Source organism: Panicum virgatum, chromosome 9K (genome assembly GCF_016808335.1).
Source record: "Panicum virgatum strain AP13 chromosome 9K, P.virgatum_v5, whole genome shotgun sequence".
In the NCBI taxonomy this organism is placed as follows: domain Eukaryota; kingdom Viridiplantae; phylum Streptophyta; class Magnoliopsida; order Poales; family Poaceae; genus Panicum; species Panicum virgatum.
The window spans coordinates 6,212,912-6,273,859 of NC_053144.1; the positions used below are offsets into that span (position 1 = coordinate 6,212,912).

A 60,948-nucleotide genomic window follows, 5' to 3' on the forward strand; every position below is an offset into this window, starting at 1 on the left:
TCCAGGAGGAGTCGGAGAATAGCGACGAGGAAGACCCCTCTTCGGACGGAGTCGACTCCTCCTCGGAAGAGGAGATCGACTCCTCCTCCGACAATGACGAGCCGATGGGCGGAAAGCCCTTTCGGTTCCTCGGGTCCTCCGAGGAGGACAGCGAGGAAGAGAACAGTGGCGGCGGCGACGGCTGGAGCGACTTCGGGTCTGAAGGCGGCAGCAGCGCCTTCGGCAGTGACGACGACAGCGACGACGATGGCAGCGGGGATGCGCCGGCCCAAAGCCCCAAACGCCGTAGGTACTAGGTACCTATGAGCAGTATAAGTAGGTAGCATCGTAGGGGTAGGATCACAAAGCCGAAGGATTAATTCCTTTGTAACAATCGGATTTTCCTTGTAATGACCTTTCTATTAATGAAACCGATTTCCTTAAATCACTGTATATCCGTTTACTTTCCAAAAAGCCGATGGCAACGCATCAGGCTTCTATAAATATCCAGGAGCCGACGAAATTCAAACTAGAAGCAACCCGCACAAGAGTAGAGTATCACTTCCACCTTGAACCGAACTCGAAACAAGCTCTCAAATCCGAACGTAATTCGAAAATCCAGCTCTACAAATTCAAGCAAGAACTCCTCAAGCATCCAGAATTCGGATCAGAGCCCACAGCAACCAAACCCCAAGTCAACGGATCTGAACCATGGCAGATTCTGCAGCTCAGACAACAAATTCTACTATTGATGATGCGGCAATCTGCAGCCTGAAGGTAATATTCAGCCTAATTCTTTTAGTATTCCTCAGCTTATTAAGCTTCTGAAACTTTAAATTCTGAAACCTGACACCGTATGCATACTTCTGAATTTCTGAACTTCAGGTGTCAGACATCCTTTTACCGCATCCTTCAAACCCAAAATCTTTTTGTCTTGGCCCATGAACTCATGAAAACCCCATAGATTTGATTTCTTGTGAAGCAAATAGGATCCCTTTCGCGAGTCAAAACATCGATTTGAACCTCTGGGCCGATTGCTTAAGAGTCTGGCCTAACCCTCCTGAGAGCTGGATTACATGGTACAACAGAGTAGCAAAAGCTTACATGCCCTTGTGGCAGGATTTGAACATAGCTGATGCATTTAGCTTATCATTATCACCCCTTGACAAAGATGAAAACCTTCTGAAAACCATCGGCTATTTCTGGTCCCATGCTCTGAACTGTTTCCTCTTTGGTCATGGACCCATGACTCCTACTCTGCTAGATGTTACCATGATAACTGGCCTAGACATTGGATCTCCTAATCCAGCTGCCCACAAAATGACAAAAGTCCCCTTCAAACTTTCTTCCAAGGTTAACTGCACAAACTGGGGTACTTACATGAATCAGCACATGAAAACAAAAGGTCCAGTGACTGAGAAGGAACACACAGCCTTCTTAAACCTTTGGCTAGAACACTTCATATTCTGTGGCCCTTCTTTAGCTCCAACTAAGAACTATCTTCCCTTGGCCTATCACCTGGCCCATGGCAATCACACCGGCTTAGGCAAACTTTTTCTTGGAGAAACCTATAGATATCTCCATTTGATGACATCTAACTTGCTCAACCAAAAGAAACTGAGAACTGGAGGCCCTTGGTGGTTTATTCAGTTGTGGGCACAACTGTACTTTCAGCACCAGATTCCGAACTTCCAAGGCCTAACCAAGAACTCTTTTCCTGATGAGAGTGGCAAACCAATTAGATGTACTAGTTATGGCCAAGCTTTATTTAGTCTTCCTGGCAGTAAACTGAATTCAGCAGATGCAGCAAACTGGTTCAGAATCTTCTACAAAGGACTGGATAATCCACTCTATTTCCCATTCACTGAATCTGAATCCTTTGAAAACCCAACTGCCTTCAGATTAGATAACTTTGCCGATGACAACAGCACTCGGCATTTATACTCTTTAATGATCCGACCTGGCTTCCTTCCTGTTGGCATCAGCACCTCTAATTATCAAGCCAGGTTATGAATCTTACCAACCAGTCATAGCAGCTCGGCAACTTGGCCTAGGACAGGTCCCTCCCCACTTCCATATTCACCACTTGGTGGAGAGTAGAGCCGATTTGCCTGATGGTCTTACCAGCTCAAGATGATACAGCATGTTCGATGATCTCCACATTCCAATACCAGCCGATCTATCCTTCAATCCTTCATCGATCGATTTTAGCACATGGTGGGAAATGTGGAAAACCCATGTTTTCAGAAAAGCTCTAGGTCCTCGACTGCAGCAAATTGATCCTGAATATGTAATTCCCGAGGAAGAGGTACTGAATTTATGCACTTTACCCTTTCCAAATCATCCATTCCTTTACTTGACTAATCCTGCTCACCCTGTTAGCAGCAACATGACGGTCCAGAACCTATGACCAGCAACGGGGAACCATTCCACTTTCTTCCAACTGCTCCTAATGTACTCTTCTGCAAAGGATCATCATCAATGAAGAAAGTGATAATGACTATTCAGCCAGACTTACTTCAGTCGGCTTCCAAACGAAGACAAGCTTCTGCAAGCGTTGCCCCCCGAGTCTTGACCAAGAAAAGGAAGATGATCACGAGGCGAGTCATCAAGAAACCAGCACCAGCTTCCCCGAGTCCATCAGAGTCCAACACCAACCAGGTAACTCATCTTTCTAACACTTCTTTTTTTATTGCACACACATGTACTCTGGTTGACTGTAATTCTATTTTCAGGACACAACTGAAGACATCCTTGAAACCAGTAGCCCAGCACAACACGAAGTCATCGTTCATGAAGCTGACACTGGAGCAACTGAAACTTCAAATACTCTGACAGATGTGCATGACGAACAGGCTAACACAGTCGAAGCCCCTGTTGTCACCTCCAATCCAACCGGATCAGCTACACCTGAACTGATCATCACTTCTTGTTCAGAATAGGTAACTTTTATGAGAACCGTTTCTGAACCAGCCGATAGCTTCACAAATGCATCTTGCTCTAACTCCAGGTATGTCCATAGGGCTGTGATATTTCAGGTTTGCTTTCCTTTGACCCAGCATCAATGGGTCTGACTGTCCCTGGAGCAGAAACATCATCTTTGCAGCAATCGGCTAATTTGGCACATCAGCTTTAGCTCATCAAGGATCTACTATCTGCTCTGATCACTGCTCTGGTTGATGATTCCATCAAGATAAAAGAAATTCTTGAGCAGATAGAATCCCAACTTCCAGAATTACTTCGAGTCAAACTTTGGCCAGCCGGCCATCTTACCTTCTTTCGGGCAGAGGTGAAGGCAGCTCAACAAAGAATAGAAGCACGTCGTTCTCAAGTCTCTCTGAAAACTGACATAGCTCAAAAGTGCAAAGCCCTCAACCAAAAGAAAGCAACTCTGGATGCTAAAGCTGATATCTCCGAGAACACAAGACGACTCAACCTCTTGGAAAAGAAACTGATGGAACTTGAAGAAAAGGTCTGCAATACCCAAAGACTAATCCAAGAGGAGAAAGCTTCGATCGCAAACTCCAAGCTGGAAGCCCAAGAAATGACTGGACAAATACATGCAGAGTTTGCAGAGATAAGCACCTTGAGTCGGCAGATAGTATCAGGCGATGACAAGGACGACAAAGCAATCATAGCACGAGCAGATGCTGTACATGCAGAAGCCATCCATGCCATAGAAGGATTTCTGAACTAGCAGAACTATTCAGAAAACATTTGATGTTGCCTGTAAAACCTGAAACTTGTACTTATTTAAAACACCTTAAGTCGATGGTTACACATCGACTATCTTGCTTCTCACATGTATTTTTATTAGCCAACTCAACGTGTTGGCCTCTCTTTCTCTTTTTTTTTACCGGCCAACTCAATGTGTTGGCCTTTCTCTTTTTTTTACCGGCCAACTCAATGTGTTGGCCTATCTCTTTCTTTTTTTTTTACCGACCAACTCAACGTGTTGGCCTTTTACACTACAGCCAGATGGGTCTCCTCGGCTCTTGTTACTCGCTTTCCCACATGCTCGAGAAGTACTTCTTGAGGTGTTAACCATTGACAGCAACAGGAAACTTGACACCATCAAACTCCTCAAGCATGTATGCATTCCCAGGCAAAACCTGATCAACCTTGTACGGCCCGTGCCAAGTTGGAGACCACTTGCCATACTTTCTATCTTTGGTTCCCAATGGCAATACTGCCTCCCAGACCAAGTCTCCAACCTGGAAATTCTTCGGCTTGACTTTCTTGTTGTACGCCCGAGCAACTTTAGCCTTGTTTTCCTTTATCTTCTCCAATGACCAAAGTCTTAGCTCCGTCAGGTCCTCCACATTGTCATTCATCAAGGCTGCATATTGTTCAGTTGTCAGATCGTTCTGGAACTCGACACGCCTTGATCCAGCAGTGATTTCCCATGGCAACAAAGCGTCTTGGCCATAGACCAAATGGTACGGCGATGTCTTGGTGGACCCGTGACATGAAATACGATACGCCCACAAAGCTTCTGACAACACCTCATGCCAGCGCCTAGGATATTCATCGATCTTTCTCTTTATGAGCTTGATGAGGCTCTGGTTGGATGCTTCAGCCTGTCCATTAGCCTGGGCATAATATGGAGATGATCTGATCAGCTTAATCCCCATGTCATCGGCAAACTTCCTGAATTCCTCTGATATAAAGACCGATCCTCCATCGGTCGTAATGGTCTGAGGGATCCCAAATCTGTGAATGATGTGCTCTTTGACAAAGCTGATCACATCTTTTGACGCTACTGACCTCATGGGCACTGCCTCTACCCACTTTGTGAAATAATCTGTAGCAGCTAAGACCCATTGGTGACCCTTGCTAGACGACGGGTTGATCTGACCAATCATGTCCATGGCCCAACCTCTGAATGGCCACGGTTTGATGATAGGATTCATTACCGATGCTGGCACTATCTGAATTTTGCCAAACCTCTGACATGCCTGACATCCTTTGTAATATTTGAAGCAATCTTTAAGCATAGTGGGCCAGTAATAACCCGATCGCCTAATCAGCCACTTCATCTTATGAGCCGATTGATGAGTACCGCAGGCTCCTTCATGAACCTCATGCAAGAGCCGATTTGACTCTGAAGGTCCCAGACATTTAAGCAGTAGTCCTTCCAAGGTCCTGTAGAACATGTCATCCCCTATCAGAACATACTTCATGGCCTTGAGTCTTATCCTTCTGGGTGCCCCCCGAGCCGAATCCTTCAAGTAATTGAATATATCGGCTCTCCAGTCTCCGGGTTCTAGAAACTGAACTTCTACATCGACTCCATCGGCTGTTTCCTTGTACCCAGAAGCCATCTGTGCCAAATCATTGGCTTCATTGTTCAGAGTCCTGCGTATCCAGTGGAAATTGATGTACCTGAATTGTGACATCAACTCACGGCACTGCATCCATATCGGAAAAAGAGCCTCGCTCTCACATCTATATTCTTCCGCGAGCTGAGAAATCACCAGCTTCGAATCTCCAAAAATTTCCACCGCTTCTGCACCAGCTTCGAGGAGCAGTTCCATCCCTTTGCGAAACGGCTTCATATTCCACCAAATTATTGGTGCATGGGGCAGTCATCCTGATGGAGAAGGAGTAAGTCACCCCTCGAGGCGACACCAACAGAATTCCCACACCGCACCCATCATCACAAGCCGATCCGTCAAAAAAATAGCCCAAGCACGAATAAAAAGTGCAACAATATCAGTACTGATCCTATCTGCAACAAGATCCGCCAGTGCCTGTCCTTTGACTGCTTTTGCAGGCTGATACCGAATATCGAACTCTGACAATGCAAACAACCATTTTCCAAGCCGGCCTTTCAGGACAGGAGCCGACAGCATATGCTTTATGACATCCGATTTGCATATGACAATTGTTTCCACCGAGAGAAAAATATGACGAAGCTTTGTACATGTAAAGAATAAGCAAAGGCAAAGCTTCTCGATCTCAGGATAACTAGTCTCGGCGTCTAACATGCTCCTGTTGAGGTAGAAAACCACCCTCTCCTGGCCGTCGTGCTTCTGGACTAACACTGAAGCAATGGAAGTGTCCCCCACGGATAGGTACACGTAGAACGGCCTATCTTGCTGAGGAGGAACCAACACTGGAGGCTTTGACAAATATTCTTTGATTTCATCGAAAGCTTGCTGCTGTTCTGCCCCCCAGCGAAACTCATCATCGGATTTGATCTTCACTAAACCCATGAACGGTTCCATGCGCCCAGACAGATTAGAAATAAATCGTCTGACAAAGTTAATTTTACCGATGAGCTTCTGCCACTCTTTCTTCGTGGTAGGCGGCTTCATCGTCTTCACAGCTTCTTGACTCTTCAAGCCGATCTCGATTCCCTGTTCGTGCACCAGGAATCCCAATAATTGACCGGTCGATACTCCAAAGGCACATTTCTTTGGGTTTATTTTAAGCCCAAACCTTCGAGTCCGCTCCAAAACTTGACGCAGATCTTCTAGATGCCCCCCAGCTGATTTGGACTTGACCACAACATCATCAATATAGATTTCTACCTGTTTGCCGATGAGATCATGAAAAATGTAATTCATGGCACGTTGGTACGTTGCACCGGCATTTTTCAGTCCAAAGGTCATAACCAAGTACTCGAACAAGCCGACCGCGCCTGGTACTCTGAATGCGGTCTTGTTTATGTCTTCTGGGGCCATGAAGATCTGGTTGTAGCCGGCATTATCGTCCATAAAACTCATCATTTTGTGGCCGGCAGCTGCGTTGATCAATGTCTCTGCAACAGGCATCGCGTATTCGTCCTTTGGCGTCGCTCTGTTGAGATCTCTAAAATCGACGCAGACACGCCATCGGCCATCCTTCTTTTGTACCGGTACCACGCTAGAGATCCATTCTGCATACCGGCACGGCCTGATGAACCCAGCATCCAACATCTTCTCCACTTCTTTCTTGACTTCTTCTAGGACTTCGGCCTTCATCTGACGTGCTCATTGCTGAAACAGCCGAAACCCTTTCTTGAGCGGGAGCCGATGCTCGATGATGCTTCTGTCTAGACCGGGCATCTCAGTGTAGTCCCATGCGAAACAATCCCGGTACTCTTTCAGCAGTGTAATCATCTCCTCACGCAAGACTGGATCCAACTTTTTGCTGATAAATGTCGGCCGTGGCTTATCCCCAGGACCGATGTCGACCTCTTCCAAATCATCAGCTGACGTGAACCCGTATCCCGGCTTGCCGTCGTCTGAAAAACCAGCTGCGAACGCAGGTGAGTCTTCGTTATACACAAGACCAGCGGCAAACACAGGGAGATGACAAGAAAAATTATTTGGCCAACCGCATGGGTTGGCCGCTTCTATACTCCCGTTATCATTCGAAACTAAATAGTCGATGAGTGGCCAACTGCCAGAGCAGGCCATCGTATGTACATGATGTAACAATTCCGACCCCAAACATGATTTTTCTATTTTTTGGGGCCGGTCACTGGGACCGGCCTCTCTAACTCTATTACACCCCGTAGCATGTCAGGATGCGTCTACTCTGTGAGGCCAGTGGATAAGACCAGCCTTAGTCCTTTTTTTGTCGCTTCGATCCGATCACAATCTTCCAGGGAAATCCCTGAGATCGGCTCTTGCCCTTCCGCATCCCAGGCGTTCATGTCTGCGAGCGAGACCTCGCTGTAGTCATCTGCACTGACCACATCCACTTCATCGCCATTCCATTGGACGAGATACTGATGCATTGTGGAAGGGATACAACAGTTGGCGTGAATCCATTCCCTCCCAAGCAATACCGTGTATGTACTCTTGCTGTTGACGATGAAGAACGAAGTCGGGATCGTCTTGCGGCCCACTGTCAACTCCACATTAAGAACCCCCATTGCCTCTGATGGTTGTCTGTTGAAGTCATTGAGCATCACATTGGTCTTGATTAGGTCGGCAGAAGAACGCCCCAACCGGCGCAGCACCGAATATGGCATCAGGTTGACTGCAACACCGGTGTCAACCAGCATCCTGTTAACGGGTTTACCGTTGATGAAGCCCTTGAGATACAACCCCTTCATATGTTTGTAGCTTTTTTCCTTTGGCTTCTCGAAGATGATCGGCTGGGGGCCAAGATCCAGCTGTGCAACAGGCAAATCCTCCGGTTGGGGTGCCCGGAACTCTGATGGGAGCACGAACACCATGTTCACATCAGCCGATGGCTTCTCATCGGCTTTTGTCTGCTTGGGGCGCCACTCTTTTCTTGGAGGGCGCCTTTCCACCCTTCGCGGGTGCTTGACTTGTTCCGCAAGATCCGGATGCGCCTTCCTCAGCACGTCAAGGTACTTTGATTCTGCCTCTTCTAGATTGCGCAAGCGCTGCACTCTGTGCTTCTGCGAGCGATTAAGCCCGTCAGGACACCACCGTGGGCGATGGTATCTGTCTTCTTCTTCTGGCTCGGAATCACCCCTGGCCGACCGGTCAACATGTATCGCCTGACTGGCGTGTCCGAGGCCTGCACTCCAGACAATCATCTATAGTGGGCAGTCGGCTCATGCCAGAATTCCAGCAGTACCTGAAGAACGGGCAATGCCAGTGGTCGCGTACAGCCTGGCGCCTTCCCAGCGTCCTCCCTGTGCGGTACTCGTACTCCTCTTCTTTCGATTGATATCGGCGACGCAACTTGTGTTGATATTCATATTTTTCCAGAAGCCGATCGGAAGCTAGAAGCTGATTGCGGATGTAACGCACTTGCTCTTCAGTAATATGCTGTAGCCCTGGCTCATTTTGATCCTGGGGCCGTTTGCCAGAAATGGCCTCTGTCCTTTGCTCGTCACGACGGCGTACGGGCCCCGCCATGTTGATCTGGAATGAAAAATTCTGGCTCGTAGAAGTGAAGTCTGACAACTCTACCACGTTGGCTTGTGGGAAGGGCTTCGTGTCGACCTTCATCGTGTGTTGAGCCAGAATTAATCGGCCTTGCTCGATAGCCGATTGGATCTGACGACACAGCTCCTTACATTCACTCGTGGCATGAGTGAACGGGTGGTCCCATTTGCAGTACAGCCGTCCCTGCAGCTCTTGTGCAGTTGGTAGCTTGTGATTCTCTGGGAGCTTCAGCTATTTTTCTTTGAGGAGCAGATCAAATATCTGCTCTGCTTTGGTCACGTTGAAGTCAAAGCCCTTCACAAGCCCCTGCTGTTTGACCCACTTGCACGGGATAGGGTTTGCCCCCCCCCCCCCCGAGTCCACTCTGCCATGGCCACTTCTTGCTCCTCGCCAGAGTCATCAGATTCATCCGCCTGGGCCATGTTTACATGGCGCTTGAACTTATCCTGGTACAGCTCAGGATGGTAAAGCTCATATGCCGTAAGCTTCTGCACCATGTGTGCCAGAGAGGTGAATTCCAACTGAAAAGCCAGATCCTTGATCGGCTTAGCGAGTCCCAGAACAGCCAAATCGACTGCCTCCTTCTCTGTGATGTGCGATGAGTAGCATCGGTTCTTGACTTCTCTGAAGCGCTGTATGTATTCCAACACAGTCTCTCCTCGCTTATTCCTAACTTGGGCGAGGTCGGCAATCCCAGCTTCAGCAGCCTCTGAGTGATACTGGGTATGGAATTGATCTTCCAGCTGCCTCCAAGTTCGAATTGAATCTGGAGCCAATGACGCGTACCATCCAAAAGCCAGGCCTGTAAGAGATTGGCCGAATAACCGGACCCTCAGAGGATCCGATACTGAGATCATCCCAAGCTGTGTTAAGTATCGGCTCACATGCTCTATGGAGCTGGCTCCTTCTGACCCGCTGAACTTGGTGAACTCAGGAAGCCGATACTTGGGAGGCAACGAGATCAAGTCGTATTCATTTGGATACGGCTTGGAATAGCCGATCGCTTTTCTCTTGGGCAGGATGCCGAACTGGTCTCTCAGTATTGCACTGACCTGCTCCACACTAAGAACTCCTGGGGCCGATGGCTCAGCACTCGGCCCGGTAGCGTACTTTGCCAACCACGCTTGTTTCTCCGCGTCTGCTCCAGAAGCTCCTGGGTTTACCATCTGCACCAAGCGTGTTGGATTGACGCTGTCAGGGATGTAGGCACACGTGTAGCCGTGCGGGATCTCCTTGGGCGGCTCGGTGAGGAACTAGCCTTCTCCAGGATCACCGCCGATCTTGTGTACGACGTAGATCGGCGAATTCTGCTGTACTCCTGCCGCGAGCGAGTAGGACACTGGTGGCTTGGTTTGCAATGCAGCTTCCCCCCTGTGACTCCCCAGAGTTGGTCCCGATGGGGAGTACTAGCTCTTGATTACCTCCTGGACAACGCGATGTGCCACACGCTCAAGCTCGTTCACCAGGCTTTCTGAGTGCCGATGGAGCGTGTGAGCCACCATGTAGTTCATCTCCTGGCGTAGGGCCCTGGTACGCTCCTCTGACGGCACAGACAGATCAATGTTGTCGAGAGCGCCTTCTGGTGAGAACTCCTTCCACCTGATGCCATGGTTCCGGGTCCTCTCAAAAGAGCCGATGAGATCGGCTTCGAACTGAGCTTTGGCCTCATCGTATTTTTGCTTGTGTTCCAGAGTCAGTTTTTCATACGTGACAGGTTTGGTGACCGGCAAAACCGATGCTTGGTCCTGAGCTCCTGTCATCTCTGTGATGGGTGTTGCCAGAATGTGTTGTCGGTCGAAACCCACCGGCCGTGCCAGAATGTGTTGTCGGTCGAAACCCACCGGCGAGCAGCGACAGGCAACACGAAGAGCCGGGAGGTCGCCGGGGCGCTGGCAGGCACTGCTCCCTCGTCGACGGCCCGCAATTCCAGCCCACGCCGCGGCTTGTGAAGACGCAGGGCGTGCCACCTGACCTATACCCGATCAGGAAGGTGCGAACGTACTTGCAACGATTAGCCTGCATACACAAACACGTGAAAACGTAAGTTCGAGCCGTGGTCGGCTCCCCGGGACGACTCTTGCATCGGCTTTAAGGAGCCGATCGAGTCCCAGTGTCAGATTGGATCTGTTTACATCCGGATATTGATAAATAAAGCGAATAACTGTAAAGCTGCTTCAATTAAATCTAACTAATCTAATCCACGACAGTAAAGGCTTCACTGTTAGATCGGAACATCCTACACGTGATTGGGCCTAATGAACGCAACAGATAACTAAACCATAACCCAGAACAGAGGCCTAAGAACTGGCAAGAGCCGATTCCCGGAACAATCCCTATTAAGGCTAAGATAAAGCATCTAGTACACCACCGGATCATCCAACCCGTTTGCAAGGCCTAATCTAACAGATATTACGCCAATTCTTAGAGATAAGAGCAAATCATAATAGATTAGATCTACTAGACATAAAAAAGTAGGGTGTTGCCTTTACGCAGCTAACTCTACGCAACAAGAGCTAGTACAAGATGATGACATGATCGCGTAAAGACAGCATGATATTCGTAGATGATAAGCAACAAAGCACAACAGATCTACTAAAAACCATGCTACGAACATCGAGATAACTAGTACTACTCGCCATTAAAAATGCTTCAGTACGAGTAATACGATGGTAAAAGCAAGAACAACGCTGCCCTGATCGCGAGAAGCGATCAGGGCAGCATGGCGCTTATTTGGATGAAACCCTAGGATTAGGGGTGGCGATGCGCCGAGATTGTTGTTTGCGAGATGTGATGATGTTCTCTTTTTTTTCATGAATAACATAGGATACATATTTATAGTCCGGAGACTTGGGAAACAATCTAAACTAATCTTGTCTCAATCGGACTCTATCTCTAATCTTAAACTAAATCTAAAGATACATGGCCCATGTAGCCCAAATGCTCACGCAGGAGCCGATTTACAAGTCTTCTTCAACTTTCTGCCTTAAGCCCATCTTGCTTTCGGCCCATAAATTAATCATGTTAATTTATGGCGATAACACTATCTTGACTTGGTCTTCGCTTGATCTCCATTTGGTGCTCAGATTTGCACCGATGCTACATGCATCGGTTCTTCCGATGCTCCTGTTTTCTGCAGAACTCATCTAATTCAGCGTTTCTTTTAGTTCTTTCTTCGTGTATTGCTTTGTATGGCCTTTTTCCTTCATCCCTTGGATCTAGAAATGTTCACTTAACAAAACTATTAGTTACATTGATTGCGTTGTCATACGATCATCAAAATCATTCGAAATGACATAAATGGTGCCATGTTCGTTACAAGCAAGAATAGAAACAGTTCATTTGACTAGCTGCTACGAAATAACTTGTATATTTGAATTTTTTAACTGTTATGTTACTTCCTCCTTTTTTTCTTAAAAAAATGTAAGGTTCCTTTCAAAACCGGTACTATTCAACATTGCACATAGACCATTAATATCTCATTTGTTAGAATATTAATTAATGACTATGAAAATGACATCATATGAATTAATTAAGTGCTGGTCAAAGATTAAGTGTTTGAATTTGAAGTTATGTGTGCGCCTTAACATTCTTTTCCTAATCATATAATAACATGCAACACTGGAGAGATAAGCAAGCTGGAGTACTAACACCACTCAACATAACCTTTTTCGAGTGGACTTATTCAATAAGTGTACTTCGATCAGGATATATATCGAAATATTTAACCAAAACATGCAAAACTTCTTCAAGGAAAGATCCACGGACCAAGAAGGTTTAGATTTGTTTATTCTCTTTAAGGTGAACAGGTTTTTCCTCCTAGAAATTAAATAAAGTGCAATAATGATAGTTAAAGGCAAAATTTATTCGTCGGTAGACTCGTTTATCAAACCGCCTAGTCCTTTTTCAGTAAAAACCCATTCATAAAAAAACTCAAAAATAGGCTTTTGCTGGAAAACACCGTACTCCAAGCAAAACTATTGACACGTCTCGGTAAAATTCCATCGCTGTAAGAACCCTTCGGATATTTTTGTGGACATTTGTTCTGTATACGTAATCAAGTCTAACTATCACAGCTATCACACCAATTTCATTCCTAGGCAGGAGTATCTTGAAAGACTAGGGCATCATCCTCGCTCCTCGCTTGATACCATGCATGCAAATCAAAGTTTCCTCGTAATACATCACAAACGTCTCTGCTTGTAGCGAATCTAACAATGCAAGTGACGCACTAGCTAAGCTACGGAAATGTGGGGCCCTGCTGGCTGGCTGATCGCGAGCTTTAAGACGACGTCACATGCACGGACCATAAGAGCCCCAATGGGGTGGGGTGCAGTGCAGATGCCAAGCCACAAGCATATATCGGCCGGGTGACAGAGAAGCAGGCTCGCGCTAATCTAGGATTAGTGTCCTGCTAATCTCGCGGATTAGCCCCGACCAAATCCACGCTAAGTGACTACCAAATGGATTGTCCGGTCTGATTGAGAGGTGTGACCCGAGCAGATAAAGCTTTGACTCCACAGCTCACCGCATGGGGAAGCGCGCAAAAAGGTTGCCCTTTAAGTGGCTCGAGGCATGCATGGATTAGGTTATTTGAGCAGTACGTACTACCGCTCTCCATCCGTCCTCACGGCGGCCAATTTTAGTGGAGAGTGTCATCGCACGTTCTCCTCGAGGCATGCACTTGTCTGCCGCCATCATGCATCGAGACCATAAAAAAGTGACCCGATCGAGACCGCGCTCTCGGAAAACTTGTTGCTCCCGTCGTCGATCGATACCTGGCTATCTGCCGGGCTGCCACTCGTCCCTTGCTCTACACAAGTAACTTGGACGCGGAGTTAATGGCACCCACATCTTCAGGGCTTGGTCGGTCGGAATCGATACACGCCGGTCCGTGAGTTTTTCGTTACACGTTTCTTTTAGCAGCAACATGCATGGGATCGGAGACGGTAGTCAGACGCCGGCACGTAGTACTGCTCCTAATCAACATAGCTTAAGCGCGGCACTGTACTGTGCTCCTTAATTTGATTGCTAAGCCCTAGATAGGCTAAACCGGCTCGCTAGTGCAAATGCGTGAACTGCCCCACATTGTATATGGCCTGGTAAGTGATACGATCCGATTTGTCCCGGCGTGTCGGAAAAGGCTGTCACCGCGTGCCGGTCGATCCTCGGACAGTATCACGGGTGGCGCATTCCGGCAGAGGTGGCCGGTGATCGGAGGGGACACGCACGCTTCGCCAGTGTTCTTGTGTTCTTGGTGGATACTTGTGCCACTTCTTTCTTGGTCTAGCTAGCACCTCGCTCAGCTTGGTTTCGCCGCGAATGATGTACACCGGGAGACGATGAGATCGAATTTTATCACGTTACGGCTGCGTGGGAATCGAAGAACGTGTCGATTATTATTCGATCGATGATCTGCACTGCTGGTTAGTCAAACTAATTGCGGGCTAGAGAGCAGCTAAGCTAGATGGTGGCTATAATCTCTGCCTAAATTGCTGCACCTAACCCTAGTAAACTCACCAACTCTGCCACGATCTGCTACTTGCTGCCATATTCTGCACCACATGAAACCGGCTAGAAAACTTGCATTGACCATGCATGCAGGGACCGCGAAGAACGTACGAGAGAGAGAGAAAAAAAAGGAGAATCGAATTTCTTACGATCTTACGAATTGTTGGAGACTTTTGATCTAAGCTACTGGAGGTTAGCTTAGATGCCACGCACGTACACGTTGCGTTGAGAACGAAGAATCACAGCTGAAAAACTCGAAGTACTCCGCCAGTCTTAGAGAGAATGAAGGCAATTAAAGCAAGTGCATGCATACCGAACGCACGTCGTACTGTCACGCATGGTGGAGGACAGGGCGATGTGGGGCGCGTGCTCGCTCTCGCGTGGACTTAGCGATGGAGACGCGCACACGGGGCGGCCCGGGGCGACCAAACGGCTCTTAATTTGGGCGCGCGTGGCCTCCATACCGGCCGGCCGGCCCTCCCGCGCGCCCGGCCGGCTGTGCTCTGCTCGGACCCCGACGTGCTGCCTCCTGCCCCTGTTGTTGCGTTCCCGCGGCGGCCGCGCGCGGCGTGATGCACGGTGCGGCCCGATATTATTCCCCCCACCCCTGCCGCCTCGCGCGTACGTGCAGCAAGCAAGCGGCCAGAGGAGAGCGACACGTACGGCCGGGCGCGCGGTCAGGGCGTGCGCGGCGCGCCGCGGTTGCGGGGGCATGGCCGCATGGGCCGCGCGGCCGGCGCGGGCCGTACGCGTGTGCCACCAAGCAGCCGGCCCGGGCGGCGCCCACGTACGACGTCGCGCGGCCGTGCCCGACCGGCGCTGTCGGCCGGCCGGGTGGGCGACTGGGCGTTCAATTCCCTACCGGATTTAGGTGGCCGCCAGGCGCCGCTCGCTTTTCTGGTTTTCCCTCTATTGGTGGTGATCGATCGATCGGAACGTGACCCGGCCGGCCCGCGCAACCTGGGTTCAACCGTTCACCGATGCGCTTCGCTCGGCGTTGCGACACGTATAGGCGGCAGACCCGGGTAAGTTGGGCAGGTGTGAGAGAGTCAGTTTCACTTTCACCGCAGTCAAAAAGGTCAGGAGGAATCAACGTACGCGCTCGGTGTGGCCCGTGGGTAAGTAGTACGAAGCTAGCCAGCAAGAGCAGCGATACGTACAACCATATCTTTGACGCTGACCGGTGACGTCTGTATGTATCTGCTGCGTGAGTCTGCATCGTCTGCATGCGCGCTGCCTCTCGTCCGGCTCAGGAGGCCGGTCTCTCGTTTGACCGATGAGCTCCAAGCGTATGAGACAAAAAAGAGTTGTCACGCAAAATTGAAATGACTTGGTACGAAGAGATAAGAGCTTTGGCCTCGCCGTGTCGTCCTTCATGTACTTCTACTATATATATTATAGTAGTATCTAGTAACGCAAATAACGCAATGATCAAAAAAATTTCTACTTACAAAGTGAGGAGTTTAATGAACACTTTGCAAAGTTGTTACCCGGCCGTATACATCAAGCATAATTATAGAAAATCAGCTGTGCCCATGCGAACAGTTCACGTGCAATGCATTTTGCAAACATACATAAAGCTATATTACTTTTTATGCAGGGTACATGGAAACGGAATTACAGAAACCAACAAAAAAGGTATCCATGTCTTACTTTTTTGCATGGAGTTGACAGAACCGTAGTCTTGTCGTGCTTCAATTCCATGTAGACAGTAGACCTGACGGGTGTAGGCCTGTAGCTGTAGGGGGTCCTTGTGCATTTCCATAGATCCTACTACACTGCTAGGTTATCGTTGTATACAATCAATTGCAATTTGCAAGGACACCTCACAGTCCTACACTGCCTACTCCTCCTACAGTGCACACATCATGTTTTCCTCAATGGTGGTCCTGTGTTGACCCTAACTGTTCACAACGAGACAAATGGAGGACGTATGGGGTGCTAGCTAGGGTTGCGCCGGAGACACAACCCCAGCGGGCATGTTTGTTTCACACCACGGGTACGCCCTTAATTTGAGAGCAAGGACGCTTTATTTTCTCGCCCCATGCAAGATTCCTGCCGGCCTGTACTTAGTTGGACGTTCCTGCGTGCTGTGTGCTCGTTATGGATTTGAACGCGTGCTCATAATGAACTGTGTCATGGTGTTGTTAATTAACCGGGCGAGCAATGCCATTTTAATTTCCTCTCCGACCTTAGATAACACATCAGACACTGTAGCTACTCCATGCATGTACTTGTGGATGAATTTTTGGCCAGGCCTAAAACAGACGACAGTGCTGGCCATGCATGCATGGTCTACACTCTTAGAGTAGTCTGACTGATCTATGTACAGCACGAGGGGGAGTTGATTTAATTTATTGGGTCGGTCTCCTCATCAAGTGATTTAGATATTGCATTCATGTAAGTCAGGTGTTTGATTTAGGAAAAACAAGTATTTTAACAACAAGAACAAATAATTATTTTCTACGAACAAAAAGTTAAACACAACAAACAAATAATAATGCAACAAACAAAATATGACACATCGCGAACAAAAAAAATCAACATCACAGAACAATTTAATCTACAAAACAAATAAATGATTCGGCATTACGAATATTGCGAACAAGTTAGTTACACACACAAAAATGCATCTACATCGCAAAAATAGAAAAAAAAAGAAAAAGAAAAAATAAAAGGTTCGGCAAACACATTATAAGCAGCCCAACATTGGTGACTTACGCAAATACAAGATCTAAGTCACCATAAAAGGAGTAAATCTGTAATTTATTATATTCGAGCATCCCATTTGGCCTTTTCCACTGCATACTTGCAAGTACTGTTCACTGCGCAGATAGAGCAGGGACAAAGATTTCGATGTGTACTTGCACAGCATGGAGCGAAACGTGAACCCAGTAGTCCTGCCGTCCTAGTCGTCCTAGCGGCGGCGATCGATGCTGTGATCGAACCCCGTCCCCGTGGCGCCGGCGGGACGATTGGTTTGGCTTTGGCAGCATGCATGCAATGCATAGCATGCACTACACCCCAAGTGGCGGGGGCACCAGCTGCTGGCGCCGCGCCAGGATGGAGGAGATGCGCCGGCGGGGGGTGGTTTCCGTGCGCGCGCTCAGATGAGACACAGAGCGCCAGCGTGCACGCCACATGGCCCAGCCAACAGTGGTCGTCGTTCCTGCCGGTCGCCGATCGACATGCGACTATGCGAGCGATCAGGATCGGAGCGCGTGGGGCGCGTGTCCTGCTGAATTTCCGTGTAGCCATGCCTAGCCCGGGGACCACGCGGGGGCCGTAGGGACTAGGGCGCGTGCCTGGGCTGGGTCGCCGCGCGTGGCGTTGGCGCTCCGCGCTCGGCACCGCGCGCCGGAGGGGGGGCACCGGCTGACCACCGGCCCATGTCGAGATGGCCGCCGCGCGCGTTCGGCGGGCGCGCCGCGCCGGCCGGGACGAGAGCGAGATCGATCGCGTGCAAATACGCAATGCACTCCAACCGGGGTAGCATCTGGACGTGTAAAAGTACGGCGTTTTCTTCGCTGGTCTCGATGGGAGGCGACAGTGTTGGAAGCACGAGTTCTACTGTTTGTGTGAGGGCCGGCGTGGGATTCGCATTCGCTGAAGCTCAGGAAGTCAGGCTCTTGCTGGCAACTTGCCGTGGTGATGCCTGGTGTGCAGCAAGAGGGGGAGAGCTTGACGGGTCCCGCTAATTTACGGTTGACCGTATGGAGCAGCTCCTTACGGTCGATCTCCCGACCGTTTTTTTTCTTCCATTTTTAGTATTTTTTTGTCGTTTTCTGATTTTGGAAAAAAATTCAGAGAAATTTTGGAGAGAGAAATTTTTTTGACGAAAAAAAGTTAGAAACAAAAATTTGAGAGGTAAAAATTGAGAAATTTTGAAAAAAAAAATTGACATCCAGAATAGAAAAAATTTTGCATCCGAAAAAAATACTTAGGATAAAAAATTTGCATCAAAATCAAAAAAGAAAAAAAAAGTTTTGATAAAATTTTGGACGGTAAAAAAATTTGTTAAATAAAAAAAAACCTACCTCCCCGCCGCCTTGACCCAGCCGCTCCGCTCCTCCGACCGCGCCTCCCTTCCTCCCCGCCGCCGCTTCGCCTCCCTCCGACCCGCCGCAGCTGGCTTCTTCTGTCCCCGCCACTGCGCCGCCTAGGGTTTGGCACGGCAGCTCACGGGGCATCAGGCTGCGGCGCGGAGCTTGCTCTCAACTCCGCTCGGCTCCTCCCGGTCGCGCGCGCCCAGCCCCGCGCTACCCTCGCCGCCTGGCCGCGCCGTCGCTGCCCTCGTCCCCGTAGCCCTGCCCGGCCACGCCGCTGCATCATCGCAGGCCCCGCCCAGCCGCGCCACTCCACCCCACCGTCACCCTCGCCCAACTGCTGCCGCCGCGAGCTCGCCCGGGGGAGCTCGCCGCCGTTCCCCCGAGGAGCTCCCCGCCGCTATGCGCCCCGTCTCCAGAGGAATGGAGTCGGGGGAAAGAAAGAAGAAAGGGAAAGGGGAAAGGGGAAAGTGAAAAAGGGAGGGGGGTTACGGGATCCGGACTGGTGACGGGTGGGTCGACCATAAGCCCGTAGATTCATCATTGCAGAGCTTGACGTCGGGCCCCCGGGGACGGCGTGTCACTCTGTCGTGGAACAGTAACAGTTTAACACCGACAGGGGTGACAGGGCGGGCGGCAGAAGAGATCGCTCTGGGTCTCTAGACCGCTTTCATCGATGGGCCGGGCCTTGCTCAACTTGTTCACCAAGGCCTGCGCAGCCGTCCCCCTCCAGACGGGAGATTCCAATCTAATACTTTCTCTTTTGTCCTAAAATAAATGTATAATTTTGGCTACCTAATCACTCGTACATTAGGACGGAGGTAGCACCTCAGTAACTTTGATCCACGGTGAATATCATCTTGTTGGCTTGCTCCCACTATTAGTGTGGTTATTGGAAAGCCATACGCAGCATTGCTGCGCAGAGTTATTGGACCAGTATGTAATTAACGTAGAGTAGATTATGTTAAGTTTTTTTAAATGCATGTGATGTTTTAGTATTTGAGCTATGATAAGTTATTAGACCATTATGTGATTAACGTATAGTAGATTATGTTAAGTTTTTTTTTAAATGCATGTGATGTTTTAGTATGTTAGCTATGACTGATAGGATGGATCGTACGTAAATATTTATGTGGATGAACGAATGTGAAATTGTAGTATATAATAAAAGTGTAGATTTTGAAATTATGTGCAACTTTTATTTTAAACACTTTTGTATTTGAAGTCGTTTTGGTGTTCAAATTATAGGTACAATGGATCGCATGCAAGTATTTGCACAAAGGAAGTGCGAAAGCGTTTTGAATTAACATTTATGCGGATGAACGAATGTGAAATTGTAGTTTATAATAAATTTATAGATTTTAAATTTTGAGCAACTTTGATTTGCCGCCTCATGCCACTAATATTTTGGTGGCTTTTAACCACGTATTTATGGTGGATTTGAGGCCACCGATGTGCTGGCTTCAAGCCATTTGCTTTTAGCCTTGTAGGTAGAGGCGAGCACACCAGCTCTGCAGCTGTATCTGCATGAGGCTATGCTCAAGCTGCCCCCCCACCGCCCCATGTGCTCACTCTGGGCCCTCTTTATCTTCTCTCATGAGAAAGAAAGAAATTCCTCTCGCCCCCCACGGGAAAAGGAGACTCTAGAGCCTTCGCACCCATGTGCGGCGGCGGCCATGCTCTGACCAGGCCGCAGGGTGGGCGCACGCCTGCGCCCCTCCCATGGCGCTCGCCGGCGGCCGGGGCGGCAGCTAGCGGGGGATGCGCCCGCGCTGAGCCTCGCCGGGGGCTGCGCCGGGCTAGAGGCCGGGCTGCGCAGGCAGCCAGGTCCCCATTCTTTCTCTCTCCCTCTCTCTCCACGGGCTCGGCCGCGGCGGCGGTGGACGTGAGGGCGAGGACGGTGACGACAAGCAGGCGGCGGTGGGCCATCTCGCCGGCAGGATCGGGTTCCCCTGCTCTTTCCATCCCCATCCCCCGCACTGCGGGCGGGCGGGCAGCCGGCCGTAGCGGGTCGGCGGGCCGTGCGGCGGCGGCCGGCGCGGGCGAGGGCTGCGCATGCCGTCGTTGTGCCCTACGCCCCTCCCCATTCTCTCTCCCCCCCATCTCTCTCTCCCGGGCTCGGGCGCGGCGGCGGGGCCGCGAGGACGAGCAAGCAGAGGTGGGCCATCTCGCCGTTGAGAGGCCATCCCCTGCGCGGCGGGCGGGCGGGTGGCCGAAGCGGAGCACGGCGGCCGGAGCGGAGGCAGCAGCGGCGCGCGGCGGGGCTCGGGCAGCGGCGGAGCACTATGGCGGCGTAGGGCGTTGCCATGGCCGTTCGATGGCTCGATCCAACGGCCGTTCTTTTTTTGGGTGACGTGGCGTGATGAGAAGTTAGGGAATGAACCCAGGTTTCGATATAGAAGATTCACAATGTAGATATTATTATTAGAGACCGGAGCATGAACAGCGCTGAAAGTGTGGGGTGTAGGCGTGTAGCACTGTAGCTGAAAGTGTTGTGCACTAAAGCTACGCGATATGTGTGAAAAAAGTCGATATTCATTACTCATTCATCGTTTGTTTTGTTTTATATTAGTGCATTGGCGTTCTGCTATTCAAGAGAAAGAGAGCCAGCAAAAAAAACCCACTCCGTTCAATTTAGAGGGGCAAATTGTCAGTTCCATCGTCACTTAAGCACATTCTTATGCTGACCGGACATAAATAGCATAAAGCGAATTAAGGAGTACAAATTTAAAAAGCAGCGGCACAAAGCAATGGTCGGGCCAGCTGCAAAGAGGGTGTTTAGAGTGGATTGACATTATTATCCCAACTCATAGACCCACATGTCATCCTCTTAATCGCTATGTTCTTCCTCACGAGTTGCCTCCATTCCCATGCCTGTTCTACTTCTCTCCTTCCCAGTCTCCATTCTCGGTGTGAAGGGGCGCAGCGCCTCTGCGATCGCCAGCGGCGGCGTCTTGAGCCGCCTGTAGGAGTCCTTCAACGTCTCCAGCCACCGCCACACCTACCGTAGCCCGAGCGCGTACGGGGCTCATTTCCATTGCTCAAGGAGTCCTCGACGCCGGCGAGGCTAGTGGGAGGGCGAGGCCGGTACGGAGGAAGGGTCCGCCGAGCTCTACAGGTGGCATGAGGGGGGGGAGGGGCCGGTGGGGCTCCACAAGTGGTGGCGGTGGCGGTGGCAGTCAAGACAGAGGGAGGGGACGATGGGGCTCCACAGGGGGTGACGACACCGATCAGGGATTTAGGGCAGGGAGGGAGGGGACGGCGGGGCTTGGTGGCGGTAGCCACAGAGGGGAGGGTGGGGCTGGCGCAGAGGGAGGCGAGGGGCGGCGCTCTGTAGGTGGTGGTGGCGCCAGCGGCGAACAGGGAAAGGGGACGCTCGGGAGGGAGAGGTGCGAGGGGAGAAAGAACAACGAATCGTTTTTTTTTGTAATGGATGGCAATGGTGGGTAATTACTGTGACACCCCGGCCCAGGGCTTAATAGGATTAATAGGATACTCATACCAACAATTTGTAACTTCTTTTCCGGAAATCGGTCTCCAAAGAACTCCGAGGTTAAGCGTGCTTGGCCCGGAGAAATTTAGGGATGAGTGGCCGACCGGGAAGTTCTTCCCGAGTGCGCACGAGTGAGGACAAAGTGTTCAGAAAAGACTGGTGTTGGTCTGTGAGGACAGTCTATGTCCTAGAAAACAGCTAGATGTAAGCGGGCCCGGCCTCGGGGAGGCGGGACGTTACAATTACCTCACAATTCCATGCCTAGGTCTATATTCGAGCTTCCTTGAGTTGCAAAAGTGGTGCTCCAGAACTCCAAGAATATTTGAACTACTATGTCCTAGAAAACAGCCAGATGTAAGCGGGCCCGGCCTCGGGGAGGCGGGACGTTACAATTACCTCACAATTCCATGCCTAGGTCTATATTCGAGCTTCCTTGAGTTGCAAAAGTGGTGCTCCAGAACTCCAAGAATATTTGAACTACAACTTCACAGTTTTGGAGCTCCGTAAAGTTTTGGGGTTAAACTATTTGGCTACAACATTGTTTGGAGTTGTTGAGGAGTTCAGCTCCAGAGCCATGACAAACAGACTTTAGTCACGTTTCGTGCTTCCACTAAGGCTGGTTCCAACGGGGGTCGGTACCGACCCCCGCCGGTCGGTACCGACCCGGCTACCGACCCGCGCCGGTCGGTAAGCGCGGAAACCAAGAGCGCGGGGCGGTAGCACTACCGACCGGCCGGGCGGTCGGTACCGACTGGCGTTGGAGCCGCGCGCGGTCGGTACCGACTGGTCGGTACCGACCCGGCCGGTCGGTACCGACCCCGCGTCCGATCGGCTGCCACGTGACGCTCTGTGATTGGCCAACGACTGCCACGTCAGCTAGCCGTTGCAATTAGCCGTTTTTGACCGTTTGGACTCCAAAAAATTCGAAAAAAATTCCAAAAAATCACAAAATTCGTAATAAAGTGGTTTTGCAATTTTTATGTAATTTCTGAATTTTTAAATTTAATAAAGTGGTTTTGCTGTGTCAATTTAAATCATAGAGCAACGCGTTCTGAAATGGTTAAGTCTGGAATGGAGAAGCTGACGTGGCGCTGATGTGGCTGTGGGCTGAGGCTGCAGGCTGACTGATGGAGCGCTGGGGTCGAGTGGGCTGGCGAGAGCTGACGTGGCGCTGACGTGGCTGTGGCTGTGGGCTGGGGCTGCAGACCCGCTGTTGGAACCAGCCTAAGGAAGATGCAGGCTTTTATCTCTTTATTAGTTCACTCCGACAGCTGTATGTTTCGAATTTTTAGTTTTTGAGTGGAGCAATGTTTCAATTTAACCACGCGTGGACGGTGCTGCCAAGCCCTACGGCCCTACCGGACTGTGATGGGCTGAAAGATGGCGACTGTGGCCCCCCTTCATTTTTTTTTAAAACTCATTTCTTTCTTTTTTAGAAAAGCCTTCCGCTTCATTCAGGCGCTGCAGAAGAAGCTCCAACTGATTGGGCCGTAGGCCGTGGGCCTCTGTGCAAGTGGCAAGCCAGCCGGGTGGGTTGGGCCAACAATCATCATCTGTCAGCCCACGATCCAGAATAACAATCCCAACTGTCCTGTCCGTGGTCGTTTGGTCGACGTGGTCATCCCCTCCCACGTCATGAGGACCAATCTGCAGCGCCCCTTCCCAATCGGACGGCTGTGGAGGCTCCCAATGGCCAGGCGATTTTTTCTGCGCGTCCACGACCCACTTGCCCGGGCCCACGCGCAGCGAGCGTCGTGCTCTGCTGGCCATCTAACCCCCTCCCGCTATTAGCCTGCCCTGCCCATCGCCTCTCTACTGCTCCCCGCGTAGTACTCGTGCTGGGAGATCCCATCTCTCTCCTCCTCTCCCATCCTCCGCTCGCCTAGGGTTTCGCGCCCTCGTCACCCGGCGAGGCCCAGCCCGGCGTAGGGCGGTCGTCTGCATCGCCGGCCAGGTAGAGCTGCTCGCACCTTACGGCCCTGATCTCGAGGTGATCCAATGGTTACCTGTACCCGATTCGCGTGCTGTTGGCGCAGATCTGGTTTGTTTGCCTGGCGATTTGTGTCGATGCTCGTTGATCTGCGGCTCGTTTGTGCTTGTCGTTCCTAGATGTTTTTGCTGGATCTGTGGAGGGGGGGGGTGCGCTTATTGGTTTGAATTTTCGGTCCCTTCGCTCCGAGATCTGTAGGTGTGGGGTTTAGAAGCGTGTCATGCGGTTCGAGGGTTGCGTTTCGAAGGATTCGACATACTTTTATGTGTTTGAGCTAGTAGGTGAGACGTCCAGATCCATATGAATCTAGGGTGCTAAGACGGTTAATTGGTAGGTATGTTCGGTATAATTCTGATTCGCACCTGGTTAAATAGTGCGAGTATATCTTTGATTTGAGCGTTGAATAGTTTCCTTTACTTAATTCGGGGTGTCAAGCTAAACAGTCATGCAGATTATAGATAGAGCTTACATTGAACGTCACATAACTTGGTTCGGGTACTGAGCTAATTCACCAATGAAGATTACCAACATACAGAATAATTTCCGTATCATGCAAATTGTGTGGCCTTCTAGCTGGGCTGGCAAACATTAGGTGTTACAACAAACTCACTGCTTCGTATTGTGCAGCTTATGTCTAGCTCTAAATCACTTTTCTCAACTAAATTTCATCTATCGAGTCACTACAAGGAAACAAGTGTGTTAATTTGCAAATTATGGAAGGGAAATTTCTTCTGTGCTCGTTTTTTTCATTATAAACGCAAACGCCTAGCAGTTATATTAGCTTTGGTTTTTATTTTATTGCTCTGCTTTTCCTTTATCTGATTCTGAATATACATACTTTAATAAATTCATTTACTCTAATGGATGTATCTTATATATTTATCAAAATTATGACTGCCCACTAGACTAGGCGGAATAGATATTGTACATATTGCTGATCTATATCTTTTCTCTTAATATAGAGAGATGGCTGGCGGGTTTCGAGTACTGCATCTTGTCAGGCCCTTTCTGGCTTTCTTGCCAGAAGTTCAGAGTGCTGATAGGAAAATACCATTCAGAGAGAAAGTGATCTACACCGTCATTTCTCTCTTTATTTTCCTGGTCTGCAGCCAGCTCCCGCTCTATGGCATTCATTCTACTACTGGGGCAGACCCTTTCTACTGGATGCGTGTTATTCTTGCATCAAACCGTGGTACTGTTATGGAGCTGGGTATCACTCCAATTGTGACATCTGGGATGGTGATGCAACTTCTAGTGGGATCAAAGATTATTGAAGTTGACAACAGTGTGAGGGAGGATCGTGCTCTGCTGTAAGTACTGTTGAATAGTATGATCTCCAATTTTACTTTTATATGAATGGGTCAATGTCCTTAAGAACTTGCTTATTTTTGTATCTGGTGATTTTCTCGTGATGCATACTTTACTCTTCTACTCAGAAATGGTGCTCAGAAGCTGCTTGGTATCCTCATTGCTATTGGAGAAGCTGTGGCATATGTTCTCTCTGGAATGTATGGCAGTGTGAGCCAACTTGGCACTGGGAATGCTATTCTCATTATACTTCAGCTTTTCTTTGCTGGCATCATTGTCATCTGTCTGGATGAACTCCTACAGAAAGGCTATGGTTTGGGTTCTGGTATCTCTCTGTTCATTGCTACTAATATCTGGTAAGCATGTTAAATGTCATGTCTCGATGATGATTGATTTTGCTATTATGTACATGCTGTCTTATGGTAAACTTCCTCCCATGTAGTGAGAACATCATCTGGAAGGCATTTAGCCCAACAACCATCAACAGTGGGCGTGGTGCTGAATTTGAAGGGGCTGTCATTGCTTTGTTCCATCTTTTGATTACTCGAACTGATAAAGTCCGTGCTCTACGCGAGGCTTTCTATCGTCAGAATCTTCCAAATGTGACCAATTTACTTGCTACTGTCTTGGTCTTCCTCATAGTTATCTACTTCCAAGGCTTCCGTGTTGTGCTTCCAGTGAGATCAAAGAATGCTCGTGGTCAACAAGGCTCGTACCCAATCAAGCTATTCTACACTTCCAACATGCCTATCATTCTGCACTCTGCACTGATTACCAACCTCTATTTCATATCCCAGGTACGGACTTCAATTCCAGTGCTGTTGTACAATTGTTACATGAATGTGGAAGGGCTAAAAATACTATTATTGCAGCTTCTCTACAGGAAATACAGTGGAAATTTCCTTGTTAACCTTCTTGGGAAATGGAAGGAATCCGAGTACTCTGGTCATTCTGTTCCTGTTGGTGGTCTTGCTTACTATGTTACTGCACCATCAAGGTGAATAATTAGTTTCTTTTACATTGCTGCCTTCTCTTTTACGATTCGTTGCTTATGATTTTGTTAACAATCAATGAATTATTAACCATGCTTACTTCAAATGTTCAAATTTGCAGCTTGGCTGATGTTCTGGCAAATCCATTCCATGCATTGTTCTATGTGGTCTTCATGCTGTCAGCTTGTGCTCTCTTCTCAAAGACATGGATTGAAGTTTCTGGTTCATCAGCAAAGGATGTTGCTAAGCAGCTGAAGGTAAAAATAATGCATATCCGTGATCTGTCTTTCCCCTCCATGTGTAGCATAGTTCATGAATCATAACCTTGCAAGGGGCACATGCTGATGTATTTGTTTGGGTCTATATTACTTTAATTTGTCGTGCAACTATATAATCTGCTGCTGGTTATGCACTAGAAATGTTAATAGTATGATAGTATACATTGTATTCAAATGCAAGATTTCCGTGCTAATCCCTTACCCTGGCAATTCAACAGGAACAACAAATGGTGATGCCAGGCCATCGTGAGTCAAACCTGCAGAAGGAACTGAACAGATACATCCCCACTGCTGCTGCATTTGGTGGAGTATGCATTGGTGCATTGACTGTTCTAGCTGATTTTATGGGCGCAATTGGCTCAGGAACGGGTATTCTGCTTGCTGTCACCATCATATACCAGTACTTTGAGACATTCGAGAAGGAAAGGGCAACCGAGCTTGGTTTCTTTGGTTTCTAATCTCCTTAGCAGCAGGAGCCGTAATATGGGTATAGGCTTAATCTTCCTGCAAGTCACAGTACTGTTTGGCCGGCTGTTTATTGTTGTAATCGGAGAGCTTATAGTCAGCTTAGGTTGCAGACTAATTTACAGAGGGGATCAAGGAAACTAGTAGCAGGTTCTGCATGCGTTTTGAGGCCAGTATGGTGGCATAAGTTCTGCCAAAGTACAGCCGCAGTCATCATCAAGTATGGTGGCATAAGTTCTGCCAAAGTACAGCCGCAGTCATCATCAGTTGGCCTTTTTCAGTCTTTTTATGTTTTGACTATAGTGACCCGGATGATTTTGGATGAATTTAGTTATCGTGAACTGAATATGTGTCCTTATTTGTTTGCGATAATGATCGTACTAATGTTTATGGTTCTTTTTTTTTTGCGACAATGATCTTATACTAAATAAATGCAACCTCCGTTCCAAATGTAGTTCGGTTTGACCTTTTTGGATTTATAGTATTATTTGATATGTACCTAGATATATTGTATACGTACGTGCATAGAAAACTCTATGATTTTTAGTCAAAATGATTTACATTTTGGAAGTCAAAACGATTCACATTTTGCAACGGAGGGAGCATATATTTTTGTTGGATAAGTATTTGTACTCTGTATCCCACAATTTACGTGATACAAACTGAGCCACTATCTGTTCCACGTTTCGTTGCTCCTTTGCAAGCTAGATGACCACCTTTTGCTGGAAAAAAAAGATGTCATTTGAGCGAGACATCGGATCGAGTTAGCTGATGCCTGTTTTTATTAAATAGAATTACTCCAGCTTTTAAAGAAAGCAAATTTAGCTGATGCCTGTTGGCCGACCGTTTTGGGAAGGAACGGTTTGAGCCGAAGTGCAGCAAAGTTTCGGGCTACTTGAGGTCAAATTGTTGGGTGAAATGCTTCCGGCAGGTCAACAACTTTAAATTGATCCACGATAATTTGGATAGTCTACTTTTTGCCATCCGGCAGGACTTAAAGCTGATTTCTGATGACTCAGTGAGTCTACTTTTAAAAGAGTCTAAACTCTTTTTTTTAGTCTACTTTGGACCGAGTCATCATAGATTACAATCTCGGTGCGTCTGCTTTTGACATTTTCTGAGTCGTAGACTCAAGGTTTTCATGTTCTGGACATCGCGCAGAGATATCAGGTGTTGCTAAGTCCAGTAGAACAAAGGGCGGGCTACCTTCGTTCTCAATCCATAACAGGACGCGGTCATCGTTTGGAGAGACAATCAGTATCACTGAAAGCAAACAATTTGTAATAACCATTTAAAAGAACAAGTAAATAGACGAGCGTTTTCTCTTTTGGTGGTAGACGATGTAACAAGACGCTAATGGACCTCGTCAGTATCAAAGATGTACCCTTGTCCGTAGGCAACTTATAAGTTCTGTGTGAGCATATGCATTTATAATATGTTTCACAAAACAAATAAATAAGCACATTTTAACAGTTTAACCTACAAGCTTCTACCGGGTACAAACAAGTACAAATATATATGGATATGGTATTATTGAGGTACCATTAGAAGCAAATGTCACGAATTTTCTCTCTAAGTGATGCGGTATACAAGTCCACTTACAAATTATTCGCAGAAAAGTCAGCAGAGGAAAAGAATCAACTCACACAAAATGTGACAATTACATGCCTCTACGCAGAGAGAGACCATGCACCTGCCTTACAAGTATTTCTCTACATCTTTCGCACCAGTTTAAAAGAATTGTCAAATATGCCGTTTGCCTTGCATGAGTGTTGAGCCACATGAAAAGTAAGGGTATGCCTGTGAAAAAAAAACCCTCGATCTGGTGGGGCAACCCCCCCAGCATTAGAATAAGGTCTTCCAGACCGAGAAAAACCCCGAATCCCTGCCCCACCCTTACAGATGAGATTTTTTTAACCCCACCTGAAAATTCGTTCCGCGGGTAGTCGAACCCAGGAACCGAGGAGGTGCTAGTTGAGCCCATCCAACCAAGTCAGCTAGAGGGTCGTTCGCGTGCACCTTTGCACATATTGTTGCTATTGTGCCTGCTGCTCTCAGAGCTTCTTACCGTATTGAAATATGGATGAGCCTGCAAACATATATATAAAAAATATGCTTTCAGCATAATCTAGTTTTAAAGTAATAAATGTTGTAAAAATGAATCTACTTTTCTTCATGAATGTTGGCAAGAGAGAGATACCATGGTTTCCTTTGCTGTAGGCCTTTCCTGGTGATCGTACCGGAGTAGCTTATCGATCAAATCAATAGCCTATAAAAGGTAGAAACTTTGTCAAACACACACGCGCACGCGCACAAGAAATGAGTAGTAAAAGGCCACATTGATCAAAAGGGTCACCTCGGGGCTAACTAGGTGTCTGTTCCTAGCGTTGACAAACTTCACCCATGGTTTCCTATTATGTCTGCAGCCATAAAAACTTAGTTAGATCATCCTACATTAAAGAACATTGATAGTCTGCAAGATTATCCAAAGCAATGACCTTCCAACGAGTCTTTCCAGCTGTGGGTCAAGCTGGAGACCATATTTGTCAAGATACTCGTAGAAATCTTCTGTGCCAAGAACCTGCAGGACAGCAGCAGTGATTGCATACATTACTCACTAAACAATATTCAAACAAATCAGATATAACCTGCTTTCAAAGATCCATTTCTTTGGGAAATGCAAGATTAAGGGATGAGAGGAAATTGTAAAACCAGAACAGCTAGGGCTTAGGATTTTATGTTTAAGGGTTTCGTCAAGGTCATAACTGCAACTGTGGTGCACCATATATGATATATCCAAGATGTGGTAGCTAATCTAAATGAACTCATAGGCAAAACAAGGAGATCATAGATAATTGTAATGGACACAAAAGGCCATTGCAACATCTAGACATACTTTTATATTCTGATTAACATACACTCATGAGAGTTGGACTATGATTTATTAAGTTCGCAATCAGAACAACGCATACGACTAATATATTGGCATCTGAAAAAACAACAATACACAAAGCTAGTGCAGTAACGTTTTACATGCAGTCAGTAATTTTCTGTACATGCAAGGCTATGATGGTCTGCTAGACTGCTACATTGGTCCATATAAAAGATGTAGACAAAACATATGAACTTGCCATTACTGAGACTCTAAAGCAGAGATATTGTGCTAAATTGGTGCAAAACAACTCATATGCAAACAATAATTTCACATGAATCAATTAACCTGTGCAATTTTAACAGGATAAATTAAATTTATGCAGCATCTAAAAACATAATCAAGTGGCAACTAATTACTTAATTAGAGTAGTAATTAATCATCAATGTACCATTTCGATTCAGCCAAGAAAATATTTTGAAGGATGTTTCCACACAGAGAAGCTTTAAACTTACCTCGGTTATTTTCACTAACTGGTCATAATTATCCTGGCCACTAAAGAACGGGTCCACTCGGAATATCTGTTAGAGAATCATAATGGACATCAACAGAGGTCTTATAGTGAAGATAATTTATTGGGCCTTGTCACTTACCATTGCTGCAAACATGCAACCAAGACTCCACAAATCCAATGAGTAATCATAATCTAACAAATCCACAAGAAGTTCAGGACCCTTGTAGCATCTGTAAATAGCAAAGGACATGGTAATCCAAGGAGAGAAAGAAGGCAACGCGAGGCAGCAAGAGAGTAATATAATTTTCAAGAGACAGAGTACACATTAATTTACTATTTATATTCAGGGTTAACATAACCTTCTGTGGAAAGTCCAGCACTCATATGACATTCAAATGAGAGATAAGCCAGAACTAATATAAAGATGCATTAGTCTATTATAATTAAGTCCACACGAGAATATTTATATTTTCATATTTTTATTAGCAGTGCATAACTGCTACCATGAATATGTGGATAAATACAACTTTATGAACAACCCAAACAAGTCCACGAACCGACAACTTTCAAAGCTGGGGAGCTGGGACAGCTGACCTTGAAGCAACTCTAGCATTATATTCCATCTTGGGATGGTAGAACTCTGCAAGACCCCAATCGATTAGACGAAGCTGGCGTTTTTCATGGTCAATCATGATATTGTGAGGTTTGACATCTCGGTGCATGATACCCCGTGAATGACAATAATCTAGTGCCTACACAAATACCTGGAAAAGTTAAGACCATCAAGTCGAATGCAGCCTGAAGGAAATAGGAGGCTAGAACATTTAAGTTGTAAAAATTTAAGTTGTAAAAATGCAAAATGGACAGCTAGCTCATCAATAAAAGAGAGCACCACATACTGCACTTTCATTTGGTCTTTATGATGCCCACCCAAATACATCAAAGTTTCATTTTCTTTTGGTCTAAACTCCAAATATCTTTATGACAGTTCTACATTTTAGTCCCTCACACGAATTATCAGCTAAAGGAATATAAATAAGACCATACTTATCGGCCCAATGTGACCCTTAAAATTTCTAGGATCTGTGATATGCGAGAAAAACCATGGGAATTCAATTTTACTTTCAAAATCAAACAGGTACATCATGAAAAGAAGTTGATATTGGAATAGCTGAACCATGAACAAGACGACATAAGTAACAGATACGAGAAATAATGAGGTCCAGAATCCAGATTCTTGCCTTTAATAATTCAAAAATATAATATCTGATATCATAATCAGATAGTGTAGGGTAGAGCACTTTGAAGTCAGTATTATTGACATATTCAAAGATCAGACTAGGCGTCTTTGATTCCTCATCTCTGACAACATCAAGCAGCTTTACAATATTTGGCCCTCCATATAAGTTCTGAAGTATTTTTATTTCCCTCTTGATCTGGATGATCATAAAAGAAACCACATGAACCACTACAAAGTCACAGAAATCTAAGCAAGTAGAAAAACACACATACACACAAACATCAATTTCGCTCAAATAACTTCAAAATTATCCAGTAAGCCTAAAAATGATCAAATAACCACGAGTAGATGCCACAGAAAATTAAAATTTATCAGTTTTTTGCTCCTATCTTACTCTTTTTTATACAAAAAAAACATAAGATGCCCTTGTTGTGAATTTCTTGAGTATGAACAAGATGATATAGCCATACTCCCTCCGTCCCAAAAAGAATGCAAATCTCGTTTCTCGAGAAGTCAAACTATTTCAATTTTGACCAAATTTATTCAAAAAATTACTAACATTTGTGTCTCCGAATAGATGTAGTATAGAAATATATTACATGATTAATCTAAAGATACTTATATTGTAACACAAATATTAATACTATTTTGTATAAATTCGGTCAAATTTGAAATTGTTTGACTCCTCGGGAAGCGAAATTTACATTCTTTTTGGGACGAAGGGAGTACAACAATCCTGAGCAACTACAATGTCTCCAGCCAAGATAAACTAACGAAGGATTTACTCAAACCATATTGTCTCGTGCTCAAAACAGCTGATACTGGTGGTCATTCATAAACTCTAACCTAATAAATGGCAGCCACTGCGTTTCCAGTTTTACGATTCCAGTGAGTAGAAATGCAACAACCACCACAACAGAGCATTGCAAACTTTCGTCACCTTCTTCTTCTTCACGGGCTTGAGGATCTTAATGATGCACCTCTCATCGCTCCCAGGCTGGAAACCTTCAAACACCTCGCTGTACTTTCCCTTCCCCACCTTCCGCAGCACCTCGTATCCATCCTGCTCCCTGTACGCACAGGCACATCAGAACAACAACCCTACCTCGCCCCCAAATCTGGAGACCACGGACGAGCTGAGCTCCAGCTCCGTGTGCCTACCCCCACTGGATGTCGAGCGACTCGTAATCCCAGTACTCCTTGGGCCGCTGGGCGTTGGCGTCCGCGTAGACGCGCGCAACGGAGGCGGCGCCCCCGGGAAACCGCGTGGCCCGGCCGAAGCGCGGCGTCATGGGGAGCGGCGCCTCAGCTGCGGCGGCCGCGGCGGCGGCGTAGGCCGTGGGGGCGACGCGGCGGCGTAGCTGGTGGTGGCGAGCGTGGCGCGGGGCCGCGGTGGAGAGGAGGAAGCCGTGGGGCGCGGCGGCGGCGGCGGCGGCGGCGGCTGATGCCGGAAGCGGGAGGACGCGGCTGCGCAGGGCGCACCAGGCCATGTAACCGCGGCGCGGGGGGCGGAGGGATCCGGCCGGCCGTGTCGCTGGCTGGCTCGCTGCGGCGACCGAGTTCGGCTGCGAGAGCAAAAGCACGCCGTGGCTCGGTGGCTCCGCTCGCCTCTCCCGGCCCCGGGTGGTGGGCTCGCTTTCTTTCGCACGTAAAAATCTCAAGAAAATATCCTCGTAATCGCCAGCCCGCGATTACGAGGATGGAGTGTTGGCCCGGCCCTGATACTCGGAGCATTCATTCGGAAATCCTCTATATCTTTCACAAAATTTTTTCTTCCCCACATTCCAATATTTGATATTCGTGCAAATCATCTCAACCGTTGGATCTCTTCAATTCTAACCTTCTTCCTCCTGCTCCCCTTTCCCACCATGCGTCATCGCCGCGCCAGAGCCCGCTGCGCCGCCTGCCGCGTCGTCGCGAGCGCCGCGCCTGCACATCCGCTGCCGCCCGCCTGCCCTCCCTGCGTTGCCGCTGCTGCGCGCCGCCGTTGCCGACAGAATTACTAGTTCAGCCCACGGCAGCACTAAGGACAGGGGCGGGCCTACTTGGTATGCATGGGTATTCATTGAATACCAAATATTTTTGCTAATTTATAGTATCTAAAGGTATAACTCAATGTATATATATTAATAATAGGTATAAAATAGCCATTTTGCTCTTCTCGCATTGACTTGAGCCGCGGGCCCGAAAGAACATGAGGGGGTTGGCCAGTGCTCTCTGCACGGCGCCTGCTGCTTTGCTGTTGCGTGCTGCTGCTGCGCGCCGCGCCCGGACACGCCGATGCCGGAGAAGAAACACCCTCGCTGGAGAAAAAATCTTCAACATTTCTATTTCAACATTTTATATCTCCAATTTCAACATTTTGTCTTCACAGTTTCAACATTTTGAAAGCTAAATGTTGAACGTGTTTAACAAAATGTTGAGTTAACTTAACTAAAATATTGAACATATTTACAGTAAATAATTAAGTTAAAATAGGCTTTAAAAATAAATGTCTTATCTATCTTTCATTTATATCTATCTTTCATAAGATAGAGCCCCCGCATTCATGCCCCCCTCCCCTGCTCCTCGGAGCTCGGCAGCAACTAGACGCCGGTTTCGCCTGCCTTCCAAACACGCCGCCGTCTTCAACCCTTCTTCCAAAACGGACGGGGGAAAGCGAGAAAATCCCGCGGGCAAGGGCGCGCGCGCGAGCTGCCATGGATGCTGGGGCTGAGGAGCTCGGCGGCACAGCTCAGCCCCAAGAGCAGGTCAGTTTCGCCGAACCCTAGCACCTCGCCTGCCTCTAGTGGGACAAGCGACAACCATTTTTCTTAACTGGCATTGGAATTCCTCGCTGTATAGCCTTGTAGACTGTTCGTGCCACATGTGCGGTGAGTTTATGTAATCGAAAGCATATTCTGCGACTGGTTTCGTGGTAATGGGGAAAGCAGGGGGCTATTGCGTCTCGCGCTTATACTTTCGAGGTACATTTTGGTCAGCCTGCGCACCAAGAGGTGTCTAGTTCTTTAGTTCAGTCATTGCAGTTGCTCATGCTGCCCTGCCATGCTGGAGCTTGGAGTTTAGGCACGGGATGCGCTGAAATGACCATGCCCGCGTAATTACTTACTCATACAGAAATTTAAGCTTGAACTGACAAGTTATCCAATGTTGGTCATTATAGCCATTTTGGTTCAGCATACATGCATAATCACAGCTAACCATCTACTCACTGTATCTGGAGCAGAACCTTGACCCTGGTCCTGTTGATAAATCTGTCCTGGTGGAACAGGAGTTTCACAAGTCAGAAGCTATATTTGTTGGGAAGGTAACAATTTAAAACTTGTCCTTAATTTTTTTTAAAGGAAAACTTTTCCTTAAATTTTGATTTATCTGCTTATTTCCCATTAATACGTTCAGTTCTCAGTTATTGGGTCTTTAAAAAAAAGAGTTTTCTGTTAATGATCTTATCCTGAAAATAAATGCAGATCTACAAACCTGTTAGATTTATCGAACATGGCACCAGACTTAACCAGTGGGAAGTGAGACATAAGGGAATGCTTGCGCTATTGCAGCGTTCTGGATTTTACCACCTCTCTTTCTTGAAGCGGGTTCAGTTGGACCATGCATTTTTAAATGCATTGGTTGAAAGATGGCGGCGTGAAACACAAACATTTCACTTGCGGTTTGGAGAAATTACAGTGCTCTTAAAGGATGTGGCAATTCTTACTGGGCTTCGTGTACATGGTGCTCTTGTCACTGGCCCGGCAAACTGTAATTGGGAGCAATTATGCACACAGCTTCTGGGTCAAGAGCCTCCACAGATCAAAGGTGGTTCTATCAACATTGCATGGCTCCATGACACTTTCAAAACATTACCATAAGGTGCAAATCAGTCAGATGTAGAGTATGCTGCACGACTCACGAGCGTACATACTGTACCAAATCGGCTGCAGTTTATTTCCTGATCCGAGTGGAACTAGAGTGCACTTGCGATATTTGGCCCTACTCCGTGATTTTGATGCCTCAGGAGAGATGGCCTGGGGGGCTGCTGTTCTTGCCCACCTCTACAGAGAACTTGGAAAGACCAGCATGAAGGGCAAAGCGAACTGCTGTGCGTTTCTCACTCTTCTTCAGGTAGTATGTCTTCTTAGTTTTGCAGAAAACTTCACTCTCGATGCATGCTAGACCTGATCGATGCAAAAACATTGCAGATATGGGCATGGGAGCATATCCAGATAGGCTGTCCTGAAAGGCTAGAGAATAAGGCTCTACCCGATGACTTGCCCCTTGGATGCAGGTTTTTTATAGCTCAGATTGTTTTTTATTACCACTTCTGTTTACTTCAATATATGCTCCATGATATGAAAAACATCTGATAACTAGATGGAATGTTGCCTTCAAGAACCGTGAAAATGTCTGATCCATGGACCATGAGTTCTACAGGCATCGGCTCGATACTATATCAGATTCTCAGGTATGAGTTTCATGACTTCAGGATGTGCATTTGTGCTGTTAGATGCTCACAAAAAGGAGTTGAAATGATATCAGTAGTATATTTTGAATGTTTTATAGATCACATGGGACCCATACACACCAAACCTGATCGCTGGGCTTCCTGCAACATGTACATTTGGATCTGCAGTTTGGAGATCAAGGACTCCATTAATATGCTTCCAGATAGTGGAAATGCATGTGTCTGATCGTGTCTTACTACAATTTGGAATGGTGCAGCACATACCAGACCTGGTTGAGGCTGTTGAACGTGTTACAATGCAGGGTAAAGCTGATCAAGATTGGCCTACTTACCATGATAAGTACATTAAACAATGGCAGAACAGGCTCTTCTCTGTTGTCGAGCAACAGGATACAGGGAACTCAGATCCTACTCATGCAAGGAATCGTTACCTTGAATGATATTGGCGAATTACACGTCGATGGATCTCCACTCCTGTTGAATGTCCAGTTATATCGTATGAGTTATCTAGGCAGGCTGGTAAAATTCTGGTAATAATTTTTAAATGAATTTTGCATTCTGTTTGTGCTAAGTTTAATGTCTACATGTCATTCATAAACACTTTCAACCACAAGCAGGTTGATTTGGTCAATACAGTACATGGACGAATTAGAACTTTGTTAAGTGAAACTGATGCAAAAAGAATGAAGGAATCACTTACTGACATCGATGTGTACATCACTGTTAAAATGGCGGAGTCTAAGCAGGTTGCTCTCTCACCGTGTCTTAATGGATCTATTTACTTAAATTGCAAGATACAAAACATGCTTATGTCCTCAGTTGTCGTGCAGATTATGCAAAGTGGTGTTCCAGCTGGCATGGGAATTGGGAGTGCTGAATCAGCCATGATCTTTTCAAATAACGTGGATCGTCCCCAAGCTACTGTTGCGAATATGCAACAAATTGGTGATGATCATGTCGAGGGAAACACTATACTGCAATTGGATCAAATGAGGAGAATTCAACCCACAGTAGGAACTGCTGATTTAGCACCTCTCACTACAGGTGATACCACAAGCAACAAAACTGAGGATGCTCATCCACAGGGAGATCCTCTTGATATAACCATGACAGAAGTAAATCTCCAGGACATTATTAGCACACCTGTTGAGGATGCTATGACAGATATTATGAACACATCTGCAGAGGATGCTACACTGGAGGATATTTCAAATTCAGAAATGAAGAATGATTATGCATCCATAGCGACTGTGGAAGTGCAGGAGACTGTTGGATCAGTGGACCAAATCTACAAAAAGGTTACATCTGAATTGTAGGAGTTTGCTGGTGCACCTTTGATTAATGGTAAAATTGATGAAGTCATTATTGTATTTTTTTGTACAGTTACATGGTGGGGATTACTCACATAATTTTGGTAATTGCAGGTGAAGGAACGGTGTGCAAACCTTCAGTCCTTCCAGAATTCGAAAAGATTTTGGGTATATCATCAAATAATGAGCACTTGCAGAAGATCACGGGTGCATCTGAGAACGATGTTATAATTGAGGAAGCTTTGGGGACAAGATCAAAGAATATTACAGGTCCAAGAACGATGGGTTGACCTTTTAATGCCAGTAGACCTGGAGATACCTTGAATACATCTAAGAAAAAGTTCAGTTCAGTGCCAAGTGATGTTGAATCTCCCTATGTCTCTGAACAGGAAGAACCTGATGCTGCAATTCCAGGCCCTGACAAACAGCAAGATGCTGTCCAGACAAAGCTTGAGGACAATGTTGCTCAGGGTGGAGCCGATGCTATGCAAAATCAAATATTTCAAGAGAATACCAAGGACCCAATTGAAAATGGCCATTGGCAGAAACCTGTTGCTGTACCTGCTGAAGATTTCCCTATCAGTAGTGCTGGAGAGGTAACTCAGAGAATTGTTAATTCATTCACTGGAGAAGCAAATGATACAGTTGGAAAGGAGGAATCCGCTGGGGATGAGGACCTTGGCAATCTAGGTCCAAACAAACTATCTAAAAGGAGGAAATTGATGGTTCTTTCCCACGAAAATTCTGAGTTTTGTTTAACCATAGAGGCTACTAAAATGGAAACTGCAAAAACAGAGGAGAAAACAGATCAGAATGTAAGAAGTGGCAGTGGCCAGTTGATAGCATTCACAAGAAGGAAACGAAAGCACTTATGCAATCACCGCCCTGACTCCTAATACTATTTTGTTACTTTAGGCAATATTTTGAGAAGCTTTTTCGCTTATGTATGTTTTAGAGTACAATGGATGTGAATTCAGAATCTTCTTACCATGATGTGCAGCCAAGGCGTCATGCCAAAGGAATATCTGAATCCTTTTCAGATTAGGAATATCTGAACCGAGATGTGACTAAGATTGCCAGGACTTGTTGTTCCTGTAATATTCTCTGACCGTCTTCATCTTGCAGGAGCCAGAAGTCGAATATCCAGTCCCCAGTATGAAAATATGGCACTTTTCTAAATCTCTGCATTCCAAAATACAAGAAATTCTAGATTTGCTGTAAGTCGGACTTCTATAATTTTGACCGAGTTCATTTTAAAATACATAATATGAAATTTGTTTCATTGAATTCATCATGAAATAAACTTCATGAAAAGTTATCTATGTTAATATTTTTCTATAAACTTCAAAGTTAGAAAAGCTTGAGGGACAAAACTAAAACATACATTATGTAGGGGAGGAAGTATTATCATTCGGTAGGTTCTTGTGCATTAGCGTTTTTCCCATACAGAGACCACGTCTTGTCTGCCCCCCCTAGAGGCCTAGATGACACTGCTGCAACCTCAACAATCTGTTGACAGCCAAAATTAGCACCTGCAGAGGTCGACCGGTCTGACCGGTCAGGCTGACCGGTCAGACCGGTCTGATTCTGTAATCCGAGTAGATTTAGATTTAGAGATAGATTTCCTTTTGTAAATCGAATCATGAAGGGGTACATCTTCCCTGGCCTATATATATATATATGAAGGCTAAGGCCGATTGAGGTTATTCCAATCGAATCAATCAAAATATTGCTTACTTTTTGTCTTTCAAACCCTAACCTTTTCCAAACCCTAATTGCTTTCTTCTCTCGTCTCGACGGCGTTTGAAGACGTTCTGAGTGGCCTGCCGATCTCAGAGCAACCCTAGCGTGACGAGCTCCGACGGGGTCCTTCCCGAGCTCGCCGTTCTAGGCTTTCGTGAAGCCCTGCCTGCACCGGTCAGACAGGTCGGCGGCACCGGTCAAACCGGCCTGCTCAGGGTTTTGCTGGTGTTGATCGTCTTGACGATCGTCACGCGATCTAGCGCATTCGAGTGTGTTTGGCGCAATACTGTGTCAACACAGCCACTAAGAGGAATCCATTGCTTCAGCTTCAACATCTCCAGATTTATCACATGGAGAGGAGACACGGTACCGGAAGGCGCTGTAGCAAGATCAAGAGGCGCTACCAGCAAGCTAATCGACCACAATGATTCATCTTGTGTCAGCCGCGGCTCTTCTCCTGCAATGGGGGCGCCGTTTCCGCCATAGCGTCGTGGTCGCAGCGCGTGTTGCGGGAGGTCCGAGGCCCAGGCAGCGGTGACCTGGGAGCCCGTCGGCCGCGCTCTGCAACAGCAATGATGGCTGCCCCGCCTCTAGAGCGTGCCCGTGACTGCAGTGAAGCGCCCCGGTTCATGTCACCCCCTCGCTTTCAGCGCTCGTGTCGTGTCTGCTCCCCCTTCCCTTCGTGCGCATCACTTGCCATCGCGTCGTGATCTGCTGTGCTTTCACTGAAACCCATCCTGGTCATTCCTCGACCACCACCGACCACCGCGCCATGGGTAATTTGCGCAGATTGTGAAGCAAACTCTGGATCTGATCTATGGCCACGCGCGCTGTCGCAGTAACAGCTGTGTCTGGATTTTGGAGCCGAGTAGTAATTCAGGCCGTGTTTAGTTCGGTGCCTTGTAAATTTTTGCGACGGAATCTTACTAATTTGAAGTACTAAATGGAGTCTATTTATAAAATTTTTTACACAGATGGGTTGTAAATCGCGAGACGAATCTAATGATACTAATTAATCCATGCTTAATTAATAATTAGCGGATGGCTGCTGTAGCATCACTGTTGCAAATCATGAATTAGGTAGACTCATTAGATTCGTCTCGCGATTTACAGCCCATCCATGCAAAAAATTTTGTAAATAGACTTCATTTAGTACTTCAAATTAGCAAGATTCTTTCGCAAAATTTTGTGTTTACGGGGTGGGAGGCCTCATTTTTTGGAACCTTCGAAGCACCACGGAGACCCGGGGGACAGATCTTGTCTCAACGTGGATGCCAATGGACTTGGATTCATCATGGAGGAACCGACGAACAAAGTTACAAACCCTATCATTTGGTTAATGAGACATGCTGCTCCAAATTCACGATCTGCTTTTTCGAAGCCGAACAATGTAACAATCATGGTATATCATTCGCAGTTGGAACATCACAAGAGAGCAACCGACATCCATACACAGTGGAGCCACCAGTTGGATCGGCAACAAGAAGCCATGATACTCCAAAGTCAACATCTGTTTCTTTCGAAGGCGAACAAGCTAGTGTACTGCTAGAAGTTATATTGCATTGCCCTGGTGGTCATTAGTCATCTGATGAACAAAACGAGCCCAATCTAGCTAGTTAGCATCTGACCTAATCCTCAGCTAAAACCAACAAAATGAGATACATCTATATACATTGCATTCCATCTGTTCTGCACTTCTGCTCTTTCTAGCATACATCAACTCAGCACTCAGAACTAGAGGACCATATATAGACCGCTGGAACTAGACTAGATAGCATCTTCAGAGTCAGATTGCTTAGTGGGCACCATCCAAGCCACCACCAGAATTTTGCAATTGCACCTACATTCTTCCGTTAGTGGGGTTATAGTGACATTGCTAAGAATGCATGGACCTCTTGTCAGTTGTCTGTACTCTCTGCCCTTGTAGGCTACAGTATTTGACCTGTTTCAGCAAAATAGTTGAGATACGCACATTAGAAATGATATATAATATGCATTGGGCTCTGACCCAATGCAGGTGGATCTCAGTACTTACATGCATTGTTGCAAGTGTGGACAGCAATTCTCTGGACTGCTCCATTAGAGTGCGCTCATGGATAGCAACTTTGGAAAGGTCAGAGACCAAAATACTTGTTCCAGCCAGCTGCTTTCACCAGTCAAACAAAACATAAATACAGCATCACAGAAAAAAAATGTTTTACCAAATGTAAGAATTGCTGTGCTTTTGTGCATGCCTAAAAATAGTACATATTTTTGGTATGGTTATTGCAAAGTTGATTATTAAGATGATTGGAACCGTGAAATGAGTTCTGTTGTAGGATCTTCAATTCAACCCAACTTGGAAATACATATGGATGCACTTTTCCTACACAAGTACAAAGACCCTCAAGAAGAGAAATTCTTATGCTTGAGAAACTTGGGAGGTTTTTAAAGACGTCTGATCTAGGAAACGGCTGGCTGGGATCAGATTAAAGTCTCAATCAATTTAACTATCCATCATGAATCAGACAAGTTGCCAAGTTGGAAAGCCTTATTATACAGGGTGCTAATTCTTCTCTATACGCCAGGGCCCCGAGCCATAAACTAAAAATAATGTAGTGGTGGACAAGCAAATAGTGACAGCAAATGGAACAGGAAAGTAATTTAATGTACACAGTACCTTATCCAATAAAGTACATATTGAACTTCCTATTGTTTGCATGATATCAACAGCAGAGCCAACGGCATTTTTCACATCTTGGATATCAGCCTGCAAATACAAAGTAGCAAAGAAGAACTTGAGCTTTAATACACAGAACAGAAGGGAACATGTGCAAACAATTTTGTATAATGGTAATGCTATTTACAACCTTTGCTCCATCAGTAACAGGGAGGCACAAAATGCTGGCAGTAAGAGCATCCACAATTCCAGATAAAGAATCTGCATAGTCCCTCTCTAGTATAGACCATTCCTCAAGATATGCCATCTGTATCATGCAATTTTCATTAGAATTTTAGACAAGGCAAAGGTGAAATGTGAATTACTACCAGGCTAAGATATGACTGGCCAAAATCTGTTTACTAATATCTTACAGTTATATCTAAGGGCGCCACTACAGAGTCTGCATGCTGGTGAGCTGGTCTTAGTCACTTTTTAACTTTACAGTTGTTCGTAGGAAGGGGCCATGTGTAATCTATTGAGTAGAGGAAATAAACATCAAAACGGCCAGCCTGCGATTACATGATCCTACAATTACATGAATGAGAAGGTTCGGTAGAGCGATTGTGTAGATATTTGAAATATGTATTCAGATGGGCAATGGCCTTGTGCCTATAACTAACTGGTCATGATTTTTTCGGAGAATTTTTTTCCTTTTGGCAAAATGTTCTCTTACTAACAATGTCTGGCAGGCTGGTCAGTGGAAGCAAGACATGGAGGGTAATTCAAGATAATCAGATGAACTATCAGAAAGCAAAGCTTTTAGAGTTTAACGAAAAAAATGGTCGTGTTGAGACAATAATAAGGCAGTGAACTGCCTAGCAATCTTGCGTGAAAACTAAATAACTGGTTATTACCTGTCCCTTTAGAACTGTCATGAGTTTCCAATTGTTTCGGTATAACTGTAGCTGGAACCTCTTAAGAGCAACAGATTTACGCATCCCTAGGGTAGTAATCCATGCATCGGATAAGTATTTCTGGTGAAAAGGTCAAAGAAGAAGGGTTATTGAGAAGTATTAAGATAGAAAAGCAGCATTAGCTATATAAAACAATCTACTTAAATTGATAATTTTGACTAGAAATATTTTTCATTAAAATAACTGCTTAGTACTTTCAATAAATAAAAATCACAGACAGGCTTCCATTTGGTTATGAACGGGTGCAGAATACAAACACCCATTCTAAAACATAAAGAACATGAGATATATTCAGCATTCCATCTGATACACCTTGAACAGATCCTATCGATATCAGTTTTGTTTACAGCTCCAACATAAAGGCATGTCGTTGTCAAAGCTGTCCTGGTTCTCTTTTGTTTTTCCAACTGTTATAATTTTTTTCTGTGTGTGCTTGTGTGACAACAACTCTTCGCTTTCAATCTGATATGCTTAGATTGCCTGGTTTGCCTTTATTGAAGAAGCTACTCCCAAGGGATTAAAAAAACTTCAATGAATATAAGATTAGGATAACATAAACTATGGCAGAAAAGACAAGGTAGTTACAACCAAAATGTGCACACTGCACAAATTTGATTTTGAAAATAATAAGCGAATCAAAAGGTACCCATTAAATTTAATCAGTTACATGTTGCACAAATCATTGATGAATGTTAAATTGAATAAATCAAGCAAGTTATAAAATCCAAATCTACAGCCATGAGCCCATGACCACATACTACTGAATTCTAAGACTGTACAACAGTTTATGTTAATTATACAGGCGAAACAAATTCACAAATTTTAATTCAATAGTAAGTGTTTTGTAAATGAACATACATACTCACCTCTGCAGTAAGTTTCTGTGCAGCAAGTGCAGCATCAGCCTGTGCGTTCACACACCGCCACTGCAAATGTCGATTGGACAAAATTCTCAATAGGTGCTCACAGTCAACTTTGCTACCCCCATGCCACCTCCTCCTTACTTCACCATCCAAACCATAACCAGATGAACTTCTTCCCTGATGATCCCATGATGAAGTGCCTGACCCCACAGAGTTTCTCGCCCGTGATGGGCTTGACATCCTCCTCGATGGATTACCTGTAAGCTTACTTGGTGAAGATTGCCTGATTGGTCTGTTCAGAGGGGATGAAACAAAGCCATTTAACAGTGATTTCTTGACAGGCGCTGTCCTGGGAGATGCAGCCAACCCAGAGGTATACGGCAGGTATGGCGTGCCTGGATCTGCAAATCGTTGCGACCTGCTGGCGGCAGCATCCTGCAAGAACCGTGCTGGCACACCCATCCCCTTAGGCGACGGGCGTGCTCTATGGGAAATGCCAATGCTTGCATCCTGAGACCCTGAATTGCTCCCAGACGACACACTCTCTGTGTCAGACGACATCAGGTAGTCCCCACCATCGAACGAGGAACGCCGAACCCCCTCCTCAAACACCATGGACTGCCGCAACGACCGGACAGCAGCAAGGACAGCCGCGTCCCTCTTGCGCAAAGAGCAATCCAAGCTTTTGGTAAGCGGATTTCCCTCAAACCCCTGCGAGAACCTCGCCGACATTGGCCATCTGTGGTGGCTATGCCCCGCCTCAAACCCCTTCCCCCTCTCCGGCACTGTCCCCATAGCAGGCCGCCTCCTCTCCGGCGTGATGGCCCCCGCCGCCGAAGCCACGCCCGCATTGGGCCCCCCGGCCTCCCCGACGGCAGCATTGGCCGCGGGTCCCGGGCGCGGGCGGTCGACGGAGACCGAGCGCCTCGGCAGCGGCGACGCGAAGCGGCGGGAGGGCGTGGAGGCCGAGGTCGAGGTGGAGTTGGAGCTCGAGGAGGTGGTGGTGGTGGTGGTGGAGGTCGAGGTCGAGGTGGAGGTGGATGTGGACCTAGAGGAGGGCGCGAGGAGGTAGCGGGACGAGACGGCCTTGGCCTTGGGCTTGGGCCGCGCGTCGCCGGCGTTGGCGTTGGACTTGGCCGGGGAGAGCGCGGAGGACGCGCGGCGGCGGTGCGGGGACGGCGACGGGTTGAGCCGGGGCGCGGCCGCTGCTGCCCCGGCGGCCACCATGGCGCTCAGATCTCGCGGAATCTCCCGGTGGTTTTTGGGCCTCTGGGGTTTGAGGGAGGGAGGGGTTTCGTTTCGTTTCAAGATGGGGGGGAGGGGGTGCGGAGCCGACGCCGCACCGCACGGCAGCGGAAGGGGAGTGGGAGCCAAGTGAAACATGGGCGAAGGGGATGATGACCCGTTCCGTTCCGTCGCAAGGGCAAAAGGGGAAAAGCGGGCGGAATAAAGGGGGGCGTCTATATGTCGCTTTAAGGCTAACTCCAACCATGGCATGCATTTTTGGGCACCCAAAACCTGAAATGGGTATCCTGGCCTGCCGATGGACAAGGCCCATCTAGTACCGTCTCCAACAGAGAACCTAAAAAGGGTGCCGACAGTTCCTTCGCGGGAAGAAGAGGAAAAGTTCCCTTTTCGCCTCCATTCTCCCGCCTTCATCTCGGCTCCCGCGTTGTGCAGACTCCATGGGTTTCAGCTGTCCTTCTTGCGGGGAACTGCGACCTACGAGTTGAGCAAACCGGTAAGCATGATTGGGCCTTGCTGTGCTTTGATTGAACCTAGTATTTGATTCGATTTGATCGATTGAAGATCTGTAGGCATGGCGGCATGGTATACGAAGCTTTCAATGTGTGGGTCGGCCGCGGCTTCATCGCGGAAGCAGCAGGAGCTCATCGCTGCAGCAGCAGTTGTTCAGACGTTGGGGAAGAAGAGGAAATGGGGAGGCTCTGTTCCTGGGCATGAAACAAAGGATCGTGACCGCATCGGTGGAGACATACGACTGAACAACGACTATTTTGGTCTGAGGCCACTCTACAACGAGGAAATATTCCGTAGAAGGTAATTGTGTCCAAAGTAAAAATGGTTTTTCTGAATAGTGCCTGATGTTAATCGTAAATTGTAGTTGCTAATTTCTGGAAATGTTCTATAGGTTCCGTATGCGCAAGAGTCTATTTCTGAGGATTGTGGATGATATGGTGTTGGCAAATGATAAATTCAAACAGAAAAGGGATGCAACAGGTAAGCTAGGATTCTCCCCAAAACAGAAGTGCACGGTTGCTTTAAAAATGCCGGGTTATGGTTCAATAGCTGATGCTAACGATGATGGAATTCGTATGGGTGAGTCTACAATATTTGAGTGCTTGACAGAGTTTGTTAAGACAGTCATAGCAGTGTATGGACCAGAATATCTTAGACCTCCAAATGAAACTGAATTGAAACATATCCTAGCAACCAATGAGGCTCGGGGTTTTCCCGGAATGATAGGAAGTATCGATTGCATGCATTGGGAGTGGGAGAGGTGCCCAACTGCTTTGGCTGGCATGTATAAGGGCCACAAGGGGAAGCCAACCATAATTCTCGAAGCGGTTGCCACGAAAGACCTCAGGATATGGCATGCATACTTTGGGCTACCGGGGTCTCACAATGACATAACTGTTGTGAAACGTTCACCTATTTTCGACGATGTAGCAAATGGGAGGGCACCTCCAGTTGATTTCAGTGTCAATGGAAATACCTATAACCTTGGATATTATTTGGCGGATGGGATCTATCCTGAGTGGGCTACCTTTGTGAAAAGCATTAGCGTTCCAATTAGCAACAAGCAGAAGGTGTTTGCAAGTCAGCAGGAAGCATGCCGTAAAGATGTAGAACGAGCATTTGGGGTTCTCCAAGCTAAGTGGAAGATATTGCATGCGCCAGCTAGGTTATGGAGCAGGAGGACCCTCAATTCTATAATGATTGCATGTGTCATACTTCACAACATGGTAATAGAGGATGAGCGTGATCTGGTTCTTCCTATGGTTCATACATCAGAATGGCCAGGAGCTGCAAACCCCCCAATAGCATCAGTGAGGTCCAATGCAAGCATTGAGGAGTTTATGGATGCTCTTTCAGAGATTCAAGACAAAGAAGCAGCTAGAAACCTCAAAGCAGACCTTGTTGAGCACATGTGGGGACTATATGGTTCCATGTCAGGTCCATTTGCACCTAAATCGAATTCAAGCTGAAGTGAAGCGCCGCTCGTTGCCTCTGCGTCGAGGTCTCCAGGAGGAGGTTGTTGGTCCGCTGCGCCCGCACAGTGTTGGGTTCGATGCGGAAGGTGAGGCAAAAGTAGGTGACCGTGTGCAGGGGCTCCAAAATAGGTACCATATATGGGTACGCCGTTGGAGGCCGATAGATACCGCTACAGTGCCATTCCAGAACCTAAAATGGAGATGGCTCACTCCGTTGGAGTTAGCCTAAGCGACTTCCGGCGACAGCATCGCAGAAGCATAGGCGGGCAGCGGGCAGGCGCGCGGCGCGCGCGCGTCAGCATGGCGCGAGCGGCAACAGAAGCTGGGGCCCAGCCCATTAAGCTAGTTGGATGTTAAGCCTGTCATTTGCTTCAGAAGTGGTATTTATTGGGAAATGTTCTGATAAAAATTGTTTGGAAATGTTCTGTACTTCTGAGTTGTTTTCACGGTTCAAAATTCTTTTGTTTTGTCATGGGGATGCGCTTCAAATTGATCGCTTCATTGCACTATATCCAATGAAGCGAAATTGTTTAAGGGTATTTTGTAAATGTTCTGGAAATTTTATTTTCCTAATGTTTCGATAACAGTTCAAATTGTTTAAGGGTATTTTGTAAACAATTTTAATTGTTTAATACTTTACAGATATATTTGTTTTCATAATGCCGCGGTTTTTTAAAAAGTGTTCCGGAACATTTCAAAAGCGTTTAGGAACAATTTCAAAAATGCTCCGGAACATTTCAAAAATTGTTCCGCAGTATTTTCAAAAGAGTTCCGGAACATTTCTATATTGTTCCAGAACATTAAGACAGTTCTCAAAAGTGTTTCTTTTTCAAAAGTGTTCCGGAAACATTTCAAAAGTATTCCGAAACATTTTAAAAAGTGTTCTGGAACATTCCAAATTGTTCCGGAACATTTTCAAAAGTGTGCTCCGGAACATTGTCACAAGTGTTTCGGAATATTGTTCCGGAACATTAAGACGGTTTTCAAAAAGTGTTCCAGAATATTTTCAAAAGTGTTCCGAAACAATTTATAAAGTTCCGGAACATTTATTTAGTGTTCCGGAACATTTTCAAAAGTGTTCCTGAGCATTTTCAAAAGTGTTCTGAAATATTTCAAAAGTATTTCGCAATATTTTCAATAGTGTTCGGGAACATTTCTATAGTGTTCCGAAACATTGTCACAAGTGTTTTGGAACATTGTTCGGAAACATTAAGACGATTTTCAAAAATGTTCTGAAATATTTTCAAAAGTGTTCCCGAACATTTTTCAAAAGTGTTCCGGAACAATTCAAAAAAGTGCTTAGGAACATTATTCCGGAACATTAAGACGGTTCTCAAAAGTGTTCAGAAATATTTCAAAAAGTGTTCCGCAGTATTTTCAAAAGAGATCCGAAAGAACATTGAGACCGGAACTCTTTTGGGAAACATTTTCCAAAAAGTATTCTGGAACATTTTTATAGTGTTTTGGAATATTGTTCCGAAACATTAAGATGATTTTCAAAAATATTATGGAATATTTTCAAAAGTGTTCCCGAATGTTTTTCAAAAGTGTTCCGGAACAATTCAAAAAAGTGCTAAGGAACATTGTTCCGGAACATTAAGATGGTTTTCAAATAGTGTTTCGGAATATTTTCAAAAGTGTTCCGAAACAATTCAAAACGTTCCAGAACATTTCTATAGTGTTCCGGAACATTTTCAAAAGTGTTCCTAAACATTTTCAAAAGTGTTTCAAAAAATTTTAAAAGTGTTTCGCAATATTTTCAAAAGTATTCTTGAACATTTCTATAGTGTTCCGGAACATTGTCACAAGTGTTTTGGAACATTGTTTCGAAATATTAAGACAATTTTCAAAAAAATTCTGGAACATTTTCAAAAGTGTTCCCAAATATTTTTCAAAAGTGTTCCGGAACAATTCAAAAAAGTGCTCAGGAACATTGTTCCGAAACATTAAGATGGTTCTCAAAAGTGTTTCGGGACATTTCAAACTGTGTTCCGGAACAATTCAAAAAGTGTTCTGCATTATTTTCAAAAGAGTTTTGGAATATTTCTATAATGTTTCATTGTCACAAGTGTTTTGGAACATTGTTCCGGAACGTCAATATGATTTTCAAAAAGTCTGTCAGAATATTTTCAAAAGTAATCCGAAACAATTCATAAAGTTCCGGAACATTTCTATAGTGTTCCGGAAAGTTTTCAAAAGTGTTCCTGAACTTTTTTCAAAAGTGTTACTGTATAAATGGTTGGCTTAGCTTGCGTGTGCCTGCAGAAGATGATGAATGGTTGCAGAATCAGCCGGTCTGGCCCTGGTTGGCGCTGGCTGGAGCTGGTTATCTCCAGCCCAGCCATTTCAGATCAGCCGAATAGGCTGTCAGTGTTTGCATGAAAAGTATCCAATAAATAGTGTTAAACACTTTATAATGTTTTGAATGATTAAAAAATATTTTTAGGTTTGTTTAGAAATATTTCAGATTGTTTCAAAATATTTCAAATATGGTTGTAAAATATTGCATATATGTTTGGAGAAACATTTCAGAATTGTACTGGAACATTAGAACATTTGGAAAAAGTTCTGAAACATTGAGGACTTTCTTTTGGAACATTTCAGAGTGTTCCGGAACATGCTGATTTGTTTGGGAACATGAAAAGTTTCCAATAAATAGTGTTAAACACTTCATAATGTTTTGAATGATTAAAAAATATTTTAGGTTTGTTTGGATAATATTTCAAATTGTTTCGAAACATTTCATATATGTTTGTAAAACATTTCAGAATTGTACAGAAACATTAGAACATTTGAAAAAGTTCCGAGTAAATGTTATAAACACTTTAAAATGTTCCAGAATTCTAAATGTTGTTTAACACTTCAAGACGCTAAACAGATTGTACAATAGAATAGGGGGAAAGCCTCCGGCGACGTAGCGGCGCGCAAAAAGCACGCGCGATGAATAAACGCCCCGTACCTAATGCACGAAGGCAAAAGCTAAGACTATGTTTGTTTCCATCAGTTTTTTAGCCCCTATCACATCAAAAGAAATCTTACTGTTTAGGAGTACCAAATAAAATTTGTTTATAAATTTTTTTGACAGATGAGTGCTAATTTGTGATACGAATCTAATGAGCCTAATTAATCTATGATTTGCTACAGTAATGCTACAGTAATAATTCATTAATTATAAATTAAATACCTCATTAGATTCTTCTCGCAGTTTAGCCCAGAATTCTAAAGTTAGTTTTACAATCAAACTTCATTTAATACTAATAAATATCAAGATTCTTTTTTATGTGACATGGTCTAAAGTTTAGTCCCTGAAACCAAACAACTCCTAAATCAAATTAAAGAAGTAAAATTAGGATTAGAAGAAAGAAACGAGAATCTTACGTGTCATTGGTCCATCCTAATCTATTAACAAAATTAAAATAATGGTAAAATGAGGCCTGCAAATTCCATATCACCTCCTGGGTAGAAAATCGAGAACTGAGTAGCTGACGAATTGATACGAGAACATGTGTTGAATTAATATGGACCGACCTAATAGAAAGTGAAATAGTATTGGATGAGCCGGATAAAAAGAAAGAAAAAATCGATGCCACGTCCAGCGTACGGAACAGCCGAACAACACAGCGGAACTCCGTAGCGACTTCTGCGTTTCTCGGCTTCTGCGACGCGATGGCTGGCAGCCACGCGCGATAAATAGAATTGCCCGAATAAAGGGCCGGTGTCCTCTGCTGGCGGCCCTGGTGGCCCGGTGGGGCGGCGGAACTAGCTGCTGCTGCTTGCTCAGGGAGTCAGGGCGGCTGGGCCTGGCCGCCGGCGTCGTCAACCCGGAGGATTTCTCGCGTCCCTGTTACGCTTTCCTCGCCGTGGGCTCACCACGGCATGTGCTCCGGCTTGAAGAGACGCCCCCGCGCAGCGAAGACGCTCATGTGGCCGGCTCGAGCTGCCCCGCGGCGATTGGTTACGCGACGACGGCGTGGAGACGGCGTCGCTAGGAGGGCGAGCTGACACGGACACCATCATGTCCCCCGACGCGCCGGCGCGAGGGGAGTCGGGCTCCGAGGCTCTAAACAAAGCGCGGGGAGGGGAACTGTGCTCGGGCTACTAATTTATCCGCTGCGTGATTGGCCATTTGGAGCTTTGTGCCTTTACCTCCACGCCCTCCCCTAGGAAAAAATAATTCAAGATTTAAGATTTGGATAGATACTATATCTTGCCTAAGCAACCTAGGAAAATTGAAGTTTTTAGATACTATCTTGCCTCGGTAGTCAACAATGCAAATGGACAAATCTTTACCTACGAATCTTGGCCAATTTCCCGGCCCGTGAGCGTGGCCACGTTTCCCGCTTTTCCCGGCCGTCCGATCGGACGGGCGAACGGTCTGGATCTTCCGTTTCCCGGTCATTTTGCAAAAAAATCCTCGGACTTTACATAAATCAACCCGCAGTCCAACCTCTTCTCTCAGAAAATTTTGCAAAAAAACCCTCAACTTTTTCCGAAATCAACCCGTAGTCCAACGTCCTCTCTCAATTCTTTTTTAAAAAAAACCTCGAATTTTTCAGAAATACAACCCGCCATCCAAACCTTCTTGGGCTGGCTTGCCACTCGCTCCGTGGGCCTCAGTGGGCCGAATTCGGCCCAAAACTGGTTTGCCTTATCTATTATTCTTTTTCAATTACGAATAAATTTGCTCAAACTTTGAAATTGCGCAGCAAATCACAGAAAATCATAAAATAGAAAATCAAATTGTTTCGGAATTCTCAAGAATATATCTATGCGTTGGATCCATAATAGAGTATGTTTTACTATAATTTTTTTAATTGTACACTTTTGCCTATATTTCTATTGGGCAAATATGATAGCTTAATACTAACTCCGCTTTCCCACCTTAACACATATTTACCACCATTCTTCAACCACAACAAACATAACCAATAAACATAATGCATATATCTCAAAGCAAAAAAAATGGTACTTATATAATAAAAGCAAGACAATTTATCCCTCAAAATATATAGAGAACAAAAAAAATAAAGTTGACATATATAATCACCGGTAAATGATAATTTCCAGTTAAAATAAATAAATACCACTAATATACTACATAATTCAGATAACATTAATCGTGTTCATATACCTAATTACAAAGGGGAAAAAACACTTTTATGGTACACAAAGCAATAGCTCAAACAATAATTACGAGTATGCAAAATTTATCTTTGGCTGAAATAACCATCAACTTCAGTAATACAACGGGCATGTCCATTGCGCCACGCCTACGACAAATATGATCCATTCGATTCTGATCAAACGGCTGGACAAAAACTAGCGCATAGGTTAGTTTCCCGAAGCTTCTTGAACTCACGCAGTGCTACTCCAGCAAGATAGCTAGAGATCCTTACCCTTCTGCATCTCTAGGAACTTAACCCTGTGATCAGGCCAAAATAGAATACAAGACCAGCCACGTCGCCGGCCGGCTGGAACACGAGATCTTCCGTTGGTCAAGGATTAAATCTCTAGACTTTTCCAGATCCCATCCCAAATCGATCCATCATGCAATTCTATAAATCTCACAAACTCTTTGCCTTCTGCAAGATCGCAACTTTATCACAGCTTCCCATCGTCTTGAACTTACATAGAAATTCCTTCCCCGTTAGAAAGCTCGATCTAATCTGGAACAAAAGTGAAATAGTATTATGATGCTTAATGTTTTCCCACCTTATAACACTGGCTCACCTCACCGGAGGGCGCGGCAAAGCCGCGCCAGGTTTCTAGTACTACTTAAAACTAGGGTATATGCTCCGGGCAAAATTCATGCGTGCAAGAAAAAAAAAATCCTCTTAAGAAGTAATTAGTAGCAACTCCGTGATATACTTAGGAGTACGTTCTACTTTCAGTAACATTGTGATGCAGACGCGAGTAGTAGATCCATATATGAACCAACTGTCACGTGTGGTATCTACAAATGGGACATAAATCTTGTCAGGTTACTGTTAACTGCTAAGAGAGGCGACAGCACAACGTGTGCGTCAACAGGCAACAGTGGATTTACTGGCGAATAATGAAACAGAGGGTGCGTAGCAGCGGCCGGACGCAGGTGTCGAGCATGCGTGCATGCATGCATACAAGATGCCGGCACAGTTCCTCCGCGTAATAACCTGACAAGAACAGTCGAGTGCGCCTAGCTAGTGCAGCAACTCTAATCTTTTTAGGCCTTATTTAGTTGGTAAAAAGTTGTTGATTTTGGTACTTAGTACATTTTACTGTTACTTAATAAATAATATTTAATTATAGACTAATTAGGTTTAAAAGATTCATCTCGTGCTAATCATAGACTGTGTAATTAGTTATTTTTTAACTATAATTAATATTTCATGCATGTGTCTAAACATTCGATGTGTCGTGTATTGTAGAAAAATTTTTAGGAACTAAATAGGGCCTTAAAACCGTATCGAGGCAAACTTTGATAGTTATTAATGCCCTCTGGCGTGCAGCTAATTTATTGGTGATATGTCTTGGGTGTGTTTAGTTCGTGTAAAGTTTGCGAAAAAGTTGCTGTAGCACATTTCAATTTTATTTGGCAATTATTGTCCAACTATGGAGTAATTAGTCTCAAAAAATTCGTTTGTTGTGTTCAAGAATGACACACGGAGTCAACTTGGTCGCCAGATCCTGTCTCGTCCGTTTCTTGTGCATAGTTGCGAGGCTCTCGCCGTCTCGCAGCTTGTTCTTTTATTATTTCTGCCACCTACTATTTCTATAGCTTGGGAGTAAGTATATTGATATAAATAGAACATTAATTATAGCGTCCATTTAGAACACCATAATTACGAGGGTTTGTGTACTGGGGATAATAAACCAGTATTCTTGCTAATGTCACGGAGCAATTGCACAAAATTAAATCGAATTCGGTTTTAACTTAACCACCCAATCTGACATTTGATGCATATATTGAATATAGAGCAAAGTCTATTCAAGATAGGATAAAATATGGCATGTGTTTTGCGCTGTTTAATTTAGTTGCATTACTTTCAGATTTTCTCCATATATCCCAGTACGAAAAAGATATTTAAGGTTTATTTTTTGATGCATGCATGATTCTTACCCTTTATTTAATCTGTCTCTATGTAGTATATACTCACCACCCGCACACTTCAATTCAGGTGTACATTGCAAATTTATTTTGGCAACTTTGGTCCACGTGACTAATATAATCAATTTCAACTCCAGAGTTCCATCTTTCGGCCGCATATAATATATATAGCTCCGAAAACACAACCCAAAATGCTTTGCTTTAAATTCGTGTGGCATTCACTTGGCATATGTTATGCACGTTCAGCATCGAGCATTGATAGTTGGTACTCCCTCTGTTCTAAATTTTAAGTTATTCCATGCTCAAAAAAAATTTAAGTTATTCCAATTTTTTTGAAGAGCCAAAGCATCATTTAAAATTTGACCAAATTTATACATAGGAGTAAATTACTAACACTTACGACACCAAATAAGTATTGTCAGATTCTTTATTAAACATACTTTCGTAGTATATCTATTCGGTGCAATTTTTATAATTTATTCTATAATTTTGATCAATCATAAAATTAGTTTGACTCTCTAAGAAAATTGGAATAACTTACCATTCGAACAGGAGGGAGTATCACTCATCACCCGTAATCTGACGTATGAAAAAACAATTAAATAATCCCATTTTTCCGTGGGTTTGCCTATTCGTGTCACATTGGCGCAATGGCGTCCGCTTCATGGAACAGCAGAAGTCGACTGACAAGTCACGAGATACCGCGCGCACGCGCGTGCAACTGTGCATTGACAGGCTAAGCAACCGTACACGAACACGAGACCGTTAGACGTCTCTGTTAACGGAGCAAGTAATTCTCCATTAATGACATTATTGTTTATTGATCAGTCACGTAAAGCCCAAAGCGATCGAGCTAGCTGCGACGTGCGTGGGGCCGCCGCTACCTGAGCTGCGATCCATATGTGGTGGGACTGCCACGCTCCGCTGTCACGTAGGACCCGGTACCCCCCCCCCCCCCCCCCCCCCCCCCGGCCGGGAATCTGCACGGCACAGCGCGCGGCTGGGTCGGCCGCCGTACGTTACGCCGGGGCCCCTGGATGATGGCTGTATCCCGGCCGGCACGCGCCACCGAAAAGCCCCGAACCCAGGCGCCGCCGCGCATGCCGGCGGTGCCGGTGCGCTACGATCTGGTCGTCCACGTGGCCGCGCCCGTTGGTCCGCTGGCCGTTGGCCGGTTGTTCCCGGCGGCAGCACAGGAGCTTACGAAGCTGGAAGTTTCATGTCGGCACACGTACCTACACCGCTACACGCACTCTCACGTAACCCAACATCTAATATAGCGAGTAATAATAATTGCCTAAACCTAGGATTCACTGACCCTACTGAAAATGACACGCATTATGATCCAATTAGTGGCTGATCAATCGATCGATCTCCTCCCAGAAATTCAAATGATGCGCGCACCGTGAAGCAAGCTAGAGCGTCTTTCTTCTTCGCTAGGCGTTGCTTGAGAAGGAAGCTCCTCCGCCCCGGCCGGTCCATCCCTTTTCCTTGCGAGACTTTGTGCATCAGCATCACTGTTCACGTGCCTGCCATCATTGATTAATCTGGCCCTTTTGGCCCGTCCAGTGTGAAGCCGAAGCAATGCATCATCCGGTGAGCAACGATAGGCTGTAACGACGGCTCTCGAGATGCCATTGCCATCACGATTAGGCTGGCTGGCTCTCTCTGCGAAATAATGCAAGTGCCTTTTTTCACAGTGGCAAGCAAAAAAGAGCTGGCTCCACGGGTGTCATATATATTCTACATACTGACACTCTGAGTCTGACAGGACATCACCGACTCGCTGTTGTGCCGTACGGCTAAGTTTAGGAGGAGGAAACTGTTTGGAACCGTATCCTACACAAGGGTAGGGCTGGATATGCAGCTAGCTCGTTAGAGCTCGCCTCATTAATGAGGTGGCTCGACTCGGCTCGTTATACAAACGAGCCAACAGACCAGCTCGGCTCGGCTCGCTAAAAAGCTTGAGCCAGCTTGTTTGGCTCGCGAGCCAAACCACAAAAGCGAAACAGAGTCAAAACTGTGACTTGCTCTGACTGCCTGGTGGACCGTGGATGGTGGTGGTGTGGTCTACTGTATAAGGGGTTAGGGTTACACAATTGGGTTGGCCCGAGCTGCCAAGAGATGTGTGACTATATGGGGCGATCCAATTTTAATTGTTGGCTTGAGATTTAACTTGGCTTGTTATGGCTCGCGAGCAGATCGCGAGCCAGCTCGAGCTGGCTCGCTATAAACCGAGCTGGCTCGTTATTAAACCAGCCGAGCTTGAGCCAAGTCATTAACGAGCGAGTCGAGCGAGCTAGCGAGTTACAAGTTTTTCGTCCAGCCGACAGGGGCGCTGTTCTGGTTTTGAGACTCTGATGTCTGAGTACTGAATGTCTGGTGTGTATTTCAGCAATCGGACAACACCCGGATTTTTGGGCTCAATTCATGGGCACAAACGGAGTCGGACAACAAATACTCAGCTGGGCCCGTAAAAGTTTACTCAGCTGGTCCTAGTTCGGCCCAATTTATTTAAGATCAGACCAAATTGTCCATTGGGCTTTTCGTACAGAAACTAAGGCTGTTAGTAATATCGGTGTTGTCATGCTGGCTTCCGGTTACTCGCACAAACACGTACTAAATGAACTGCTTACGTCACGCCCGTAAAGAAGAAAAAAAAACTACTGCGTCACATCAGGAATCTTTCCAACAACGTACCGACACACTACAAGAACTCTTATCCATATCACCAAATTTCGAATTGGCTGATTCTTCAAAAAGTAGCTTACGTCCTTTTGCAGTCCCCATTATCCTCCTCTCGTTATTAAGAACACTATGGACCTGTTTGGGGGCACAAGAAGAAGGCTAGAGCACACATAAAATCTTGCTCCAACTTCCGAGGTCTTACGATGTGTCGTACATTCTGAATAAATCCCAGACATTAAATGTTATCTTAGGAAAATCATCTGATTTGACATCATAGGTGAAGATGGAGTCATGAACAGTGTGATTGCACCGGAAGAGGCTCGAACACCGCAAGCGCAAGGTTTCGCCTGGCGTCAGCTATCAGTCAGTTGTCACGCCACAAATCCGCACGTGCCCGTTGACCGCTGCCGTTTCCATCTCGGCGTAAGAGCAACTCTACTGGAACTGCTAAATTTGGGTGAGCAAAAGTCTATTTAAAAGTCCACTTCTAAATTTTACTCACCCAAATATGGACTTCCACTCCAACAGACCGAGTAAATTGGGCTTCCATTTTTTCAACAGACGGTTGGGCCCCACCTGTCATTCCCTCAGCACCCCACCAACCTCTCCCACTCGCCCGTGCCCTTCCCCGCGCCACCCGTGCCTCCGCGCCGCCGCCGAAAGGCATCATCTTGATCTCCCTGCTCCCGATGATGTCCACGTCGCAGCCCTCGCTGCCGTCCAAGAACCGCCCCGCCCGGAACTCCAGCGGCACCGTCCATGCCGCCCCGTCGCGGCCGAACTCGGCGACCAGGAAGTTGACCTCCGCGCCCCTGGGCACTCGGTAGCCGCCGATGCCGGCGTCGCTCCGCACGCCGTGCGGGAGGAGGAAGTGGCCCGGCGGGTGCAACCGCAGGCCCTCCAGCACGACGGCCTTGAGGTAAGGCATCTCCTGGAGGTCGCCTTCGTTGATCTCTGCCTTGGATCTGACCTCCTCGTACACCTTGGCCTACGCGTCCAAGTGGTTGACCAGCTCGGCCATGATCCACTCCAGCAGGGTCACCGTCGAGTCCGTCCCGCTGCTGAGGAACTCGGAGCAGAGGCTGACCACCTCGGCCTCGCCTCCACGGCCCTCGACCCGTCACCGCCGCGCGTGGCGAGGAGGTCGCGCACGAGCGCGTCCCGTGCCCGCCGCCTCTCCGGCGCCCGCGCCACGCCCTGGACAAAGGTGCAGGGGTCCCCTGACGGCGTCCACGTCACGAGCACCCCCGGTCGGGTCCGCGGTGATGACGGCCTTGATGTCTAGCAGCGCCCGGCGCTCGGAGTCCGTGGCGGCGCCGGCCCAATGCGGAAGCACCAGCAGCAGCGCGGCCAAGAGAAGCGCCGCGGCGGCGGTGGAGGTTGTCCGGGAGGAGCGCGTCACCGCGACAGGCCACGGCGGGGCGGCGGCGCCCCATCCCCTCCCTCGCCGGCGCGCGCGCCCTCCCTGCCCTTCCTCGCCGGCGTCCCCATCCCCACCCTCCCCGGCGCGCGAAGCTGGGCCGCGGCGGGGCGGGCGGAGCAAAGCCGCAGCCACGGCCACCGGCGGCGGGGCTGCGGATCCATGGCCGGGGCGGCCGGATCCGCACCGGCGGCGGCATGCCATGGCGGCGAGGCGGACGGCCGCCGCGAGCTCGGCCTCGCCGGTGCCGCAGCAGGCGGACAGGGCGTCGCTGCTCCTCCCGCGCGCGCCGGGACGCACGCCGCTGCCATTCCTCCGCGCGCTGCCTCCGCGACCTCCACGCGCGCTCGCCGCTGCCCCGCGGCCACCGCGGGATGTGCGCCGCCGCCGCTCCGCGACCTCCACGCGACGCACGCCACCACTGTTCCGCGGCTTCCGCGCGCGCTCGCCGCTGCCCCACGGCCACCGCGCGACGCGCGCCGCCGCTGCTCCGCGACCTCCGCGCGACGCCCGCCGCCGCCATTCCGTGGCCTTCGCGCGTTGCCTCCGCTCCGCGGCCACCGCGTGACGCACGCCGCCGAAAGGGATTGGGATTGAGGAATCAAGGAAAAAAAAGAGAAAACGGTGGTGCCCAAATTTGGCAGCCCAAATAGAGGGCCATTTAATTGGGGTGGGGGGAATTTGGAAGTCTTATCAAAATAAAAGTCCATTTATTTATTCTACTGCTGGAGATTTATTTTTGATGTCCACCGACTAAATTTTCATATAAAAACCCATTTACTCACTCTCTACTGGAGTTGCTCGGAACAGCCACCAGCCAGACGCCACCCAGCTCGCCCCCTCCCTCCTGCACCGCGACCCATACACCCGCGCCCGCTGACACTCCTCCCCGCCAACCTCCCCCGCGTCGCCCCCGACTCGTCGTACACCCGGTCCTCCCCTCCGCCGAGTTCGTTCCCCCTCCCCTCCCCTCTCCCCTCCCGACCGCGCAGCTACGACGAAACCCTAGCGGCCAATTCCCCCGCCGGATCGAGGATTCCAAGTAAGTTCCGTCTCCCCCTTGCTCTCCATTCCCCCAATTCGTTCCCCACCCTGCTGGTTCGGTTAGATCTGAGCACCCCGGGGCTTGCATCGCTAGGGTTCCGATCGGGGCGAGCTGCGCGGGGCCCGCATTCCGGGAGCGGGGGATGGCGACCTGCCGCAAGATGGCGCGCGTCGACGTCGCCGATCTCAAGCAGCGCCTGGTGAAGCGCCTGGGCCGGCAGCAGGCCGGCAAGTACTTCGCGCACCTCTCCAGGCTGCTGAATCTGAAGCTCACCAAGGTGGAGTTCGACAGGCTGTGCTACGCCACCATCGGCAAGGAGAACATCGCGCTGCACAACGCGCTCATCCGGGGGATCATCAGCAATGCGCTGTCGGGGGTGCCGCCGCCGAGCCGGCAGGCCGTCACGGGGCAGTCGGGGACGACCACCGCCCCGAGCGGGCAGTGCGTCGGCGTCGCGCTGCCGGTGGTGGGGAATGTGGGGGCTGTCGTGGATTCGGGTGACGGTGAGCTGGCGAGGGAGCGGGGGGCGCCGGTAGGGAAGGTGGTGTCCGTGGAGGATGGGGAGGAGGTGGAGCAGGTCAGGTCTGCTCCATGCGTTCAGAGTCGGGGCCCGATAACGGCTCCGTTGGGGATCTCAGTAGCAGGGAGCAGTGGTCTGAGGATCTGGAGGAGGATGGATGATCCAAAGGCGTCGTGCTATGATTCTGGCTATTTGCTGGATACGGCTACTTTGTGTGAGGGTTTGCAGAGGAGGTTGCACAGTGATGGCATGGGAGTGACGGTGCAGGGTGCTGATGCTTTGAATCGTGGATTAGACGAGTTCTTGCGAAGGTTGATTAAACCATGCATGGATTTGTCGAGGGTGAGAGCCAGCAGTAGAAGAATTGGTAAGGTCAATGAGAAGTTTGCTGGTAGAATGAATGGCTTGCAACAACAAAATCTGGGTCAGTGTACAACCTTGCAAGATGTTGCAGTTGCTGTTCAAGCTGATCCACGCTCGCTTGGTCCAAACTGGCCCACACAAATCGAGAAGATACAGACAATGTCATTTGGAGGAGAATGAGCCAGATTGCCCTGTTATAGTCGGTGAACTTATCAAAAGGAGATGCAGTTTCCTGGCAGTGAAGTAAATGAAGCGGCAGACCAACAATAGGACTACAAAATCTGAGTATTGCAGTACTCACAAGCAAGAAAGGCCAAGGCCTAACAAGTGATCAAAGGGAGCTGTTTTATTGACAGTTTAGCATAAATTCTTTCATGGGAATATATAGCCATCAGTACTAAATCGAAGAATCAATAGGATTGGCTTGTCTCATGGTCAAGCTCAGCAACTCGTTGACATATATACCCTCAGTTCTTGGCATGAAAACTATGTTCTGATAGTACTTTTAGAGATTTGTTGTGATGTTGTAATAGAGCATTTTCTCCGACTTAGTTGGAATCATTTTTCGCAGTGATCATAAGAGATGCCTTCAATGGCTCATTGCTCTTGTACATTGTATTCAGATTAAGGCAATGGCTGCTTGCAATTAGGATACAAGTTATCTCCCTGTTGAATATATAAGCATGTTTGCTAAACAACTTCAAAATAATGTCTTAAACATGCATTTAATTGAATTACAGTTCATGTAATTTGTTCACCTGAATACAGTATACATCTTGGTATCCATGAACTGCTCGATAGTTACTCAATGTTTATTTGGTAACATTTTTTATGTTGGTTCTGACTTTTTATTCTTCTATTGTCAGCATGTGGTTCTATTCAAAGACTGCACCTGTTCTTTCAGCAATGTATGTCGGCGTTGACTAATTTTAGTTGGATCATATATGCTTTGTTCTTATGACAATTTGCTTGTCCAGACCATGTTTTGTTTTCGTTATCTTAGAGAAGTGGCATAGTGATTGACTGTAACATGATGATTTCCTTTGATGTAAAACAAGTAAT

At 46.8% G+C, this 60,948-nt stretch overlaps 5 protein-coding genes and 1 long non-coding RNA gene across 10 annotated transcripts; 4 read left to right on the top strand and 2 right to left on the bottom strand.

Moving 5' to 3' along the window:
• Positions 1-23,666: 23,666 nt before the first annotated feature.
• Positions 23,667-27,371, top strand: LOC120649665 (protein transport protein Sec61 subunit alpha-like). Of its 2 annotated transcripts, XR_005665332.1 has the most exons (8): positions 23,667-23,838; positions 24,837-25,184; positions 25,311-25,538; positions 25,625-25,979; positions 26,055-26,179; positions 26,296-26,431; positions 26,671-27,137; positions 27,185-27,371. XR_005665332.1 is itself a non-coding variant. In XM_039926523.1 (7 exons), the coding sequence occupies exons 2-7, from the start codon at positions 24,841-24,843 to the stop codon at positions 26,908-26,910; spliced, it is 1,428 nt and encodes a 475-aa protein (XP_039782457.1). In that variant the 5' UTR covers positions 23,667-23,838; positions 24,837-24,840; the 3' UTR covers positions 26,911-27,327. The 2 variants fall into 2 exon arrangements, 1 of the variants encoding a protein (XP_039782457.1); XM_039926523.1 differs by having other exon boundaries at positions 26,671-27,327.
• Positions 27,372-28,432: 1,061 nt separating this feature from the next.
• On the bottom strand, positions 28,433-33,159 carry LOC120649666 (casein kinase II subunit alpha-like). Its single transcript, XM_039926524.1, has 10 exons — positions 32,705-33,159; positions 32,484-32,613; positions 31,545-31,739; positions 30,898-31,055; positions 30,443-30,533; positions 30,305-30,370; positions 29,416-29,498; positions 29,274-29,337; positions 29,118-29,186; positions 28,433-29,006 (listed from the first exon to the last, which is right to left on the bottom strand). Exons 1-10 carry the CDS (start codon positions 33,031-33,033, stop codon positions 28,911-28,913), a joined length of 1,281 nt encoding a protein of 426 aa, XP_039782458.1. The 5' UTR covers positions 33,034-33,159; the 3' UTR covers positions 28,433-28,910.
• A 953-nt stretch (positions 33,160-34,112) lies between these two features.
• On the top strand, positions 34,113-38,402 carry LOC120649667. Of its 3 annotated transcripts, XR_005665335.1 has the most exons (9): positions 34,113-34,293; positions 34,770-34,850; positions 35,011-35,659; positions 35,737-35,822; positions 35,909-35,999; positions 36,098-36,529; positions 36,617-36,745; positions 36,830-37,343; positions 37,424-38,402. It is a non-coding gene; the product is annotated as an uncharacterized LOC120649667 (long non-coding RNA). The 3 variants fall into 3 exon arrangements; XR_005665334.1 differs by having other exon boundaries at positions 35,737-35,999; positions 36,614-36,745; XR_005665333.1 differs by having other exon boundaries at positions 35,737-35,999.
• A 2,128-nt stretch (positions 38,403-40,530) lies between these two features.
• On the bottom strand, positions 40,531-44,946 carry LOC120649668 (QWRF motif-containing protein 2-like). 2 transcript variants are annotated; one of them, XM_039926525.1, is made up of 6 exons: positions 43,534-44,890; positions 42,608-42,727; positions 41,902-42,018; positions 41,712-41,801; positions 41,088-41,195; positions 40,531-40,994 (listed from the first exon to the last, which is right to left on the bottom strand). In XM_039926525.1, the coding sequence occupies exons 1-6, from the start codon at positions 44,755-44,757 to the stop codon at positions 40,929-40,931; spliced, it is 1,725 nt and encodes a 574-aa protein (XP_039782459.1). In that variant the 5' UTR covers positions 44,758-44,890; the 3' UTR covers positions 40,531-40,928. The 2 variants fall into 2 exon arrangements, with proteins under 2 accessions (XP_039782459.1, XP_039782461.1); XM_039926527.1 differs by lacking the exons at positions 40,531-40,994; positions 41,088-41,195; positions 41,712-41,801; positions 41,902-42,018; positions 42,608-42,727 and adding an exon at positions 42,739-43,170 and having other exon boundaries at positions 43,534-44,946.
• Positions 44,947-45,012: 66 nt separating this feature from the next.
• LOC120649669 (protein ALP1-like) lies at positions 45,013-46,757 on the top strand. The gene is made up of 3 exons (XM_039926528.1): positions 45,013-45,271; positions 45,348-45,588; positions 45,680-46,757. The coding sequence occupies exons 2-3, from the start codon at positions 45,350-45,352 to the stop codon at positions 46,755-46,757; spliced, it is 1,317 nt and encodes a 438-aa protein (XP_039782462.1). The 5' UTR covers positions 45,013-45,271; positions 45,348-45,349.
• A 12,006-nt stretch (positions 46,758-58,763) lies between these two features.
• LOC120649670 lies at positions 58,764-60,651 on the top strand. The gene is made up of 2 exons (XM_039926529.1): positions 58,764-59,000; positions 59,097-60,651. The coding sequence occupies exon 2, from the start codon at positions 59,146-59,148 to the stop codon at positions 60,064-60,066; it is 921 nt and encodes a 306-aa protein (XP_039782463.1). The 5' UTR covers positions 58,764-59,000; positions 59,097-59,145; the 3' UTR covers positions 60,067-60,651.
• The last annotated feature ends 297 nt before the right edge of the window (positions 60,652-60,948 follow it).

Bases quoted from the DNA above. Each gene is read 5' to 3' on its own strand.
- LOC120649665 (XM_039926523.1), top strand. From the start codon at position 24,841: ATGGCTGGCGGGTTTCGAGTACTGCATCTTGTCAGGCCCTTTCTGGCT. The intron at 25,539-25,624 runs GTAAGCATGTTA...CCTCCCATGTAG, and splicing joins TTCATTGCTACTAATATCTG to TGAGAACATCATCTGGAAGG. The intron at 26,432-26,670 runs GTAAAAATAATG...GCAATTCAACAG, and splicing joins ATGTTGCTAAGCAGCTGAAG to GAACAACAAATGGTGATGCC.
- LOC120649666 (XM_039926524.1), bottom strand. From the start codon at position 33,033: ATGGCCTGGTGCGCCCTGCGCAGCCGCGTCCTCCCGCTTCCGGCATCA. The intron at 30,371-30,442 runs GTAAGTGACAAG...ATTCTCTAACAG, and splicing joins GTTGCATGTTTGCAGCAATG to ATATTCCGAGTGGACCCGTT. The intron at 29,499-30,304 runs GTAAGTTTAAAG...GCTGTCCTGCAG, and splicing joins AGTTAGTGAAAATAACCGAG to GTTCTTGGCACAGAAGATTT.
- LOC120649669 (XM_039926528.1), top strand. From the start codon at position 45,350: ATGGCGGCATGGTATACGAAGCTTTCAATGTGTGGGTCGGCCGCGGCT. The intron at 45,589-45,679 runs GTAATTGTGTCC...AATGTTCTATAG, and splicing joins GAGGAAATATTCCGTAGAAG to GTTCCGTATGCGCAAGAGTC.
- LOC120649670 (XM_039926529.1), top strand. From the start codon at position 59,146: ATGGCGACCTGCCGCAAGATGGCGCGCGTCGACGTCGCCGATCTCAAG.
- LOC120649668 (XM_039926525.1), bottom strand. From the start codon at position 44,757: ATGGTGGCCGCCGGGGCAGCAGCGGCCGCGCCCCGGCTCAACCCGTCG. The intron at 42,019-42,607 runs GTAATAACCAGT...TGCATGATACAG, and splicing joins TGACAGTTCTAAAGGGACAG to ATGGCATATCTTGAGGAATG. The intron at 41,802-41,901 runs GTTGTAAATAGC...TTGTATTTGCAG, and splicing joins CTGTTACTGATGGAGCAAAG to GCTGATATCCAAGATGTGAA.